Raw genomic sequence first — 72,089 nt, forward strand, 5'->3', positions numbered from 1 at the left:
GCTCCTTCCACTCTTCCAACAGATCAAGATGAGAGGAAAGTCTACGTTGCAAATGTAAAAGCCTTAAAATCCATCACTAGTGGAATCATTGATTCTGAATTTACAAAATTCATGAATTATAACTCTGCCAAAGAAGTATGGGATAAGCTAATTTTCTTATACGATGGGGACTCCAAAGTCAAGAAGGCAAAGCTTCAAACTCATAGAAGGAAATTTGAAAATCTAAAAATGGATGATGAAGAAAATTCTAAAAGGATGGTATACAAAAAGAAAGGGTTCAATAAGAATAATTTCCTCTCTAAGCAAGATGAGTCTGATGAAGATGAATTTGTAGTCATAAAAAAGAAATCAACTAACCAGTTCCCTCATCGCAAAGGAGGTAATGAAGAATCAGATGAAGAAAATTACCATGTTGGAAGCCAAGAAGTATTATTCATGGCATTCACAAATGATGATGAATCAAGGCCAGATGGAAATGTAGATGAATTGTTAATAAGTGCCATTGAAGAAAATGAGAAATTACGGAATAAAATCATTTCTCTCAAGGTAGAAAACGAGGAAACAAAAAGAAGGGAAGATCTCTTGAAAAATAAGCTAAAAGAAAAAGAAGAAGCTTGCAAAGAACGTGAAGCTGAAATAGTATCTCTGAGGAAGGAATTGGAGCAAGTTAAAAAGGGTTGGAAAAGCTCTCAAATACTTGACACTATCCTAAATAATCAAAAAGCTCAACAGGACAAATCTGGAATAGGTTTTAAAGGAGAATCATCAAGTACTAAGAATAATGCAAAAATCTATGCCAACGTACTTTCCAGCAACCCAAAAGAAGAAAGATCATTTCATCAAAGGCTCATCCCAGATCCAAAGAATGAAGACATAGTAACTCCAAGAAAGAATGTTGATTTGAATCATGGATGTTACAACAGATACAAAATAGTATTTCATCAAAGGCCCATCTCAAATCCAAAGAATGAATCAAGAATAACTCCAAGGAAGAATGTTGATTCAAATCATGGTTATTGCAATAGGTACAAAACTATCTTTTCTGGGCATTGTTTTCATTGTAAAAATTTTGGTCATCAAGCTAGACATTGCATGGCTTGTAAGAATGACACACCAAAGATGAAGGATCAAATAAACAAACCACATGGCCCGAAAGGGCAAGGAAAAATCAAGACTTACAATTCTTTTGATCCCTTGGCCAAATTTGATCTGATTTGCTCATTATGTAATAATAATGGACACAATGAACAAAATTGCCCACTCAAAAGAGGAAAAGCAAGAAGTGAGAATCCCAACACGGATAAATGTGGCCTAGCTCTATGTGCTCAAAATAATGAAAATCATTGGTTTGTGGATAGTGGGTGCTCCAGACACATGACAGGGGACAAAGGGAAGTTTGTCTCATTAAACAAAAATGAAGGAAATGTATCCTTTGGAAGTGGATCTGTCAAAATTGCTGGAAAAGGAACTGTTACTATTATTAATGGAAAAGGAAAAGCTCAAAATGCTTTGCTAGTAAATGGGCTCAAACACAACCTCCTGAGTGTTAACCAAATCTATGATCAAGGACAAAATGTTGTCTTTAGCACCAAAAGTTTTGAAATAAGGAACTCTTGCTCAAGGGAACTTGTGGTGAAAGGCATTAGAACACCAGACAACATCTATATTCTAAACAAGATTAAAGAAGATAAATGCTACTTAAGTCAAACAGATGAAATTCGGTTGTGGCACAAGTGACTTCGACATAAAAGCTTCGATAACTTGATCAATATCAGCAGGATTAAAGCAGTACGAGACATTCCAAAGTTATTCAAACCAAATCAAGGAGTATCTGGCCCATGTCAACATGGAAAGAAAACTACAACAAGTCACAAGACCAAGGAGTTCTCTACATCAAAGCCTTTGGAGATCATTCATGCTGATTTATGTGGACCAACTAGAACTCCGGCACTCCAAGGAGAAAGGTACTTTACTTTATTTGTTGATGACTATACTAGAATGATGTGGGTATATTTTATAAAATATAAATCCGAAGCATTTGAGTGTTTTAAGAATCTTAAAGCTCTTGTGGAAAATGAAAAGGACTCTAAGATTAAGTGTCTCAGAACAGATAGAGGGGGAGAATTCACATCAAAATAATTTGATGAATTCTGTAAAATACATGGAATTAAAAGAGAACTCTTTGCTGCTAGAACACTAAAGCAAAATGGGGTAGTTGAAAGAAGAAACCGAACAGTTCAAGAAATGGCAAGAACAATGTTAATAGTAGCTAACTTGCAGACAAAATTCTGGAAAGAAGCAGTTGGGACAGCTGTCTATACATTGAATCGAACTCAATTGAGACCAAATAATGAAAAGACTCCTTATGAATTATGGAAAGGAAGACCTGTGTCAGAAAAATACTTCAAGATTTTTGGAAGCAAGTGCTTCATAAAAATCAATGATGACTCACCAGGAAAATTTGATCCACGGGTTGACGAAGGGATCTTTCTTGGATATTCTATAAGAAGCAAAGCCTACAAGTGCTACAATAATTGACTATGGAAAATAGTGGAAAGCATTGATGTAAAAATTGATGAAGACCTTCCAGAAAAATAAATTGAAGAAAATGAAGTTGATCCTCTCATTGAAGAAGAAGAACTTGAAAAAGAATAAAAATATCAAGGAAAAACCAAGGAAAAAGAACCATCTCAAACCCCTTCAAAGACAAAATTTCCCCAAAAATATCACCCAGAAGAGAAGATTATTGGCAATATGGATGAAAGGATGCAAACTCGAAGAAGGATGACTAGTAAACCAAAGAAGAATGATGTTGCTCTTCTATCCATGATAGAACTAGAAACATTTACTCAAGCAAGTAAGGATCCTCATTGGGTAAAAGCCATGGAAGAAGAAATGTCTCAAATTGAGAAGAATGAGACATGGGAGTTGGTACCTCGTCCAAAGGACAAAAACATAATAGGAACCAAATGGGTATTCAAAAAAAAAATGAATGAAGATGGAAAAATCATCAAAAACAAGGCAAGGCTTGTTTGCAAAGGCTATTCACAAATTGAAGGAATTGACTTTGAAGAAACATTTGCACCAGTAGCTCGTGTGGAAGCTATCAGGATGTTCTTGGCATTTTCTTGCTCAAAAGGATTCAAAATCTATCAAATGGACATAAAATCAACATTTCTGAATGGGGAACTCAAGGAAGAAGTCTACATGGAGCAACCAGAAGGGTTCAATCTAACAGAAGGAAAAGACTTTGTTTGTAAGTTGAAAAAGGCATTATATGGGTTGAAATAAGCTCCTAGAGCTTGGTATGCAAGATTGGATCACTATCTACAACAACAAGGCTTCAAGAAGGGGGTGACAAGAAGTAATCTCTACATAAAGATGGATGAGGATAAGTTACTAGTCACACTTGTTTATGTTGATGATCTGATTTTTGCTAGTAATAATGATGAGATGAGCCATGAGTTTTCTCAAAATATGTCAAAAGAGTTTGAGATTTCGATGATAAGAGAGTTATCTTACTTCCATGGACTACAAGTATTTCAAACCACGACAGGCATGTTGATATCTCAAGCCAAATATCTTAAAGACATGCTTAAAAGATATGAAATGGAAGATTGTGCAACCATGAGCAGACCTATGATCACAAATTGTAAATTAAGCAAAGATGATGACTCCTCTTCAGTAGATGCAACTCATTACATATCAACAATTGGAGCCCTTCTATACTTAACTGCTACGAGACCCGACATTATGCACGCAGTAGGAATGGTGGGAAGATTTCAATCAACCCCTAAACAATCCCATTTGACGGTTGTAAAAAGAATTCTCAGATACATGAGAGGAACTCCTGATTTCGGCTTTGGTACCATAAGAGCTCAACTCTTACACCGATGCTGATTGGGCCGGAAGTGTCAATGATTGAAAAAATACTAGTGGAAATGCATTCTTTCTGGGAGACTGTTTAGTGTCTTGGCTCAGAAAAAAACAAACATCCATATCACTATCTACAGCTGCAGCCAAGTATATAGATGTCGCGGATTGTTGTACTCAAATATTATGGATGAAGGAAGCTCTAAAAGATGTCAACATAGGTACAAATCAACCAATTACCATTTATTGTGATAACACAAGTGCGATCAGCCTCAGCAAAAATCCAGTGATGCACTCAAAGACCAAACATATACCAATCAAGTATCATTTCCTTCATGAACAAGTAGTTGAACAAAACATCATCTTGGAATATATCAATACTAAGGAGCAGATAGCTGATATTTTCACAAAATCTCTTCCTCGAGAAGCATTTGAACATCTTCGTCAAACGATGGGGGTTATCTCTTTAGCATCACTTAAGTTGATTCATAAAGATGTTGCAGGACAGGGGGAGGAGTTCGACAGGGGTGGTCCTTGTGCACTCCTTTGCCACTGATGTCAAAAGGGGAGAGAAGAAGAATATTGCCATCAATGGCAAAGGGGGATATTGTTTATCTAGATTGTCATTAATGGCAATATGAAGCCGAGGAGCTATCAGAGCAGAGTTATCAAAGCATAGAAGAGAAGCAAGTGTAAGAACAGAAGATTGAGGAGGAGCCACATCGGAGGAGCCATATCAGGAGTATCGCGTGTAATGTATGCCCAAGAATAACTGAGAGGAAGAATTCATCAAAAGAAGCAAAGAGGAACATATCAGAGCAGAGAATATTAGAAGTTGTCAGACCAGGAGCGTTATATTGGAGCCGAGGTATGGAGGAGGGTCGTGGAGTCGTATTGGATGGCGTTAAGAGATGAATGGCGGAGATGAGTTTTTGTCCTAGCGGAAAAGGAATCCGGAGGAGTATAGCTATTGGAAGCCAAAGGAAAAACTATCTGAAGTATCGCATATTCCAAGAGTAAGAGCCATAACGAAGGAGTTAACAGTTAATCTCGTGGTTAAACTATTAAGTGCTTTATTTAAGTGATTGATTAAAGCACATGGTTATATTCCAAAAAGTGGGTTTGTAATAGTGACAATGGTTTTCAGGCGGATGTAAAATGGTAAGTGGTATTTAGAGGAAAGCACCTGATTCCATTCAATGGTTGATACGTAGCAACTAGAGGAGAGAGAAAAACCGCTCATTTCAGGCGGGTAACTCTTGTGCAAGTAGTCCACCCCAAATTCATGTAGGTCATTCGATCTAGGGTGGGTTGATCGACGACGAAGGATCAATGGACAATTTTGGGCTGATCGGGTTAAGTCGGGATTGTTAGATCTGGAGAGAAGAGATCTACGGCGTAGCAAGCTTCTGATGGATTGTGTTGATCAGACCGAGTGTTGATCGTCAGATCTAATACAGAAGAAATCGATGGTGTGGAACAAGGACTCCTATTATATCGTGCCCTAATGATCTATCACGTCCGCCATATCGAGAGTTATATATTGCAGTGTTTAAGGCCTTATCACATTAAAACTCTGATTGCGATAATATCATGGACCCGCTACTCCATTGTAATATGCCCTCTTGTAATATCACGTCGACTGCGTCAGAAGATATGTATCGCAAGTTATAAAGGGATGGCACACTATAAATTAGGATTGTGATATTACTGTGGACCCGATGGATTCATTAAAAACAATTTATAATCATATCGCATCTAGCAGGGGAATTGGCTATCGGCCTTCGGCTATACTATGGGCACGACTTATAAAGACCTCCAGAATGTTGCGATTGTGATTGTGGGTTTAAAGGAATAACTCCATCTGTTCATGAATGTTGTGATTTCCATAAAGAATAAGTCTATTGCTTGAATAATAATAAAGATGGCCTCTCTTCCTAATTAATGTGTCCTATGAGTATTGATGAATTCAAAGAGACAGAGGAAGCCGAAGAATGAGTGCAAAGGAAGCTAAAATATCAAGCGAGTGTTGAGGAAGCCGAAGCTCAAGCAAGTAAGGAGGAAGCCAAAGGTCAAGCATATTAGGCATATAAAATAGAGAACAAGGAAAGTTTAATGTTGTTGGAAAACCGTAAGAAAAAAAGGGCACCGAAGTTATGGCAGAAGGGGAAGGAATAAGAGGACAGAAGTAAGTCATAGGTCCAGTAGGGTTGGGAGCAGAGAATTACAACCAAACATATCCAGACAGTTACAATAGAGGGTTGGAGCCCTTGAGGTTGGTGCCTCAGAGCTGAAAGGATTGGTGTCTTGGGAGTTAGTGCTCCTAAATTCAAGGTTGGTGCCTTGACAAGATAGAGTTGGTGCTCTGGAGGTTGGAGCCTCATAAAGAGTCCAAGTTGGTCCTTGGCAACTTATATATATATATATATATATATATATATATATATATATATAGATATATATATATATATATATATATAGATAGATATATAGATAGAGATATATATATATATATATATATATATATATATATATATATATATATATGTATATATATAGATATATATGTATATATATATATATATATATATATATATATATATATATATATATATATATATATATATATATATATGTATATATATAGATATATATATATATATATATATATATGTATGTATATATATAGATCTATATATATATATAGATATATATATATAGATATATATATAGATATATATATATATATATATATATATTGTACTTGATTTATTGCAAATATCACATTAATAAAAGCATCTATTCTTGTTATCTATTTTTGTGTTCCAAATATAAATGTTTTTAATTGAAAAGAAATATTGATTCACCCCCCCTCTCAGTATTTCCAACATTAAACTGATACCCACTCTCTAGGATTTACCGCATATCCCAAACCTGGGATTACTAGGCCCAATAGAGAGAAAACCACCCCTTGGCTTTACCGTATATCCTGTCATTCACCGATAAGGATCCCAATGCCTACTGAGGCAACACAATCCTGGCTTTACGGAACCCATAGTCTAGCTTGGGAGTCACTATGCCAGTGGCTTTACCATGATCCATAGTCTGGTTCAGGGACCATTAAGCCATGGGCTTTATCATTCAGAGATCCACCTCATTTAGCTTCGAATCCATCCAACAATCCAACTCAACCAAAACATGAGAACCCCATCACACCATGGCTATCCAAAACTGGTAAGGATACGTTGAAAACACTGTTACGCCTCGAAAAACCCATGCCATAACAACAAAATAACCACATGCAATACCATGCATGCAAAATCTAGCAAGAAAAATACACATGGAAATCAATATCTACAAAGAATCCTAGTGTAGTTGCTTGATCCTGCCTTTCTGTGCTTGATCTTTTCTTCCTCTTGCCTTCTTTGCCTTTCTTGATCCAATGCCAAAATGCTCCAAAAAACTCTAAGTGTCCAAGAGTGAGAGAGAGAGAGAATAATGAGAGAGCTCCAAATCTGAATTGACAAAAGGGTACTAATTGATCCTCAAAAGCCTTTTTATTAATGAAGCCTCCATTTTCTTCATTTTCCATCATTTTCCTTCATTTCCTCCTCACATGCAACCTGTGACCTTTCACCTCCCTTTTCTCCTAATTTCCATTATTTTCATAAATAAATGTGCCAAAAATTCCATTTTTCCTTTCCAAAGACTTAGCCATTGCCTTTGCCAATTTCCTTAGCCATAATAAACCTATGAACGCCCACACTAGGATGTCTTGCCCAAAATTCAGCTTGGAATAAGTGTCCCATCAACCATGGTTATTATTTTTGCCTTTATTAACTTTTATTACAACAAATTTTCACCGGGGTTGTTACATCACATTAGTTAAGGGCTCCATTGCTTCAGGGCATGTAGTATTGCCAACATTTCCTTCTAGTGAATAGGTTTGTGTAAATACTTTCCTTTGATTGGATGAATTTCAAGAGCATGGGTCTTCCTTCTTGCATTAAAACAACACCAATTCCATTTCTTGAGGCATCGCATTCCACCATAAAGGTTTTTGTGAAATCTAGTGTAGCTAAAACCAAATCTTGGCACATTGGCTCTTTAAGATGTTTAAAGGACTTATATTCTTCTGGAGTCCAAAAAAAATGCATCTTTCTTCAGTATTGTTGTTAGAGGTCCTTCTATTTTCCCATAATTCTTAATAAACTTGTGATAATACCCTGTCAACCCAAGAAATCCTTGAAGATGCTTTAGGGTTGTGGGGATTTTACATTCCTTGATGGCTTTAATTTTGTTAGGACCTACCTTAACACCCTCATGAGATACAATATGACCCAAATATTCCACCTCCTATACCCCAAAGAAAAATTTGTAGGTTTTTGTAGATAATTGTTTCTCCTCCAATAGTTTGAGCACCCTGCCAACATGTTGAACATGATCCTTCCAAGACTTGTTGTAGATTAGTATATCATAAAAAAAATACCAACACAAAATTTCTAAGGAAGGGTTTGAAAATGGAATTCATCAAACCTTGAAATTTGGAAGGTGCATTAGTAAGTCCAAAAGGCATGAACAAAAATTCATAATGACCTTCATGAGTTATGAATGTTGTTTATGTAATGTCTCCAGTCTTCGTTCTAATTTGATGATATCCTAAATGAAGATCTGCCTTGGTGAAGTAAATTGCTCCATGTAATTCATCTAAAAAATCATCAATGACATGAATGGGAAATTCATATTTAATGGTGAGCTTGTTGAGCTCCCTATATTCCAGACACAAACACCAAGATCCATACTTCTTGTGTACCAACACTACTCGATCGAAGAAAGAACTTTGGCTAGGTTGAATTATACCTGCCTCTATAATTTCTTCAAATATGTTCAATTTCACTTTTTTGAACATAGGGATATCCATAAGGTATAATGTTTGGAGGAAACATTCCTGGAATCAAGTGAATAACATGACCATGATCACGAATAGGTGGAAGGCCTTTGGGAGTCCCAAATACCTTGGAATGATTGTCCAAGATTCTTTGGAGATCTGGAGAAATAAACGATTTCGATGTTTGAACATCTAGTGAGAAAATTTTTGAAATTATGTATCATTGTTATTTCTTCAAAAGCTTTGTAATTCCATTAGAGTTGATTATCTTCCCCGGTTTCCCTGCAATTCCCCTTAATTCAATTTCCTTTCTTTCCCATATAAAACAAGAAAGTTCTTGAAAATTAAAAGCTATCACCCCCAATGATTGTTACCATTGGATTCCTAATACAACATCAACACCACTCATTGGAATGGAAAGAATTTGAATATTAAATACATATTCCCCCATGTTTAGATTGATGTTATGTCACTTCCATGAGAAATTTATAGTTCCTCCTTTTGCAACCATCACTTGACACTTTGGTGATGGATATAGAAAGAAATTCAATTCCTTGGCTATCTTACAATGAATAAAAATATGGGTACTACTAGAATCAATCAACACTATTACCTTTTCTTTCTTGATATATCCTTCTATCTTGAGAGTTTGAGGAGTGATAAGTCCTACCAATGCATTACAAAATATAGTCAGACTCATTTCTTGTTTCTCTGAGGTTGGTTCCTAGTGTATATCCTCTTCCTTTGATGTTTCTTGTTCCTTTGGATAGGTTTAATTATACATGCCTCTAGAATTTTTACAACCATACATTCAATTTCACTTTTTTCGGCATAGGGATATCTGTAAAGTTTGATGTTTGGAGGAACACATCCTAGAATCAAGTGAATAGCATGGTTTTGATCACGAATAGGAAGGAGGCCTTTGGAAGTCTCAAATACTTTGGAGTGATTGTCAAATATTCTTTGGAGATCTAGAGAAATAGATGATTTCGATGTTTGAACATCTAGTGAGCAATTTTCAATTATGCATCATTTTTATTTCTTCAAAATATTTGTCATTCCATTAGAGCTTATTTTCTTTATTGGTTACGATGCCCATTAATTCAATTTCCTTTCCTTCCTAGAAAAAATTCAAGAGAATTTTATGAAAAATAAAAGCTATCACCCCAAAGATTGTAACCATTGGAGTCCTAATACAACATCAACACCACCCATTGGAATTGAAAGAAATCTACTATTCAAATACATATTTTCCCATGGTTAGATTGATATTATGGAACTTCCCTAAGAAATTTATAGTTCCTCCATTTTCATAAATCACTTGACACTCTGGTGATGGATATAGAAATTAATTCAACTCCTTGGCTATCTTACAATGAATAAATTTATGGGTACTAACATAATCAATCAACACTATTACATTTTCTTCTTAATATATCCTTCTATCTTAAGAGTTTGACGAGTGGTAATTCCTACCAATGCATTACAAAATATGGTCGGATTCATTTATTCTTTCTCTGGGATTGGTTCCTACTGTATGTCCTCTTCTTTTGATGTTTCTTGTTCCCTTTCTTCCTCTTCATAATCTATGTAAAATAATTTCTTCTCAACACGCTTATGACCCGTATTGTATTTTCTATCATGAGTGTAACAAATCCCTTTTGCTATTTTTTTCTCCAATTGTTGTGGTGTCAACCTTGTAGGTTGTGGGAGGATAGGAGCAACATCACTTCCATTTTTATAGCTGTGAGTGATAGATTTCTTTCTTGCCATAATTTTTTTTTCAACTTTTCTTGCCACCTTGAATTCCTTCTCCAATGAATTAGGTTCCCTAAGGCAAACCTCATTTTGAGTGTTATCCATTAAAGGTCCCTATTAAGACATCAATTCTATGCTCCTCTATATATCATTTACCTTGATATTCAATATTTGGAAGTCCTCAATGTGCTCTTCCATTGAACCCTTCTATTTGAGATTTATCAATTGGCTAAAGAAGGTATTTCTCTTTGTATCCTCATAATGTGCTACCAATTCTTCCATAAAAATTGTCCAAGTGACAATTTATTTACGAGAACAAAGGCATCAAAACCACACAAACTAATTTTGTTCTAAATATAAAGATGCAATGCATACCTTTTGTGTGTGTGGCACATCATGTAGATTAAAGAATTGATCCATTTGTAGTATCCATGTTACCAGATCCTTGCCATCAAAATTTCACATATCAATCTTTAGAATATGGTTGGTCTTCATCCCAAAGTTGGAGTCTCTAAAATCATAATTCGCATCTTGTTTGTTCTCTTTTTGAGTTTCATGAAATGCCTTATCACCACTAGGAAGCGTTTCTTCTAGCAAGTTTTCAAAACCTTCCTTCAAACCTTCTGTTATCACTTGGATTGAACCTCAGGCTGAAGGAAGGAAATGCTAGGGTAACCACAAAACATGCTTAGCCAAGTAGCTAGCCCTACTAGGCTAGGAGAGGGCTCTCTCCGTAAGGATCTCAGCCAAATTGATTGGATCTAGAAACTGATATTAGGCTAGGTATAGTAGCATAATGTTTGGTTTGATTTTGAAGGGTTTTTCTAGATCAGAAGGAGCCAAACAGTTAGGGCAATGAAATTAGGTCAAAATTGTAGGGTGTTCGATGGGGCAAGGTAGGCACAAGGCTCATCACTCTAGGTTTTGATGGGTGAGGTGATTAAAGATAGGTGAGGAGCTATAAAGAGCATGTAAGCAACATGAATTCTTCCTAAACTAAAGAAAACATAGACTGTGAATATTTTCCCAAAACAGAGCATAAAATTATGGGTTCTTCCTATCAACTTGAAAACATCCACTTAAAAGAAATGAAATGATTGATGAAGTACAAAAAACATTTTAACATATGATCAAAATAGAGAAAACTGAACTGAACATCATACCACATGGATCCCAAAGAAATAGCTGCAACTTTTCATTAATCTCCTGCTGAAAACTGATACAAAATGATGTCTACTCAAAGCATAAGCATCCAACTGAGTCCAACCCTTTACAATGAGAAAGAAAAAGAAGATATAGACATCAATTCAACCTCCTCCCATCCTCAGGGGTCGAATCCCTAAGATGAGGAACTAATCCATCAAAAGCTGAACAATAAACTAGAATCTAGGCAACCCTAACAACTTGCCTCTAAAAGGGAGGGAACTGATTCATTTGTCCTCAAGATAACTTTTGATCTAATGAATCTACCCTCTAGTAACTAATATCCATCCTATTTACATGCCTAGTCACCATTTACATCAGTAAAAACATCATCCATGAGAGAAAACCCAAAAATTACAGTCATGGCATAGTAAAGTGAAAATTTAGCATAAAATTGTCCTATGCGTAGCACCCAAGCTCTATGTGTAGCACTTTTTGCAGGACCATTTTGGAGGTCTTCCCAGTGTCCAAATTAAGATCATGATAGCTCATTGGAAATATTGTCTTGTCTACTTTCCAAGTATTTATTTTGTTTCCAATTTGGAGTTGATTTGACCCCTAAAAAATGGATTCTCCCAAGACTGCTTCTATGCGCAGTGCCATGGTCAAAAAGAGGGTAGAAAGGTCATTTTTTGGGTGTTTTTTGACCTTTTGGCTGACCGGTTTTGCTCCAAAAGATTAGAAAATGCACAGGGTGCATGTAATCATCATTGTGAATCCAAAAATGCTGACCATTTCTTGATTGGATGCCCCTAGGAAAAGCGCAGTGCCATAGAGCCAATCTTTCTGAGTCAAAAATTGCAAAATTCTTCAAAAAGGAAAAACTTATCAAAACTTACTCAAAATTTGTGGAGAACACCACCATCAAGTGTCTAGGTTATCCAAGGAATCTTCAGCAAACAACCTAAGACTATCACCCTCCTTTTTTCCTTTGAGTGCTTGTCTTAGCCTTGTTTTCATTTGCTTGACTCTTATGTTACAAATATTGTTCCAAGTCCTGTAATGGCGAGCCATGTGCCTAATGATTTGATTGTCCCTGTTGGCCCTTTGTAGTAGCTTCTCCAAATGCAAATTGACCCTGTCAAGCCATGTTTCTCTATCCTCCTCAATCTCCTTTTCAAGCCTTTGTTTTGTAGTCAAGGTGGCTGGGGTTTCTTCCTCTTGCATTATTGATTTTCCTTTGTCACCTTGCCTCTTTGCTTTGAGAAGTTCCAGCTCCATGAGGACTTGTTTGTCACTTAGCTACTTGTTCTCTTGCTCAAGGTATGAAATGACATACTTAGCTCTCACCAAGTTGTCCATCAGTGCTTGGATCTGTGCATCTTTTTCCCTTATGGTTATATTTTCATTTGTTGCCTCATCTTGAGCCTCTAAGTCGACTATCTCAATGCCATGATGAATGTGTGGTTGTTCTAGTCCATCATGTTCCATCAAAACAAATTCCTTTCCTCTGCATCATTGAGGCTTTCCTCCAGTATCTTTTATTTCCCTTTATGCACCTGTTACATGTAGAAATTTTGAATAATATAACACTTCTTTAGTCATCGGAGAATCCACAGTAAGAACGATTTTCTGCCAACGTTTCGAATCCCAACCGGGATCCATCATCAGGACAACATGAATGCTTTGATAGAAGAAGAGCAGACTATTAGGGTTTAAACCCTAATAGTCTGCTCTTCTTCTATCAAAGCATTCATGTTGTCCTGATGATGGATCCCGGTTGGGATTCGAAACGTTGGCAGAAAATCGTTCTTACTGTGGATTCTCCGATGACTAAAGAAATAACAAACCACAGAGGTCTTAAATCCGGAATATAACACTTATTCACAGATATTATCCTGATTATACACTATTGCGGAATGCATGCATAATACATAACCTCCTCTACATTGATCATCAATTTTGCGGAATTAAAAAAAATGAAACATCAATCGCATGCGCACATTAACACAGTATGTAATGGGGAAAGCATACAGCTAAAAACCCCGAACTATCTATATATTATAATGATAGAGAACATGTAACAATACATAGTACAATACTCCTCACAAGTACTCAGTACTATCTCCACCTGTTACACACAAACTAGCTCTGATCTGAATCAAGTCACAGGTTCAAATCTCCTTTGTTGTTTGCCTGCCTCCACTGTGCAATCCAAGTTGAGAATGGATGAGTATGGCTGATCCAAACTCGTATTTCCTTGGTTGAACCATGAAATCCTCATTGGCAATACTCAATCCACTGAACTGTCCAAGCACTGAGTTAACTGATGTATTCTTTAGTTTCTTTATGAGTTAATAGTTAGTGAATTAATTAAAAATTAATTCACATCACTCATCACTAGTGTATTCTACAGTTAGACTAAATACAACTAGTTTAACCAAGTCAAACTGAACACAACTCCATCAACTCCTCAATCAACTCCACCAAACTCAACCACATGAGTTCTAACTGAAGTCCATCATGCAATAGCTCAACTGACCCATAAGAAAAGCGTATTTCCTTCTGACAGCTGCATGTGCCACATTTGTAGCTCAAACTGAAGTGCTCCAAGAGGATAAGATAATGTTTATAGTCCAAATATTATTATGAGCTAATAATATTCGACTATTCTATTTTTAGCCTGGAAGTCTAAAAATAGAATCCGCCCATATGTCTAAAAATAGAAGTCCATCTATTTTTACCAACATGACCAATCATCCACAAATAGCAACCTGCAACTCATATACCATGATCCATATGTCTAGAAATAGACTTTGCACCAAAAATAGCCTGCAGGCCCACTTAGTGAAGGCGACTCCTTTCCACTAAGCTCCATCATCTTGTTGCATTTTCAACACTCCCTCTCAACAAGATATGGATTATCTGCAAGCCCTATCCTACAACTCTGGAATGTTCTGCATGCAACACATTTGCCCAGTCCACTTGCTCCAACAACAATTGGAACAAAAACACTCCCAACTGACCACTCTATTGGGCTAGGAACATACTCTGATGCTGAAGCTCTACCTGCTGCTGACAAGTGCTCCCTCTCTGACATCTGTGCTACTGCAACATCTCCATGCATCTCGCACCATTGCACACCTCTCTGTGCCACCTAGCACTTGTGCAAAACACTTGTGCCTCTCGCATTGCTGCAGCCTGCTAGCTATGCGTTGTCCTGGGATTCCCTACACTGTCGCTCTCTCTACCACTCCATCTGCATCTGTCTCTACCCAATCAGTCAATTCCTGCTACTCCACATCGGGGCTCCCGTAGCAAGGTATCATCCAAGAGGTTGGGTACCTCAAGGATCCTGCCCCTCCTCCTTGGGACGATCACTTTATATCGCCCCACCTCCTACCTGGAGGTATGACTGGATGTGATCCCTCAGCCCACCTGGCTCGAAGTTTCCCCCTACTGGAGGTCTCTGCATGAGTAGATGTCTCTACTCGATCTCCTCTCAGCTTCCCTTTTTGTGGCTGCTCCACAACGTCCTGAAGCTGCTGCACCAATCGTGGCTCCTCCACAATTATCTGAGACTTCTTCTGGCTCTGCATGTTGAGAGGTAATATACACTCCCTCTCAACCACCAAGTATCCATCAGTTGCCTCACTACTCAAGGCTTTGCATACATCTTGAACCTCAAGAGCATACAGGTTCTTGACCCGTGAACCAATTTGCTTCACCTGTCTAGTGATGATGTGTCTAAGGAAAACCTTTCCCTTACTGAAGACTACATCATAGCCTCTGTCTTCCAGCATCGCGATCGAAACCAAGTTTCTCTTAAGTCCTGGTACATACTTGACATTGGTCAAGGTAAGGCGAGCTCCATGCTCCCTCTGAAAAATAACGGTGTCTACACCTGAGACACTATACTTCTCATCATTACCCATCGCTATGAGTATCTAGAGATATTTCTCCTCCAAAGTACTGAACAAACTCTTGTCACCGGTCATGTGGAAAGAAGCTTCACTGTCAAGAAACCGACCACTTCCCACCATGGATGAATCCATGCATGCGAAGAGTGTGAAATCCAACTCAAATTGTGAAGAAAGTGCCTCACCTTCAGATCCTTCCCCGGATCCCTTCTTGGATTTCTTCTTTGGGAAATTAGTAGCATAATGGCCCAACTCATGACAACGAAAGCATCACACTCTTGATTTGTCAACCTTCTTCCCATCATTAGAAGAACTGGATTCGGAAAGAGAAACCTTCTCCTTCCCCTTCTTTTCTTTGGTAGCCAAATTGCAATTTTCTTCATCAGATGCCTTTGATGAAGATCCGTCCCTGGTATTCTGCCTGATCTCCTCCTGCACAATATCTGACCAAAGTCTCTCCCATCCTGGAAATTTCTCCTGACCATTGACAGAGTCCTGATAGGAATGCCAACTCTTCAGAAGACCAAGGAGAGCCAAGCTCACCAAGTCCTCATCATCGACAGTCACCCCCACACTTCCCAGCTCATCCTGGCATTGGGTGAACTTCGTGAGATACCTGGGCATACTGTCTCCATTATCACAATTAATGTTTCTAAGTTTATCCTTGAGCGCCAACTTCCTCTGGTCACTCTTGCTTTGGAACAGATCTGTAAATGCTTTCCACATCAAGTAGGGAGAAGCCTTTCCATGCAGGTTGGACACAATGTGATCCTTCACGCCCTCCAACAGAATCCTTCGACACTTTGCTATCTTCTTTTGCCAAGCCTCAACGTGAGCAACATCAGTAGGCTTTGGGACCTCAGCATCTATGAAATCCTTCAACCCATTTTCATCTAACACCACCTCCATCTTTTCTTTCCATGCAATATAACTCGAGCTGCCTTCAAGAGCATACTCCAATTGCAATCCGTAGAAAGACATTTCAACTTTGACACCAAGAAAACACTGCTGCAAATTCGAATTCCACTAGCTCAAAACTCAACCGCTTCTGATCTAAAATTCGTGAGAACAAAGTATTTCTCGTACAGAGATTGACTATATGGGAATTCACTGGATATCTCACCTTCCAAAAGAAGGATGAATCTAGAGGCTACCTGGCCCGATTACAGACTCTACCTAAAGAAATAAAATGTAATCACTTCCTGAATAATAGATCTGATGATCAACTTGGCTCTGATACCATGTAGAAATTTTGAATAATATAACACTTATTCACAGAGATTATCTTGATTATACACTATTGCGGAATGCATGCATAATACATTTCCTCCTCTACGTTGATCATCAATTTTGCAGAATTAAAAACAATGAAACATCAATCGCATGCGCACATTAACACAGTATGTAATGGGGAAAGCATACAGCTGAAAACCCCGAACTACCTATATATTCTAATGATAGAGAACATGTAACAATACATAGTACAATACTCCTCACAAGTACTCAGTACTATCTCCACTTGTTACACACAAACTAACTCTGATTTGAATCAAGTCACAGGTTCAAATATCCTCCGTTGTTTGCCTACCTCCACTACACAATCCAAGAAGAATGGATGAGTATGGCTGATCCAAACTCGTATTTCCTTGGCTAAACCACGCAAACCTCATTGGCAATACTCAATCCATTTATTGTGCAAATCTCATGCACAACTATAGTCACAACTGATAGCAATCTCAACCTCTAACATCTGTCTCCACTGAACTGTCCATGCACTGAGTTAACTGATGTATCCTTTAGTTGCTTTATGAGTTAACAGTTAGTGAATTAATTAACAATTAATTCACATCACTCATCACTAGTGTATTCTGCAGTTAGACTAAATACAACTAGTTTAACCAAGTCAAACTGAACACAACTCCATCAACTCCTCAATCAACTCCACCAAACTCAACCACATGAGTTCTAACTGAAGTCCATCATGCAATAGCTCAACTGACCCATAAGAAAAGCGTATTTCCTTCTGACAGCTGCATGTGCCACATCTGTAGCTCAAACTAAAGTGCTCCAAGAGGATAAGATAATGTTTATAGTCCAAATATTATTATGAGCTAATAATATTCGACTGTTCTATTTTTAGCCTGGCAGTCTAAAAATAGAATCCACCCATATGTATAAAAATAGAAGTCCATCTATTTTTACCAAGATGACCAATCATCCACAAATAGCATCTTGCAACTCATAGACCATGATCCATATGTCTAAAAGTAGACATAGTCTAAAAATAGACTTTGCGCCAAAAATAGCCTGCAGGCCCACTTAGTGAAGGCGACTCCTTTCCACTAAGCTCCATCATCTTGTTTCATTTTCAACATTGCACCTGTTGTACCTGTTGTGTTGATGAAGAAGGCAAAGCCCCTTCCATAGTTTGTGGAGCAAGCATTTGCCTATGAGCTGATGAAGAAGGCAAGGCCCCTTCCACATCAGGTGGAGTAAACACTTTCCTATCCTCTGCAAACAACTTTCTAAACCCTCTCTGATATTTTTTGTAGGTTTCTGGCTTCTTAATAACTTTATTCTCTTTAGCCTTCTTACTTTTCTTTACTTTGGCACTGTTGGAAGGCCTTTCTACTTCTTGAGGCACCATTGGAGGAATTTGAAGACCATTGAAGATTCCATTGGCAATAAATGTATCCCAGGAGATGTTGAGGAGGTTGAGATGATGTAGCACAATCATCTTAATCAAGGAATAGTGATAAATACTATTCATCTGCTGGGGGTATGGCTTTTTTTGTACAATGTAAGCCATATTCTCAATGTTCCTGAATAAGAAGTACAAGATGTTCATCATTTTCACTCTTGTGAAGTGCATAAGAAGCCTAATATGATAGGTGTACAATCTGGAAAATTTGCCCTCACATATAAAATACTTCGTAATGATCCTCATCATAGGGGCATACTTGTCATGAAGGAACCTGAAAGGAAAGGTCCTCTTCTTTTCATTCTTGTACCTAGATTTGATGTATGGCTCATAGTAGTGCTCATCCAAATCTTGTGCTTTATACCATTTTCCCCCCACATTCAGAATCCTTGTAGCATCAATAATGATGGAGGAAGAAATTGTAAATGTTATCGTGGCAAGAGTTACCTTGTTATCACGGAGATTAGCTACAAAAACCCTGGTCAGCTCAGGATGATGTTGAACTCTTTGTACCTGCTCACAAAAATCATAACACCCTAAATGCCTGAAACAGGGGATAGTCATATGAGAAGCCTGTAACTCTCTGATGTTTGATGGTTCCTCTCTGATAATTTTTCCTCCCTTATGTGGTTTTCTCTGATGCTGAGGTTCATCTCCCATGCTTTCAGTGCCACTGTTTTCCTCCTCCTCATAATCTTTATCCTCTTTATCCACTTTTTTTGAATTTGAAGCTTTAGAAACCATAGAGAAGTTAATCAAGAAGTGAGTTATGGTGAATAGGGATAGGTGATCTGAATATGAAACTACTTGAAATTCGTTTGCAAGGTATTCAATTCAGAAATAAACATATTTAAAAGCTTCCCATGTCTTGCAGAAATGAAACACATGAACTTTTCAGCTAATTACAACCCATTTAAGCATAGCAGAATTATTTCTTTTTACTGTTTAACACATAAAAACGAATTTGTTCTGCAAAATAAACCAACCACATATGCACAAGAAGTTGATAAAGCAGTTCACCCCCTCCAGGGCTACGTCTGCTGGGTCCAAAGCCTCCAAATGGGCTTGTCCTTGTTTTTATTAAATGCTCAAATTGAAAATACAGCTGAATAGAAGCATCTACAGGAGAAATAGATGGTAGAAATGGATTCAGAACACATGAATCCTTCAGGATTGACTATTGGATCACCTCCAATGGATACCTGCAACCCTGTACAGTCTTCCCAATACTGGCCCCTGGTGGCTCCTAGAACTTTCACGGCTCCAAAACGTATGCAAATGACCTCTGATGGCTGTAAGACCTGCACCAATGGCTTCAGAAGGTCGAAATTATCCAAAATCAAAAAAAAATTCGTCCAAAACCGACTTTCTGGGCCAAAGTTATGGCCATTTACTCCTGACTGCCAGTTTCCCCTAAAAGCACTCCAGCTAACTTTAGCTAACTGCAGTTAACCCCGACAAATATGGCAATTCCGCCAATTTTGGAGCGCCTCCGCCAAAAACTCCGCCATATCTGCAGTTACAATAAATGTCTTCCTCGGGTTGCGTGCTGACCGTTTGGGCTGGCGGTTAGCTTAAGCTCCTGGTTCCGGGTCAAGGTCATATGGAGGGCGGGCTGGCCCTTAGGGGCTGGCCCCCTTTGTTTTCCCGCCCATGAAATTTTAAACCTTAACTTTAATTTGTGCCGCCAATATTTCAAACGTAGCTGCGGTGGTGCAACGGTAAGCATGTTCAGTAGCGTGTGGGAGGTCTCGGGTTCAAAACCCGACCAATGCCAAAATCTTTTAAATACACCACACCGCCCATCCAATTTGGCTGACGTCATCATGGGGCCACGTGGCCTCCTCCGGGCCTGCCACGTGGCGGCCTGTCATTGGCTGCTTCAGAAAGAATATTCCCTGGAATATTCCAAGGGATATTCTTCGGAATATTCTTTGTTTAATTTTTTTAAAAAAAAATCAATTTTCTAATGTTTTGGGCAAGATATTGTTTTGGCCATATCTCCCTCATACGGCGACCGTTTTCCGAACCGTTTGCGGCGCCGGAATCGGGAGGACGAGCACTTTCCAGTCGTTCAGCTGTGAACCAGTTCTGAGCACTTTGAATTTTGAGCATTTTTACAACACCTAGGACTTGAGCACCTGATCAATAGGGGAAGGGGATAGGAGTTTGTGTGATGTAGGATGAGATATGTATGATGTGAGAGTGAGAAGGAGGGTATTTTTTAGTAGGGACTGTTTAGTAAGTAGGGGTTTAGGGATTTTGTTTGGGGGATTAGGGTATAGGGGATAGATGTTGGGATTTTGTTTGGGGGATTAGGGTATATGGGATAGGTGTTGGGATTTTGTTTGGGGGATTAAGGTATAAGGGATAGGTGTATTTGACAATAGGAAATAGGGAATAGGGGTGATATTTAGGGATATGACAACAGAATGTGGGAATGAGGGATATGGTAAGGAGGGAGGGTTTTTAGACAACCTAGGGTTTGAAAATTTAAATAGCAAACAAGCTTCAAAATCGTGAAATGAGTGCTGGGAGGATGGTTTAATGAGTGTACTTACTTGCTTAGAGGCTCTAGGTAGCAAAAGAGAAATTTAGATGGTTGTTAGGGTAGTCTTGGTGTTTGCTAGCCTTATGCGCAATGCCTTGTACATGTGCGAAGTGCTCTGGTTGCATGCGCAACACTGTGCAAAAGTAAATTGGCACACAGGCTCTATGTGTAGTGCTCTGGTTGTATGTGCAACACTCCCTGCTCTATGTGCAGTGCCTCCATAATTATGCCCTGTATGTAGCTCTCTTTGCTCAATGTGCAGCACCCATGGTTTTCTTAGCCACCAATTCGCTTCAACTCCCTTCTCTCCTTCAACTCTCTTCTCTCTTTGTCAAATGAGTATGATGAAGTTTGAAAAATTATTTTGAAATTTTATATAGAGGGTGATTTTGATTTTTCCTTAGAAAAAACCCACTTTATAATGTTTTTTGGAACTTTTACTTTGTCTTCAAATCTTTGTTTAATGATTTTCTTTCTTTGTCTCTTTTCAGAACTGATTTCTTCAATGGCTCATTTCTTGCAGTAAGGAGAAATGCCTGGGTAGCTTATGGGAACACTTATTACATGAAATGACTTGAATTACATAAAAAAAAAAACACGAATCAACTAAAATACTATGTTTTCATCTCAAAAACATGTTTTTGAGAAGAAAACTACATCAGTGAAATAAGATCTTTGTATGATAACCATGAATTACTACCAATCACTCTTTGTTTATTAGTCTTCCTCATACTTTTGCTGCCCTTTATTTACACTAAAACTATGCTTTTCACCTTGGAAATGAACCGTAAGACCTAATGGAAACATGACTGCCTTAACTCTAAAAATAAAATAACTGAAACCATAACTACTGAATGCAACATGGAGATGGGTCAACAAATGTACCTCATGAGGGAAAATTTGATTTTCTGAGAAGAAGAAAATCATCAGTGGACCATTTTGGCATGACCTAGTGGAATGATCGAAAATTCAGTATGAGACACCTAGAATGAAAATGCAAAAGAGCAGATTTGATCCCTAATGGAAGTATGCATATACTGACACTAACACCTTCTATGTCTAATTTTAAACCATTCATGTCATCTTTTATTTCTTCTTTTAAACCATCCATGTGCTCTTTTAGTCCATCTTTGGTTGCTCTTTGTGAGAGCAAAATTTGTTGCGCTTGGTCCCATAATTTTGATATATCATGTTGCAATGCTTTCTTTTCATGTGTCATACTAGAGCTTTCTTAGGGCTTAATGGGTGTAGATTTTTTTTTGGGAGAAATTTTATAACCAAATACTAATATATATATGCTTAAATGTGCCCTTTAAATCACTTCAAACTAATTTTTCAAACAAACGTTATCAAATTTTAAAAACAAAATACACACTTTTTTCTTGGTTTTAGGAGATCAATATTGAAACTGTTGTATCTCTTTAATTTCATCTCTCCAAGGCCCGAAATTTTGTCTTGTGGTGGAACTATGAGTCTTCTTTCCAATGCTACAATTCAGACTGAGATTGGATTCCTCAAGATAAAGTTATGCCCAATCTTCCATGATGACCTAGTTATGGACTGGTTTAGTAGAAAAAACTTGTACATAATGCCATGTATCACAACTTCAACCTTTGTCTCTGAAAATGATACACGACAAAATGTTTGAGACTGAATTCTAGAGCATGCAAAAGCCCTAACTTCTTCAGAACATATCTCATAAAATATAGCGAACCAAGATCTAAAATTTTTACACCAAGTTCACCAAGATTTTGACTCCACATGGTCCAAATTTCAACTTTTGAAGCCTTGTAGAAAATAATTTATAGTGAACATTCCAATATGACCTATTTGAAGTAGCGAAACCCTAGAATCCAAAGCTCTGATACCAAATTTTATGCAACCAGATAAAAGATGGAAGAAAAGATAGATCAACGACTTGAAAATTAGCCTCTTTGAGGGGGAAACCTCCTTTACATCATATAAATGAACAATTCTTAGATGATTCAAATGACAAGACCTCCTTGGTATATATAGAAGTCGAAAGGGTCACAATATAATCAGACCCTACATAACAATAATAATTTGAGGGCACAACTATAACAATAGTGAGCTTCTATGGGGCACAACAATAACAATATGGGGGCTACATGGGAAACAATAAAAATAAGGGGACTACACTAACAATAACAATAAGGGGGAAACATTAACAATAAAAATAAGGGGGCAACACTAACAATAACAATAAGAGGGCTACACTAGTATTATAGGGACATATCAAAGCCCTTCAAAGAAATTGGTAAGAACTAGTTCTCATCCATTCACGAATATGAAAGAGAAAGTATACTAGGCATTTCAAAAATAATTCAATAGTTAAAATTCATATCATAAAGGGAAATTAACCATCATTTGCACACAAAAGAGAAAATGAATGTCTTGATGACTTTATTGAATTAGAGTAGAGAAGGTAAGAATTTTTCCTACAAAGGGTTCTCAATAGCATCAATATAATAATGGTACATCATTGTAATGTTCCCTCCCACCCCCTTGTACCTTCTCATGTTGTGGAAGATGTTACTTTATAATTTATGTGACCCTTAAGGCTTATTATGAAGACGGGGTTACAAAAATCCTATTTTTCCTACTTTGTCAAAACTTAAAATATTTTCCACCATTGTGTTTGGCTCATCAAGATATTTCTATAGATAGATATTTTATATCAAACCGACTCTTGGATTGAAAGTTATGCCCATTTGAAGTTTAACCAAAAAAATCTTGCCACATTAGTAGGGCACTGCCACGTGGCACACACATGGATCTACAACATCAACCTTAATAGTCCAAATCACTCATGGATCCATTATGGCACCTACATGGCCATAGTCATGCCTTTGTGTTACTCACCACCTTATCTAAAATTCATAGGTCCCATAGGGTCTAACCCCTTCGTGCAAATCAATGATTTCTCATTATATCCAATTTTGAGGCGAAATTTGGGTGTACAGGATTTTTCACTTTGGAATTATTTCTTAGACCCCGGTAACTCTAGATCACCACATATCTAAAGGATATATGGTCCTCACGTAATTATTTCACCACCTCAAGATATAGCCTGGATACATCCACAAGGTAGTAAATCTAACCTAGTGCATGTATTCCACCACGTCGGGCCCCACCACAGATACATCCACGAGGTAATAAATAGAGCCCTGCATAAATAATCCACCACATTAAGCCCCACCCTACATGCATCCATGGATTATTAAATCTGGTTCAATGCATATCCATCACTAAAAATATTTCTCATTATGCACAACCTCCCTAATTGCCTAAATCCCGAATACATCTATCAGAACTTTAAGTATCCAACTATTTTGTATATCTGGATGAACCTAAGTGTTGAACCTTAAAAACAAATATGGAACCAGATAAAAAATCCACCAATAACACATCCAAACCCGAATAATTTTTTTGTCAATGACTCATCTGGCCCCATATACAAAATTTTACTTCTACTGTAAAACAACCCTGGTCAAAATAATTTCCATGTCAAAGTTAATAAAGGAAAAAATAAGACCAAGGTCATGAGGCACATATTCCAAGTTGAATGGTGGGAAATACATCCTAGTGTGGGTTTTCATTCAGTTTATTATGGCTAAGGAATTTGGAAAAGGTGATGGCAAAGGCTTTGGAAAGGCAAAGTGGCATTTTGACACATTTATTTATGAAAATAATGGAAATTAGGAGAAAAGGAAGGTGAAAGGTCTCAAGTTGCATGTGAGGAGGAAAATGAAGAAAATAGAGGCCTCATTGATAAAAATGCTTCTAAGGATTAGTTGGCAAGCTTTTTCTCAGACTTGGTGAGTGTAACCTTTTGCCAGTTCAGTTTTGGAGCTCTATCATTATTCTCGCTCACACAAACTCTTGGACACATAGAGATTTCTTGGAGAATTCTAGCTTTGGAGCAAGGAAGGGAAAAGCAAGCAAAGGAAGGACAAGGAAAAGAAAGGAAAGCAAAGAGAAAGAAAGGAAGAGAAGGATCAAGAAACTTCAGCAGGAATACTTGCAGGTAACATATTGCATGTGTGATTTCCTAGCTAGTTTTGACATGCATGGATTTGCATGTTGGTATTTGGTTCTCTGGTTGTCAGTGGCATGGTCTTGCTAGGTTATGATAGTGGTTTTCAGCCTTGCCTTTCCTTTTTCTAGATAGACATGGTGTGATGGGATTGTTTCTCAGTTTTGAGCTTTGGAATTGTTGGATGGTTTCAGAATCCGGGGCGGAGGTGGTCTTGGGAAAATTCCCAAAGGCCTAGGAATCCCTTGACCGGTTTTGGCGGGATACATGATAAAGCATGAGGTTGGAGTCTCAGTTTTGGGCCTAGTGATCTGGTGTGAATTGCAGTAAATCCCGAGAGACAAGGAGAAAAAAAATTCCTCAAGGATAGTGATGGAGTCCAAAGGCATTCCAAGCTCAATTTGGTTTTGTGATCTCAGTGCCAGTTTTGGTGAGATCATGGTTTGGAGAGGGTGGAGGTGGTTTAACCTCTGGATTCCCTTGGTTATTTGTGGATTGGTTTATCCATGAGATTATGCATTCATGCTTGGAATATGGTATGAGGGTGACTCGCTGAAAGAAATATTTGGTTCAACCATGTCTATGGTCGGTTGGTACATGGAAGTCTCGAACCTGGTTGGTTCTTTCCTATGTTTAATAAAAGCTAAGTTCTCTTGATTTTGTACTTGTTATTATGTGGACTTAATGGTTGTTATCTCATTGTTATTTACATGGTTTAATGTTGGTTATAAGCATGGTTATATGATTGGTTATAGTCATGGTTATTTCATGTATTTACTTGTAACTAAAAGGATAATAGATGCAAGACCTAATTGATGTCAAAACAATTAAGGGAAGAGGGTGGTGATCCTTCTTGTCAAGTCTCATATGAGTTATTAGTCATTTATGCTCTGTCTTTTATTCATGTTTTGTAGATTGCATTGATGCCAAGTGTTTGACAGAATGTCAATCTCGATTGGGGATGGTCATGCCTAGTCCTAGAGCCAGTTTTTGGCTTGCAAGTCTTGTTGTCATGTAAATTATGGATTCTGAAAGATACAGAGGTTTCTAGGTAGTGACTTAGATTCTGGGCTTAAAAAGTGGCACAAATCCTAAATTCGCATGCAGAACACTAGGGAAAAAGTCCCTGGAAGCTCCCTTTCCCTTATTGTAGCTACTTTTTGAGCCTCTTAGATGCACCCTTATCCAGGGGTTTGATGCCCTAAAACTTCAGTTGGTCTCAGGGGTTAGTTACTTGAGTTTTTGGCATGGCTCCTAGGAGTTCTGTCACTGATGTGGAAGTTCTGTGTGGTGTGTTTCCATTGATTCCACTTCCTTAACATGACTTAGGAGGTCGAGTCTTTTCATAGTAGACCCTCATCTCATGTTTACCCCAGGTAAGCTGATTAAAGTGGGTATATATGATGGGGAGTGTCATTACATCTACAACACTTAGACTTATAAATTCATATAACTTCAAGGGACTTAGATAGAGTTATCCTTGAATTTTTGCATTGGTCAAAACACCAATTATACAGGGATTAAACACTCATCCAAATATTGAACATTCCAAATATTACACATAGCCATAATACAATTCATGGATCCATTAACCAACCTAGTATTAGACACCAAAAAAAAATAAGTCATAGCTAACACTACTATGTAAATTAAAACATAGAAAAATCATACTAAATCATATAATGGATCTCAAACAACACTATCAAATCCACTGATATATCATGCATTGCATCATTATTATTCCTTTACAAAAATAGACAAATAACAAACACAAACAAATAGAATCCATGATACTCAGAATATTAGATAATGAAACTTTCCACACTACAACAATTTAGTTAAGTTCATCAATTAGTCATTCATGACCATGAAAAATATCTCTTATCTTTATAAACATATCAACAAACACAAAGACCTTCAGGCCCCTCATAACTTTGAAAACATTCACATAAGCATCTCATTGTAGACAAATAAGAATATCACATTCCTCCAATGTTGACACATTCATTGCTCTAACATATATCAAACAATATTCATCATTCATAGTGCAACACATATGTAAGAAAATACACTTATATATATATATATCTATATATATATATATATATATATATATATATATATATATATATATATATATATATATATATATATATATATATATATATATATATATATAAATAAATTTAATGAATGGAAATTGAGGGATGGACTTCAACTCTCCACCGAACCATAGGTCAGCTACACTGCAATCTTTCTTGTAGTTGACCACCCTGAGCTATATTTAGAGTCTGAGGAGTTAAGTGCTCAAGGGAATTCACACCAATACCAGACAACCAAATCACATAGGAATCCAGAGCATGCAGTGTCTCCACCTACTAAGCACTACAGGAATCTAGAGCACACAATGCCTCCACCTACAAAGCACTTCAGGGATCCATAGTCCACATTGTGTCAACTTGCTAAGCACTACAGGGATCTAGAGTCCACAATGTCTCCAACTTTTAAGGACTACAATAATCGAGAGCACACAATGTATCCACCTACTAATCACTTTAGGAATCTAGAGCACATAATGTCTCCACCTGCTAAGAACTAGAGGAATCCAGAGCACATACTGCCTCCACCTACTAAGTACTACAGGAATCCAAAACACACAATTCCTCCACTTGCTAAGCACTACATGAGTCTAGAGCACATAGTGCCTCCACCAGCTAAACACTACAGGAATTCAGATAATACAATGTTTCCACCTGCTAAACACTACAAGAATCTAGAGAAAACAGTGTATCCACCTTCTCTTATTTGTCTTCACTTCACACTCCTCCCCATACTCCCTCTCCTACACATATGCTTCCTTCTGCAAGCTCTCTCATCCTTTCTGTCGTCCTCTCATCATCTATATGTATGTGCATACTTATCTCCTATTTTTCTTCCCATTGGTATATTTTTATCTTGCACGTTGACTCTCCCAACATGTCCCCCGAGATAGGGAGGTCACATGGGCCTTTTCCTTTACTGCAAGTTTCCCATACATAACTTCAATGCTTGCACCAGTAGACCATTTAATCCATTAGGGAGATATGCGGTAAAATAAATGAAGTGGCTTGGGTTTAATCACTTCTTAATCAACTCCTCCTCCTCAAACCTCTGAATGAATACACACTCCTCTAGCCTAGTCATTATTTCTATTTCCACATTATTTATGTGAATAACAATTCATATTGATTTTTATAAGAAGGGTAACAAGAAGGGTTGTGAGAATCATAATGTGATTCCAAGATGTATAATTATAATTTGTTATCATTCCTATCTCTAGAATTATAATAAATAATGGTAGAAAATACTTAACTTATGAAGATCAAGATAAGTGGTATACATAAGGACAATTATAATTACCGAGGAAGAAACATGACATACAACAAAATTTTAAATCCTTGACTCAAAATACAAAGTACATATTCATATCCAAAAATAAGTACATTGCATAATTGTTGAACAAGTTTTGACATATCTAAGTGCAACACTCTTTGTACTCCAATGGAACAAAATCTGAAGCTCACATCAAAACAAAGGAATGGATCTGAGGATGCAACCAAGTAGATAGTGATATTTCATTCATTATTGGTATTCTTTCTAGGTTCATGCAAAATCCTTGTGAAAAGCACTGGTTTATTGCAAAAATAGTTCTAAGATAAGTGAAGGAACTCAAGATTTTGGACTCAAGTATTCCAAGGTGGTTGAATTAAACCTAATTGTATATCTTGATTCAAACTTTGACGGGGATAAGAAAATGGAGTGTTAACTTTAGGGTATCTCATGAGTTTTGGATTGGTAGTTTTCTCCTAGAGATCATGCAAACAATAAGTTCCAATAGATTCCATAGTAAAGGAAGAACATATGGTTGTTGTAGAAGAAACAAAGGAGATTGTGTGGCTCAAGAAAATATGTGAAAAATTGCAAGAGAAGCATGTGAATTCTACTCCCTTTTTGGTTGACATACCTTTGTACCTTGGAAAAGTGGTAGTCCTTCCAAACCTTTCATACTCTTGATTTCATTAAAGAAATCCTAAAACCTTCTAAACTCAATATTATCATAAGATTCGATTATTAGATGAACTCTAATGATTTTTTAATCCCATCTTTTCTTATTTCCATTAATTTGTTATCAAAAGGGATATTGTATTTCAAATTCCTCTAATCATTCATAGTCTTTAGACATCTAATCATTTTTTCTAAAAAGTTATCATTGACTTGCATCCTATTTTAGTTTATTGTTTAGGGATTATTTAAGCAAAAGTAATTTTTCTAGTTGGAGTAGAAGCTTCATTGATTGTTTCCTATAAATCGAATAAAATAACCATTACATCCCCCACATTTCCTTCCACAATTTTCCTTACTCCTAATAATAATCATCAAGCCACCCTCACCTTAGTAGTCCATTTTGAAGAGCCTTCAAAGATTTCCTTAGGTGCCTAACAATAAGAGGATGTTATAATAGGGGTTTGGAATTCAAAACATTTTCTAATTCAACAACCCTCTTCTTAACCTCTCAAGTTATTCCTCATGCTCACCAATGTCATGTTCTATATTTTTTTCCCATGGCTTCATGCATTTTCATTGTGTTAGATGCCTTTGATCCTTTGAATCGAAGACAATATTTATGTCTTCTGAAAGTTTTTTCCTCTTTTCTTCCCCCTAAATATTTGAAATCTCTATTAGTCTATTTGATGGTGAAAAATAATATAGGCATCTTCAAAAATAGGAAAATCTCACTACAATTTCTACTAGCTTGTTACCTCTGAAATGAAGCATCATCCATTTAGGGAAGTTGGCTAAATCATCAAAAACATGTGTATCTTTAATAATGTTGATTTGATCTTCAACAAACCTCTTCGATGATTCTACTATCATCACTCCTTAATGTCTTCCTCTCCATGTGAGTAGGGACTGCATGCTCAATATCTTTTTTTGATTTCTTGAGGTCTTCACCACCACCATCTTCTCCACATCTCTTGTATATTTTTTTCTACTACCGCCACTAAGCAACAATATTCTTCTCAGCTGAATTAAAAGTGTTCTTAGTAAAATTAACAAACCTCTTCGATGATTCTACTGTCATCACTCCTTAATGTCTTCCTCTCCATGTGAGTAGGGACTGCATGCTCAATATCTTTTTTTGATTTCTTGAGGTCTTCACCACCACCATCTTCTCCACATCTCTTGTATATTTTTTTCTACTACCGCCACTAAGCAACAATATTCTTCTCAACTGAATTGGAAGTGTTCTTAGTAAAATTAACAACTCCTCCTCCCCTTTGAGAATTGTCTCTCAATTTACCCCTTTGCACCCAGCACTTGGTTGCTCACTAGTATCCTTATGTTTTTTTTCACCAAGAAGGATTTTCATCCATTTCTCATTTGGTTTGATCTATACATTTGAACTTACTTGGTATGAGTATCTTCATGAGGATCTAGGCCACTTAGTTTACTGATGGGACTAGGGTTAGATGTAAGTGCTTCTTCAACATCCTAATCTTCAATAGTAATGTATTCCTTATTTCCTACTCCCTTCTTAGGTAACTCAAATCATACGAAATTACTATTATAACTACTCAAAATCATCAAACATTGAATAACTTATCTAGATAACACCCTAGGATAGTTTTTGATTCCTTTAAATTGAAAGTATCGCCATCTCAGATAAATGCCAAATATCTTTCATAATTGTTCCCACACATTTGAAGGGTGTAGTGAGGAGATTCTCCACTTCTTATGATGAAGAAAATCATAACATTTGAATATTTCCTACATGGTTCTATCACAAATAAATGGTCCTAAACAAACTTGCTTCCACAAAATTAAAGGGTACAATGAGTAGTTGCCTCACTTCTTATGATGGAGGAAATCATAGCATTTTGAATATTGCCTCCATGGTTTTATCACAAAGAAATGGCCCCAAACAAACTTTGGAAGATAGTAGAGTTTCTCCTCAAAAGGCTTACATCTTGATATACGTGTATTATTATTATTTGTATAAATACTCACCCCTTCCTAACAATAAATCCCTACCTCTTTTTTTGAAACTATGAGGTGCACAAGCTATCATCATTTTTCTAAATCATCTTACAAAATTGTCTTAAACTTTATAAAAATGAAATGGGAGCTTGTGCCTCCAAAGAACCAAGTACCATTTGTACAAAGACTACCTCTAACCTTATTCACCTTGGGCTATCAACTTTTTAAGTGAATTTATAAAACTAAAATGAAAAACTGAGCAGGATGATATATGAAATCTCTTGGCCCTCTTTCCATTTAAAAAACTGGCATGATATCTCACTTGACATGATTTAGTTTCGATTATATATATATGAAACAACATACGTGTGCACTTACATTATAAAATTTTATCTAGTGAATTGAGTTAAAATCCATGCCATTTCCTTATATGGCTTTTTCATCTCAACAATATCAATCTAATATACCCCTTCATAACATCACCTTTTGATCACACTAAAACCACTATTGTTCACTTTAGATGGAGTCGACTTTTAATATCATAAAACCTTCACCTTCATATTTTATAGTAGCTCCAATAACCTTCTATACCCAAATGTTATAAGAGAAATAAGCTCCGTTCTTTCCTCGTAATACCCGTTCAAGCTTTCTTGTGCACAAGATGTCATAATGCCATGTAATTTATCATTCCTTCTATACATTTTGCATTGGGCTCATTAAATGATAGTGAGACAAATACTAGTTCGGTACCAAATTGATACGATTACATAGATTGGACAAAGCTCATGCTCTATGTAAAATTGGCAACAATAGGTTAAAACAGGGCTCTATGAAGGTTATATATGGCGAGCATCTCAACAAGGGAAAGTTGTTCCAAACTACAAGCCTCCCACTCAAGGATAGTTTAATCAAGGTTACCCCAATCAAGTTTGATGCAAACCCTAATTGCCATCAGAGATTGATTCGAATATTGTGTGCATGAGAGACTTATTATTTTAAAATTCCAATGCAGATTGAACTCAGAGATTCAAAATTTTTGATGCAAACCCTAATTGCCATCAAAGACTTTTGATTGTTCCAAACTACAAGCCTCCCACTCAAGGATAGTTTAATTAAGGTTACCCCAATCAAGTTTGATGCAAACCCTAATTGCCATTAGAGACTTTTGATTCGAATATTATGTACATGAGAGACTTGTTATTTTAAAATTCCAATGCAGATTAAACTCGAAGATTCAAAAATTTTGATGCAAATCCTAATTGCCATTAGAGACTTTTGGTTCGAATATTGTGTACATGAGAGACTTGTTATTTTAAAATTCCAACGCAGATTAAACTTAGAGATCCAAAATTTTTGATGCAAACCCTAATTGCCATTAGAGACTTTTGATTCGAATATTGTGTGCATGAGAGACTTGTTATTCTAAAATTCCAATGTAGAACTCCATACAGATTGAGATTCGAACATTGTGTGCATGAGAGACTTGTTATTCTAAAATTCCAATGCAGAACTCCATACAGATTGAGATTCGAACATTGTGTGCATGAGAGACTTGTTATTCTAAAATTCCATTGCAGAACTCCATGCAGAGTGAGCTCAGAGATTCAAAAATAGAACTCCATCAGAAAATTTTGATTCGAATTTGTGTACATGAGAGACTTGTTATTCTAAAATTCCAACTGTGTGCATGAGAGACTTGTTATTCTAAAATTCCAACTGTGTGCATGAGAGACTTGTTATTCTAAACTTCCAATGCAGATTGAACTCGGAGATTGAGACTTTAGATTCGAATATTGTGTGCATGAGAGGCTTGTTATTCTAAACTTCCAATGCAGATTGAACTCGGAAAATCAGACTTTAGATTCGAATATTGTGTGCATGAGAGACTTGTTATTCTAAAATTCCAACGCAGAACTCCATACAGATTGAGATTCGGATATTGTGTGCATGAGAGACGTGTTATTCTAAAATTCCAATGCAGAACTCCATACAGAATCTGTAATTAGAATAGTGTGTGCATGAGAGACTTGTTATTCTAACCTTCCAATGCAGATTGAACTCGGAGATTGAGACTTTTGATTAGAATATTGTGTGCATAAGAGACCTGTTATTCTAAACTTCCAATGCAGATTGAACTCAGAGATTCAAAAATGACGGTTGATATTGGGGCATTGATCTCGGGACCTCTCGCACCCGAAGCGAGAATCATTCCACTAGACCAGACGCCCTGAGATGTTAATCTCAATGGAGCTGGGATTTGAACTTGTGCCTACAATCGAAAACCGTCGGGCCCGTCGTACCATTTGGCCATACTGACTCGGAAAAAGCCAACAGATTGCTTATGAAAGTAACACCAAACAAAAGCATAACAGAGAAAATGTCAGATGTGGAATTTGAACTCACGTTTGTGGGTGCACCGAACAAAACGACAAGTTTGGTGGCATTTCGAGAACTGAGCTCGGGACCACGATATCTGAAAAGAAAAGTAGGGTAGAAAAGGGTGATTCCTATTTCCGCCACAGTTTTTTAATTAATGCCCCCTGACATGGGGGCGCGATAGGGAAATATAACGCGAGACTGTTTTTTTTTCTCCTCCAGAAAAGTATCGGAAAAATCAGATGCGTCAAAAGTGGGATTTGAACCCACGCCCTCAATCGAAAAGTAGGGAAGAAGAGTATTGGACAAAATCACTTGCGTCAGAAGTAGGATTTGAACCCACGCCCTTAATCGAGGAAGAAGTGGGATTTGAACCCACGCCCTCAATCGAAAAGCAGGGAAGAAAAGTATCGGACAAAATCACTTATGTCAGAAGTAGGATTTGAACCCACGCCCTCAATCAAGGAGCGAACTTGAAGCGAACTTGAGTCTAGCGCCTTAGACCACTCGGCCATCCTGACATTCTAGATATGTTTAGAGTGGGATTTGAACCCACACGAAAAGTAAGGAAGAAAAGTATCAGACAAAATCAGATGTGCCAGAAGTGGGATTTGAACCCACGCCCTAAATCGAAAAATAGGAAAGAAAAGTATCGGACAAAATCAATTATGTCAGAAGTGGGATTTGAACCCATGCCCTCAATCGAGTACCAGAACTTGATTCTGGCGCCTTAGACCACTCGACAAAGTATCAGACAAAATCAGATGCGTCAGAAGTGGGATTTGAACCCATGCCCTAAATCGAAAAATAGGAAAGAAAAGTATCGGACAAAATCAATAAAGAAAAGTATCGGACAAAATCAATTGTGTCAAAAGTGGGATTTGAACCCACGCCCTCAATCGAGGACCAGAACTTGAGTCTGGCGCCTTATACCACTCGGCCATCCTGACATTTTAGATATGTTGAGAGTGGGATTTGAACCCACGCCCTTTCGGATCATAACCTTAACCTGGCGCCTGAGACCAACTCGGCCATCTCAACTATTGGTTTTAAACTTGGGGTGGAGAGTTTACCGTTGTCTCTCACATAGTTTTATCTTTTTCATGGCGAGTGACAACCGACCCAGTGCCTATTGTTAGCGCTTGAAATTTCACCTCAGGCTGAGAAAGGTAAACCCCAAGGCTACATCAAACCATTCAGCCTTGTAGCTAGCCCTACGGGGCAGGAGAAGGCTCTCTCCGGTCAATCTCGGCGGATCTTCAATGGGATGAGATGACCAACAAAGTAACACTGATATTAGGCTAGTAAACTGATTAGAAATATTGATTTGGGATTTTTTGGGTTTTTGGTGGCAAATTGAGGAGAGGGCAATTTTGGGTGCGGGGATTGGACACAGTTTCTGCAGGGGGTTCCTTGGGGCAAGGTAGGAGACAACGTTGATGCCTTTTAACTGAAATGAATGGTTAGGAATGAAAGATGAGGAGCTAAAGAGAGCAAAAAATCACTTTGAATTCTCTTTAGACAGAAGAAAACATTGAAATTAAACAAATTTAAAAGCAGAGCATGGCTAGCATGAATTCATACTTTAACACTTCATTTGTTTAATATGCAGCAGTAAAGAAAGGAAATGAATCACATAACAAAGCTTACAAGAACATTGAGAAAACACACCATCAATACATGAGTCCACAAGAATCCCAAAGATGACTGCAAAACCCTGGTCTTCCTTAGCCAAAAATTGCAGAGATACAGTGAAAATATACAATGATAGCTTCTCCCTCAAGAGTCCAACCATGAAAATGAGCAAGAAAGTACATAATATAGATGATCTAACCTCTTTCCCTGCCTCCATGGGTCGAGCTCACTATCCTAGGAGCTGTTTGAACCACTTCTAAACTAAGCACTACAAAATAGGCAGTCAAAACAACTTGCCTCTATAAACTTGGAAACCAGTTCATACATTCAATTTTTACCCTTTACACAAATGAATTTTCTAGAAGTGTTAAACAAGAGTAAAAGTGTCTTAGAGTTACCAAAATTACAGCAAAGATAATCATCTTCAACCCCAAAAAGTCAAACCAAGTCAAACTGTGCTTTTCCGAGCTGTACAGTGAAATCTGGCAAAGTCTGCTCAACGGGTCACGCACATCTTCTCAACGGGTCGCGCACATTGGGAGCTCTTTTTGAGGCAATTGCAGGTGTCAGAATTGGGTGCAGGATATCTCGTTGGAAAGGTCTATGAGTCTACTTTCCAACCCAACTAGAATTTTTGAATTTGGAGGTCATTTGCCTAGTCAAAACGCAATTCTCCCAAGACTTCTTTCTGCAACTCAAAAAAGGGGCAGAAAGTCAAATTTTGCATGTATTTTGACCTTCTGGAGGCCCAAAACCCCATAAAAACTCAAGTCCATCCATGGGAATATGTAATTTTGCATGAAAAATCTAGAAATGCTGAGTTTTTGCAAAAAGGAGCTGCCATGACAAAGGGTCTCACCGGGGGTGAGACCCGTTGAGGAGCCAAAACCTGTAAATTTCCAAAAAATGCCAAAATTACCCAAAATTCTCAAATTTTTTTGGGATTTGTGTTGTGGCTGAGCTAGTGAGTGCCATGATCTTTGAGGGATACCTCAGCCAAGAATCAAGATACGGAGTGGATTGGTCTTCTTCCTCCGCCTAAGAGCCTCAAACAACCTCCTTTGGAACATTTTCATTTTGGCCTTGCATACATGCATCCTTGCCCAATAGTGATTCTTCATGTTTCTCAGCAGTTTTTTCTCTTGGTTGGCCTTAGCCAACAGCCTCTCCAAGCGGGCATTCCCCTGAATGAGCATAGACTCTCGGTCAACAGGCAATGGATCACTGGGTCTTCTACAGTTCAAGACTCGGTCGCTACGAATCCTCCATAGCTCATCAAGTGCTTTCTCCTCCTCCAATTGTTTGTTCCGCTGCTCCAGGTAAGTAATAGTCCATTGGGCACCCTCAAGTCTCCTCTGCAAAACATCATTTTCAGCCCTGAGATGCTGAATGATCTCCTTCGCCTCTTGGCTAGGAGAACTGGCCTCAGGATCAATCACCGGACCCTCATGAATCATGGGCTCTTTGCCCCTCTGTAGTACCTGTGCTGGTGAAGAAAGCGAGGCCCCTTCCACCTGATGTGGAGATAACACTCGCTGAGCTGAAGATGAAGGCGAGACCCCTTCCACCTACTGTGGAGATAGTACTCGCCTAGCTGCTGCAAATAAGGCCCTCGGGCCTTTCTGATATGTGAGCTGAGGTGAAGAAACAACATGTCTAGTGACCGGAATATCAGGCTGCTGAGACGGTCCACCCTCCTCATGAATGACCTCGGGATGTGGCTGGGGTGGTGTTGTGAAAAACCCACGGGAGATGAACTCCTCCCATGAGATGCCCTACTGAGTCAACTGATGTGAGACTATGAGCTGAATCAAACCATAATGACATAAGCTCCTGTACTGCTGGGCCGGGGTCTTCTTCTGCAACATGGGCACCATCCTTTGAATGTTATGAAAGAAGAAGACCGGGATGTTCATCATCCTCACTCGGGTGAAATGCATCAAAAGGCGAATGTGATATGAGTACACCTGTGAAAATCTACCCTCACAGGTAAAATAATGCATAATAAGCCTCATGATGGGAGCATACTCGCTCCGGAGAAATCTAAATGGAAAAACACCCGCCAAATGTCTCACGAATGGTGGCAGGACATAGGGCTCAAAGTGAACAAAATCTAGCAACCTGCGCTTAGGCCACACCTCACCCACATTCGGTATCCCTGTAGCCTATGAGATCACCTCGGGTGTCAATGTAAAGTTCACCCCTGCCAGAGTGACATGTCCATCATGGAGGTGTAAAACAAACAAGCGGGCCAACTCTCTATGGTGTTGAATCCGAGAAATCCTCTCACAGAACTCATAACAAGACATGTATTGAAAACAAGTCACTGCCATGGGACAAGCCTGTAATTCTGCCAAAGAGGTGGGCTCCTCTCGCTTATGATGTCCACCCTTACCTCCCCTACGAGGCCTCCTCTATACCTCAACCTCTGTAGATGATGAATGGTCATCACTTTGCTCATAAGTTTTAGTTTCTGACATGGTTTAGGAGCAAAGTGGACAAACTGAACTGTTGTCTCTGCCTGCAAAAAGTGTTGAACTCTATGCTGTTTCAAGGGGAAAAAGACATGAGGGAAATGTTAGGGGAGGGATCTTTTAACAAGGAATGGGAATATATAAATATTACAGGGAATTTTAGGGAAATTTTTCAAATCATTATGCATATAGGAACACATATTTGTAATTGGGAAATCATTTGCAAAGATCATTACATATGGGAAAAAACACGTATGAAAGTGAACATGGGAATATGCATACATGTATTAATAGGGGAAATAGGGAAACCATACACAAAACCTGCTGATATATTCATCAACATTTTCTTTTGTTTTCACATGAATTTTTCCTTTGTTTACACATGTATATGGTAGAGGGAAATTAGGGTTTTGTATGCTTTGGGAAAGGGGTAGGGTTTACATTTTTAGTCATTAAGGATGGGGAAAGATTTGCATTTTATTTGTAAAATACAATGGGAAAAGAGAAGAACATATAAATGTGAGTGAAAGGGAAAGGAGGGAAACAAACCAAAGGGAAAAATAACTTGAAACAACATAAACCCTAGCACCATTTGCTCATTAACATTGCAGCCATATAAGGAGTTCCACTTGCAAAATTTTAATCATTTTAACATGTTCATGACACCCACCATCATAACCAACAATTAATCCATGTTTAGAGCACCTAACTCGAGCAAATTGATAGCTTGGAAAGAGTTTGAGGTAATTGGTTTGAAGTTTGCAGCAAGGCGGTTCAACGGGTCACGCAGGCCGCCCAACGGGTCGCGCACCACCCAACGGGTCGCGCACCTGGTTCGACGGGTCGCGCCCCTCTCTGCTACCCGAAATTGCTCCTTTTTCGCTCTTTTCTCTCAATCACTCTCTCTATCTCTCTTGCAAGCGTTAGAATGCACAATGAGAGTGAAAGGAGGGAATTTGGGCTTTTATAAGTCTCATTTGAAAAAATTTCATTTACAAACCCACTTTCTAATGTTTTTCTTTTGACACTTTATAACACTGATTTTTGGTTTCCTTTATCCTGAATTTGACTCATTGAGTGCTTTGACTTGATTCTTTTTGCAGGTAGATCATTTGAGGGACTTTGGCAAGGGGACCAGGGTTACTGCTACCCTTTTGAAGACTTTTTGGAATTTCATTCTTTTTACAAAAATTTAACATGACCTTGGCTTTAAAAACAGAGTTTTTAAATCCAAGGTTAAAAATGAACTGTACATGATGGAAATATCAAAGAAACATGTTTACAATCCTCCCTCTAGCTCGCTGGGCACTTAAGGACTTTCAAAGACATGACCTTGCAAAGATAAATGACCAAAACCCTAGACCTAGGACCTTTGACCTCAAGACAAAACAAGACAAGCTTGAAAGAGCTTAATGACTGATATGACCTGATCCAGTAAAACCAAGAGGGGTATAAATAAACCAGCTCCTCCATCAGGGTTATGGCATGCCTAACGAGATGCGAAATTTGACACTGATGAGACACCTACCTATGCAAATGCAAAGAGCTTTGATCACTGATGGAGGGCTTCAAGACCGACACTAACACCTACCGTGCCACCAACAAAACAACACGACGCGCCTCCATATTCCATAACAATGAGAGAATTAAGGATGACACTGGTCTTTCGGATGCGCATAATTGGAGGGCAATGGAAGAAAATCCAACAAAATTCAATCTTCACCATTACATCCCCATCGGATTGGACGATGGAGATTGATTTAAAATTAGGGTTTTAATAAGATTCATGGAATTGATCATAGCTTATCATCTCTACATTCATTTCTGCACACTTGTAGTTGAGCACTCATTGAATTTTTTTAAAGATGCCATGTCATCATTGATTGTAGAATTTTTATTAATTTTAGATTGTGGCTTAGATTAGAGAAAAATTCCATACATATGTTTCATATACACACAATTTGCTCCTTCGTTGTTTCTAAATTAGTAGGTGTTTGTTAGTCTCTTCAACATTTATTAGCTCTGTTTCCATATTTATCCATGATGTATGCCAAATTGCATGGGAAAGTTCTCATGAATCTTTTTTTTAAAAGGTGTTTCATGTTTAAAAAATACTTTCTCTGAGGGCTTTTTTAGTTAATGAAATGAAATGAAATGATATTTTAAGGTCCACGATACAAAAAATAGTCTATGAGACCATTAGTTCCCTGTTTTTCGCTCTTTGCAATTCAGTCTTTTTCCGATTCAAATTGATGATGAACTGACCCAACCTTCCAACAATCTCCTCGCTAAAAAGACAATGCCAAGAAACTGATGCTAACATGTTCTCATAACTTTCTTTGATGTCTTTGAATGCATCACATTCCAAAATGAAATGTTTTTCCGATTCCACAGTCCCAGACGTGCAAAATGTGCACACCCTTTCTTCCCAAGCTTCTTTAGACCTTTTCCACCATCCTGTTTCACACCAAAGTTGATGTGAGTTGGTCCTTAATTGAGCAATAATAACCTTTGCCCTCCACGAAATGCTAGCTCCAATGAACTATTTTTGTTGTAAATCACACGTAACGTTGAATTCCTCAATGTAATATTTCTTCTTTCTACCCAACTCTTTTCCCCATACCTTTTTTCGAAACTTCTCCATAACAAAATCCTTTAGCTCCTTGCTATTTGTAAGATAGGAATTGAGGTAGATATCCCATTTTTGCATCCATGTGTAGTTTTGTTTCATCTATGTTTTCTTTCTTTCACTGATGCCTTCATTGAAGATAACATTAGGCCATCTACCTACTCTCATTTGTTCAATTCTTTTTAGGTATCTTATTAGCCACACCATAGCAATTGCTTCAACGGAAGTTGCTCCTGTTTCACTCAACATTATATCATAAGGTACTGAACTTTTTATTTTGAACTTGCTCATGATCAAGTGTTTTTGGATTTTCTCAATGTGTTTCCATTTTGAGACGGGAGCGCTGCTAGCCCACAATTCAAACCCATATAGCATCACTGGACAAACTAGGAGTCCAAAAAGCACTTTAATTATTTTCCAATCCCATAAATTTGCCTCTCTACATCTGTTTTGAAGAGCATATAATGCTTTCCACCCTCCTAAAATTCTCTTCTTTTTGCAGTCCTCCCAATTGAGTTTGTTGTTGAAATCAATCCCAAGGTACTTGTACTCCTTTACTTCTTCAAGAATGTTGTCTTCAAAGAAGAAAGTATGTTGGCTCTTCTTCCTTTTATTAGAAAAATCATTATTTTGGTCTTGCTAGTACTGACTTGCATCCCCACTGCTCTACAGACATGCTCAAGGGCATATAAGTGCATTTGCAATCCATGGGCCGATTTAGAAATCAATACAATATCATCAGCATATAAAAGAAGCTTTATCACAAACTCCCCCAACCGAACACCATCTCCACCTTGCAGATTAGTCACTCTTTCAATTTATCAATATATAGACCAAAAAGAGTGGGGGATAGAGGACAACCTTGCTTGACTCCAATGTCACTTTTAAAGCATTCTGAAATACCTGCTGAGGTTCTAACTTTGACTTTCACTTCTTCATAAAGTCTATGGACAACGGCTCTATAATGCACAGGAATTTCAAGTTCTTCCATTCTACGCCACAACTTATCCCTAGGGATTGTGTCAAATGTTTTTTTGAAGTCAACAAAGCAGCAAAATACTTCTTCTTTGTCCTCCCAAACCTTTTCAACAATGTGTCTCAACATGATGCCATGATCCACTGTAGAATGTTTTGGCCTAAAACCTGCTTGTCTTCTTGCTCTCTTTTCTTTTACTTCTGCCCACTTGCTAATTCTGTCTTCTACCATGCCATTGAAAAGCTTTGCAAACAAAGGATTGATCATAATTGTTCTATAATTGGATAGATTATTAATGTCTCCACTTTTAAAAACGGGTATTGTTAGGCTAGTTGTCCAGTCTCTTGGGCCTTGTTGAATGATGTTGTTGAATATTTTCATGACGTGCGGTGCAAGAGCGCTCATTCCCCATTTTAGATACTCTGCTTGAAGTTCAACCAAGTCCTTTGCCTTTCTTGTTTTTAGCTTCTTAATTCCATTCTCCACCTCTTGTAATGTGAAGAGCTTTGAATTTGTGTTGATCCTGGGGGGGACTCCACCTTAGATTCTTTCTCATAGAGTTGCCTTGCATAATCAAACCATTGATTGGTTGTAATATTATTTTCCATTTGCTTCTTCCTTGGTTGCAGTTCTTGCTAGAAAAGCTTTGGATTATTCTTGCTTAAATATATTAACTCTTCTCTCCTTGTTTGCATGAACTCATCTCTTTTCCTTTTAGTATCTGCTCATATAACTTTACATTCATCTTCTCTTTTCCTACCTTTTTCAATATTCTCCTTGCCATTTTGCATTCCTCATCAAACTAAGCATTTACAGGAAAGCAATTTGATTCTGATTTCCTATTTTTTGCTCTTTTTCACTTCTCAAGTGCACTTTGGATTATATTTGTTAACTCATGGCTACTGAATCGTTTGAAACCAATTTTCTCTTTCTGAATTAATCTCTTTAACATTTTCTTGAAGATAGTACCATTTTCTTGTGTTAGAAGAATTTTGCCCCTTAATAGTGATTGTCGAGAGCACTGGGTTTTCCTCTTATGCTTCTTTTCTTCTAACCATGACAACCTTATAAAAATTGGGTTATGGTCTAATTTTAAGTCCCAAATATGCTCTCCAATACTAACTTCATCTATCTTTTCTATTAAGCTTTGTGAACACATCACATAGTCAACGACACTTGCCCCATTGTATGTGTTGCAAGTGAAGTTCCCAGACCTTTTCCATCTATCTAGACCATTGCAAATAATTAGGTTGAAAGCCCCACACAGTGTAAGCAACTCATCTCCAAAATGATTGATAACTTTTTCATCTTCTGAACACCTCACCCATTGGAGATTCTCCTCTTCAGTGAGCCAAACAAGATTGTTATCCTCTTTTCAAGAAAGGATGCTAGCTTGATTATTTGTTGTTCTAGCATTGAAATCTCCCACTAAAAGAACTTCTCCCTGCTGAGAGTACACAACAATATCTTGTTTTAAAGCTGCATATGGATCCTTGTTGTCAAGCCCCTTATTTTTGTAAGTTTTTGAGACTTGAGGGGAAAAATAACATGCTGCAATTCTTATGTGATTCTCATTATCTGATCTTTTTAACCATAGATATTGTTTATTTTCATCTTCTTTAATTAACTGAATGTGACGACCTTTTTTTCTTTCACTAAAACTAGTATTCCCCCATACCCTCTACCATTTTCTACTACCTTGTTCCAAACTGCCAACTTCAAATAACCGTCAAACACAGGAGTTTTGCAACCATCATGCTCATGAGTTTCCGTAAGACAAATTATGTCTCTACCTTCTGCAATAGGCCCTAACCTAGGTCCCCTCCTCCAAGGGTAACCTCTACAATTCCAACAAAGTAAACTTAGGTAGACCTAGGTAGGATTTGACTTCTGCGCAGTTTGGCACATAAGACTCAATTTTGAGTCTTCACCACTTTTTGTCCATGCTGCTCTTGTTGTTTTTGTCTCTATTATTGAATTCTCTATTTTTTCTTTACTACCAGCTTGCTGCCCTGATTTGCCTGGGGGCCCAAACACTACAATAAAAACTTTCCCATTGTAAAACCATGCCCTTTTCCCTTCATTTCTTCTTGTTCTAATTTTCTCCACTTCATCCCTTCTCTCCTCTTGTTGTTTTTTGGTTAAATCTTCATCGAGGAAGAAGTATGAGCCTTTTAAGAGTTTCTTTTTTCCCAAAAGCTGTCGTTTCTCTTGTACGCTTGCCATGATGACTTTTATGGGTCAAGGCCTCTCTTCACATATCCTCCCAACCCTTCTTGCTTGGCAAATTTTCCCTTTCCAATGTAGTTTCTCTTTCAGAAAGTCTCTTGTCAAATTGAGAGTACTTTCATTCTTCCCATTATCTCTTATTCCCTTGATAATGAAGTTTGTTTTTCTGTCCTATCTTTCTTTTTGTTCTATTTCCTGTGCTCTACGATCACTTGCATCTTCTTCTTCCTCTGTCCTTATGTAACCATTAGCGTCTTCAGCTCTAACTTTTATTTCTTTTGGACTATCTTTCCCACTATTCATTTTTGCCTTCTCTTTGGAAATGTCTGTTTGTTGAGATACTTGTGTATCTACCTGAGTTTGTTTATAAATTATCATATCTATGTTTTTTGTTATTACTTCTTTCATGTTTTGCGATTCTTGTTTCCCTGTCTCTAGAGCCTCTTGTAACCTTGTTACATGTTCTTTTAAAATTCTATTACCTTCCATTAGACATTGGTTTGCAACTGTGATCTTTGAAATTTTGCGGTCTCATTCCTGTTATCTGGCTTCCAAAATCTCCAGCCTTGTTCTGACCTTCATCAGTTCTTGGACATATAGATCTGATGACCAAGTAAGAGGTGTAGATGTGGGACTGTAAATGATTGATTCTTCTTTATTTTTGTTTCTCTTCTTTATTTTCTTTTTCCTTTTCTTGATCTTGATCAGTTTTCTTCTCACTTGTCCCCATTTAAGACGAGCAATCCTACGCCTTAAAATGCCCTCATATTGCTTTGTGTTTACCCAAATCCACCTTCCTGTTTTGTCTGTTGAAGCAATTTTGACTTGACCCAAATGATTTGTTTCCACAAAATCTGAAATTTCCTTACTCTTTATGCCTTGGCTCTTCTAAGCATTTTCCATGTTCTGAATGTTTACTTATTTAGAAGTTAACTGCCTCATTGCTCTGTGCTCGTGAAACCTTGTTCACGTTGCCTATCCACTGTGCTCACAAAACCTTGTCCTTTGTTTGCCCACTTGTTCACGCTGCTTGTTCATGCTTCCTGTTACCTGTAAACAGTAAAATGCCGAACTTGTGCAATGTAAATTTAAATCACTTGTGCCTATGTCTGTCGTCCTCTTTTGTCTTTTAATGGAATAAATCCGTAAAGCCACATGGTGGGTTAGTGTAAACTCAAAGAATGATAATAAATTAGAATTATTATAAAGTTGCAAATTAATATGGAGCACTCCCACTCTAGCATAATGAAAACACCATTACAAACTTGAAACCATGGCGTTTTACCCGTGCATCCTATGAATGTCCTTTGCATTGCCTCTTACGCCCCAGAAATTCCTCTTTGCAACTACAAATGCCAAGAGGAGTAGGTGGGTTGTTTCATTGTTTGCAATTAAAGTATTTGAAAGGCAAGGAAATTTGATACCAAAAATTCAAGTAGGATGACCTCTTCCAAATGAGCTTCTAGTATGGATCAACCCACTTTAATCTCTCTCTGCTAGACAGTAATAGAGTGATAATGTTGTGCGTCATCATGGCAGGAATATCTTATACATCAATTTGATGCAATGGATTTAGTGAGAGAAACATTGGGTTCCATCTTATAAGAACAACTTCAAGAGAATAGAGTCGTTAGTTCTTGCAGAAATAACAGATCGAGGCTTTCATGTTTAAGGATAATCTTCTTTGAGGTGTTTTTAAGTGAATGTATATATTTTGAAGGGTTTTTAAAATATAATTTTGATTTATTTTTACTACAATTTTAATTTTTAAGATTTAGGAAGTCGAGTAGTTTTTAATTTTTTAATCATTTTGTAGGGTTATGTTGATTGCATTGCTCAAAGTATATGTGATTATTAGGAGAGTAAGCATTGCTATATTTTATTACTATTATGATTATTACATTATTTTTTTGTTTTTCATGTTAATAAAATTTCATTGAAGTTTCTTAATGTTGCAATTGATCTTCAGTGTCATAGTCATACTTTGTATTTAATATGATTATAGTCAATTTGAGTATAATCCATTATTTCTCCAAAGAAGAAAGAAAACTATGATTGTTATAAGTATGAAATTAACTTAAAATGAATATGGATAACAAAAGGAAGCATCCTTCCCTCTCCTCTCCACTCTCAAACATCAAAATGAACCTTTGTATTTCAAGGAAGCTATATGGTTTACCTAAAATAACATCCTTATCTTTTGTCTTATTTGACATGGACGAAAAGTTTTTCCCTAAATGCACTGGGAAATGGATAAGTTTAAGGGTACCCATTTTGAAATGAATGCCAAAGGTAGTGAATTTGTGTCATGTATTAAATGAAAATGAAAACAATTAAAGATGTGCTCAATCAAGATATGAATGTTGGGGTGAACTATAGGATGTATAAGATCAAACCATGGGACGTGGAGGCTTTAATTGGCCTTGGAATTATTATGGGGCCTATAATTTAGTAGAGATATCCAACTGTGTAATAGAAAAAGGAAACTTAGAAAATGGTAAGCATGTATTTCTATAAAAATTAGAAGAACCAATCATGTGGATGTGGAGTTCAATGAATTAATTAAGGCTAGTTGGTGGAGACATTCAGAGTGTAAAAACCAAAGTTGATGCAACAATATCACACATTACAATCAATGCAATTCGATTTAAAAGATTTCCATGGAACTATAATTCATAAGGTTGAAAAAAATGAGGTTAGTGAACCACACTATGATCCCTATGTCATCAAGGTAACTTTAATTTATAGATTTGGTGCTTTGGGAAACTACTATGCACAATGCAAGCAATCTAGTTCTCCTTGACAACAAAAAGCTTCCCATTTTCTCAAGACTTTACAAGGGTTGCTTAATTATGATATGAAAAACAACAAAATCAATAATTGATATGAAAATTTTACTTTGAATCTATCTTTGTGCTTAAAAAAGTATTCTAAAAAATTATGTATCAGATGAAAATATCACCTTTCAAACTCAATCTATGACCTAGAATGTAGTTTAAAAAAATAGAGGCATTAGAAACACCTCTAATGAGATACTAAGAAGCACCTCTGATGAATCAACCGATAGAGATAGTAAGATTAAACATTATAAACTCATTTTTTTTTTAATTTAGGAAAGAAAAAATGTTGGAAATCACATTAATATGAAAATTCCAATACATATAACAAAAATAATCATCATATGCAACTATCCCTCCAAACCTCACTACCTTAACTGTGCAAGCCTAATACCCAAGAAGATGTTCAAAGAAGAGTTCATTTACAACAAAAACTATAGAAACGTCCATCCTTAAGATCAAAAACTCAGAAAAGAGAAATACAAACAGCCCATCATAGCAAATAGGCAATGAGCCTTCATCCTGCACCTCCCCATTATATCTAAAGCTATGGTGAAAAGCCCCTGGAGAAGCGTTCAAACCTTTCTTTGACATCACACCTACCACGACATTTAACTTCTTGTACACATGTTGAAAATAATTTTTTGTAAAATATTGTTTTATCTTCTCAATACATAGCTTCCAATTTGCCAAGTTGGGGGAGTATAGATTAGCTCTTCCATAGAACCATTCAATAATGACCCTTGAATCGCCATAAATGGAAATCCACTACACATTAAGATTCTTAGCATATATAGTAGCCCCCATAGAGAAAGAATCTATTCTCTAGTATTTGTGCCCCCTCCACCAAACCAAAAAACCTGAAGCTGCATATTTGAATTGATCAAAATCATAACCCAACAACCACATCGCCCATGTTGAGTAGCACCATCAAAATATCTTGCTGGATACACCACCTAATGGAAATTCTTAAGAATCCTGGGCTCCTTAACCAATTTTTTCATATGATCTCCTTCATTAAAACAAGCATGTATGTTATTGTAGATTCTAGCAAAGTTAACAGGGAATCCTTCAAAAATAATTGCGTTCCTCGCCTGCCATAATTCCCAGGTGATGAACAAGAATAATTTCTTATGATTCCCACACCTAGTAAACCAACAATTAAAACATGCCTCTAATGAGGAAAAGACCCAACCTAAAGACAACAAGAAACCCTCCAGAACCTGTGACCATATCGCAGCAACAAAGGGGCACTATAGGAATAGATGAAGGACATACTCTTATGAGTTCCTACAGAAAGTACACCCTCCCGGACCATTGATAACTCTTTTACAAATATTGACCCAAGTGAGGATGTAATTCTTCCATGCAACCCAACTAAAAATAATAATCTTCAAAGGAATTTACCAATGCCACACCCCATTGTACCAACATTGATATATAGAACCTTGTATAGTACAAAAGATGTATTCATTTACTTATTATACCACAACATTCCTATCACATATATAATCATTCCAACGCATAACATCTTCACTACCACCCATAAAAATGCCTGCCATCTTTAAATTATAAATATATTGATTCCACCTAACAACATTGAAACCTTCAAGACCAATCTTCATCGCCTCTTTCCTTAAAGAGAAAGTTTGTGTAATATCAAAACCCTCATAAGTATATGCCAAGAAGAAAATACCCTTTGCATGCAGGGCTTCTAAAACCCACATAGGAAGGATATGTTTATCCAACATACCTCGGATAGTGTCAAAACCTGCTAAGGTATTACCTCTATTACCAAAGGACCAATGCATGTTGTTAAAAATCCAACTCCTCATTATTAAAAGTCCATTCCAAATGTATGATCCTTTCCTCATAGAAACATACTTACGTCTGAACTAATCCAACAACAACATATAATTTAGATATTTCTCTTTTATGATGTCTTTCCAGATACCATTACCATTTAGTTCTCTCCATAAACTCTTGGTCAGAAGATCCCAACCAAAAACCTTTAGATCCAATAAACCCCAACCACCAGACCCCTTCCCCCAAGTTATCAAATCCATACTAACCAAATGAAATTTATAACCCCCTGGCCCCCGAACATAGGAAATTTGCAAGTACAGCCTTGATCCTCTGGATGATCTTCCTTGGTAACATGTAAAGGTGCATCCAATATAGTGAAATGTGTTGGAGAACTGATTGTATGAGAATACATTTGACCCCTATAGATAACCAACGATGAGACCAAAGGGACATATGCTTCTAAAATTTATTCAAGAGTCATTTCCAAACCATGATCTGGTACTTATTTAACTTCATCTCGAAACCTAGGTATGTGAAGCCAACATCAAGACTAGAAACAACCACCCTAAAAAGTATAGCAATCTCATCAATCTCCTCATTATTTTCTTAGGGATGAATCAAAATGGATTTATGGCAATTAGGATATAATCGCAATGCATCTCCAAATCTAGAAATAATAGAATGTAAAACATTACACTGGGACAACAAGACCTGTAAAAAAATAATCACATTATCCATAAACAAATACCTTTTTAGTTACCTGTAGAACACGGAAAGATCCACTAGCCTGAGCATGACTAATATTCTATCTCATGCCATCAATAACCAGGATAAATAACATCGGAGATAATGAACACCCTTGTTGGAGACCTCTGAAAGCACAGAAGAATGTTGATGGAACTCCATTAATCGGAACTGTGAAATTAACTAATGAGACACACACCATAATCCATTAGACGTTTTCAAGGGATAAACCAATCTTGGTAAGAATCATTCATAGAAAATACAAGTCTAGACAGTTGTAGGCTTTTTTAAAATCCAGCTTCAACACTAGTTCACATTTCTTCTTCGTCGGAATGGAGTGTATGCATTCTTGTGCTATTGCAAAAACATCTTGGATCTGTCGGTTTTAGAGGAATATGAATTGATCCATGGAAATATAAACAAATAATGTCTCTTTTAATATGAAATAAATGGCCTTATAAATCAACTTATATGTGATATTGCGAATAGAGATCAAGCAGAAATCAATGAAATAAGTAGGGTAGGAGGACTTCAGTATGAGAGCAATAAAAGTGGAATTTGTTGCCCTAGCCACCTTTCTAGTGCATCATGACTCAACCACCATGTTCAAAATATCGTTGCCCATAATGTTGAAAAAGTGTATGAAAATCTCAACCATCCACCCATCTGGACCAAGGCATTTATCCCTCAAGAATGAACGTGGAACCATGGAAATCCCATCCAATGTGACACGCTGACCCACAACATCATTAGCTTCAGCTCAGAACATATTAGAATATGCAATAATGCACCATAACTAATTATGGATGTCCATATAATTACCTTCCTTGTATATAACCTTGAAATACTTAACAACTTCTATTTAAATATCTTTTGTTTTAAGATTCGATCTCAATTTCCCAAATGGTATTTAGCTTCCTCCTCTATATAGCATACAGTTGGAAGAAACATGTATTATGATCCCCCTCTTTAACCCAAATCACTCGACTTTTCAATTTTCCATGAGGCCTCCTGCAACTTTAGAACATGTCCTTTTTTCAATTCCAATTATTTTAGTAAATATTGTTGTGAGGGGGATGGAGCCTGTCAGGCCAGGGTCACTCCAGACTTGGCAGAAGAAAACTGATTGATTTATTTCATTAGGTAACTATTGTTTATATACAGGAATGTGACTGATCAGTTCATCTACTTGATGACTGTTCACATTCTGGGTACACCCAACCGCTGAGGATTAGGTGTCAACAATTCCCCCCCTTAATCTGAAGGGATGTTGGTGAGTCCAAGCGTCGTTCTGAATCTTTCAAGCTTTTCTCTTCCAAGCGCTTTGGTGACGATGTCTGCAATTTTCTCATTTGTGGAACAATGACGGAGATGGATTGTTTTGGCCTCAACATGATGTCGGATCAGATGATATTTAGTATTGATGTGCTTAGTACGATCATGGAACTTTGGGTTCTTGGCCAACTTTATTGCAGAGGTGTTGTCAATCATGAGTGGAGTTGATTGTACTTGTTTTACCTGCAAATCTTCAAGAATTTTCCTGAGCCACACAATTTCTTTCGTTGCTTCAGCTGCTGCCACGTATTCTGCTTCTGTTGTGGAATCTGCTGGAACTGATTGTTTGCGTGATCTCCAAGAGATAGCTCCTGATCCAAGACTCATAGCATATCCTGAAGTAGATACTCCAGTTTCTTTGTCTCCATTGAAGTCTGAATCAGAGTATCCAATCAAGCTGAAGTCGTCCACCTGTGTATACTTGATTCCAAGGTCTTGAGTTCCCTTCAAGTACCTTAGGACTCTTTTTGCAGCAGACCAATGTCCCTCACAAGGCTTTTGCATAAACCTAGAGAGGATTCCAACAGCAAATGAAATGTCTGGTCTGGTAGTAGTGAGGTAGATGAGACTTCCTATACGCTGTTTATACTTTGTTGCATCCTCAAATTCCTTTCCTACAATAGATGTGAGCTTTAAGTTTTGTTCCATTGGAGTAGAAAGAGGATTGCACTCTGTCATGCCAAATCTGTTTAACAAATCTCCAATGTATTTCCTTTGAGAAAGAAATATGGATTTTGGATGTTGGGTTACTTCAATGCCAAGATAATAATGAACATAGCGCAAATCAGTCATTTCAAAACTTTTTCCTAATTCTTTCTTTATGGATGCAATATAGCTTTCATTGTTCCCTGTCATTAAAAGATCATCTACATATACCACAAGATATACAACTGTTTTGCCAAATTTCTTGACAAATAAAGTTGCATCATCAAGATCAAAATGATTGAAGTTGAGTTTCAGAAGATGCTCCGTTAGTTTTTCATACCAGGCTCGTGGTGCTTGTTTGAGGCCATACAGGGACTTCACAAGTTTGCATACTTTATGTTCATGTCCTTTCACAGCAAATCCTTCAGGCTAGGACATAAAAACATTATCTTTTAGATCTCCATTCAAGAATGCAGTTTTTACATCCATTTGATGGACTTTCCAACCATTCTGAGTAGCTAGTTCAAAGAGTGTCCGGATGGTGGCCCATTTTGTTGTGGGGGCAAAAGTTTCCTCATAATCGACCCCTTCCTTCTGTGCAAAACCTTTTGCCACAAGCCTAGCTTTGTGCTTTTCAAGTGAGCCATCAGCTTTATATTTTTTCTTGTAGACCCACTTGCAGCCAATTGGTTTGGTTCCAAATGGAGGATCCACCAGCTTCCAAGTGCCATTCTTTATGAGGGCATCATACTCCTTTTGCATCGCTTCTTTCCATTCATCATGAGAAGCAGCTTCTTTGAAGGAAGTTGGTTCAAAATCTGTAGACAATTTCAATTCACAATCATAAGTAACATCCATATCAACAGGTGAATTAGAGTCATCTACATCACCTCCATCTTGTCGGTTTGTATTTCTGGTTCCTGTTTTTCCAATTTCATCAGGATGAACACTTTCAAGTGTCTTTGTTAGCCACTTTGGGGGACCTTTCTGATATGGTCCAGGCTGCTCTGTTGATTGAGTTGGGACTGAATCAAGATTGTGTCTCCCAATTCTATCAATTACATCACTTAAAGCATCATCCGTTGTTGGAGTTTCATGCAGGGGAGATTGTTCTTCAGAAGAAGATTCCACATGTTGTTCTAGTATAGGAATCCCCCCTTCAAGATGTGGAATCTGATTATCAAATTCTTGAAATGATTTTGTTTTTGCGAATCTATCCAAGCGATCAAGTTGCCGCTCAACAACATTGTCAGATTTGGATGATTCGAGAAAAATGACATCTCTAGATAAAACAAACTTTTTATTTACTTCATCATAGAGGCGGTATGCTTTAGATGTGTTTGAATACCCCAGGAAGATACACTTACGACTTCTAGCACCAAGTTTGTTTCTATGTACCTTTGGTATTAAAGCATAACAGGTGGAACCAAAGATCCTGAGATGTTTTACGAAAGGAACATGTCCATACCACAATTCATAAGGAGTCTTGTTTCTTATAGCACTAGATGGACATCTATTCTTTATATATGTAGCACATAGAATAGCATCAGCCCAAAACATTATCTTTACATTTTTGAAGAAAAGCATGGATCGTACCATATTCAAGATTGTTCTATTCATTCTTTCTGCTACACCATTCTGTTGGGGATTATAAGGCACAGTTGTTTGATGTTTGATCCCATGTTGGCGAAGATAGTGTCCAAATTCATTTGATGTATATTCTTTTCCATTATCAGTGCGTATAGACCCAATATGAGATTGTGCATCATTTTCAATCCATTTATGAAAATTCTTGAATGTTTGAAAAGCATCAGATTTGTTCTTCAATAAATAAACCCAACACATTCTGGTGTAATCATCAATAAATGTCATGATATATTTATTTCCATTTGCAGAAGGAACAGGCATTGAACCACATAAATCTGAATGAATGAGTTCAAGCTTCTTATGTGCTCTTGAATGTGAATCATGAAAAGACTGTTTGCTATGCTTTCCTAGAATGCAAGCATTGTTAGCTACCTATACCAATAGGTTTCATTTTTCATGATTGGTAGGGGAAGTGCCAATATGATCTACTTTGGTGATGCAAAGATCTCATATTCTTGTGGAAGACACATATCTACAGTTGGTTGATGTTGTCCTACTTCTGAATGGGTGATCCAACAGTCTAAGCTGGGTCATGCCATGTTTCATTTTTTTTGTTGTAGATTAGAGAAAGAAATCTGTCCAAATTGTTCAATCTTGGCAGATAAGTAGTTAGGTAGAGAATAAAGGTTCCCAACTGTTTAATCTGGGGCCTTGGAAGTAATAAGGCTAGCCTTAGATAGAAAATCAAAAGGAAAATGCCAAAGGAAAAGAAAAGGCACATGAGGGTTTGCCAGTCTAAGTGCACCCTCCTTGAAGTAACAAAAAATGCTAGGAAATAGAATGGGTAGGTAGATGGGGTTGCAGAAGCATGATTTCTTTCATATCACTGCCCTAAGAAAAGGTAATACATGGCCAATGCAGATATTCCTATTAAGCAATTTTGGAGCAACAAAGTGGAGCATTTCTAACTTCCCAATCATCCACCATCAAGTTCCTTGCTAACATCCCTCTATCACCTTGGTTTATGAGAGAAATCAAACTCATTCATTGATCATTGTAGCATAAAGAGCCACATTTCTTGTGTAAAAATCTTTTCATTTTGACCTACTCTCCTAACTAAGTTTGTTCCCTAACAACTTAGTCTTTGCCTCCTGTCTTCCACATTCCCCTCCAATACTAACTACTAACTCTATCTACACTTAACTCCCTATGTTCCCCTTTCCCTATTACTATATCACTATTGTGCATAAAAATCCCAAAAATAATTATATTCCCTTCCCCTAGGCAATATAGCCTAATAGTCCTAAAGGGTTGAAATACAAAGAACTCAACGCGCTAGAGGCAAAACAACGCTAATATAATGTTTTGGGATTAAATCAAGATCCGCTTGATTTATAGCCCTAACCCCATTTTGTGAGTTAATGCCAAAAACCCATTTTTCCTATAAAACGCCGCAAAAACCCATATTTTCTTTCATTTCCAAAGTCCCGCCCAGGCGCACTTTTCCATAAAAATCAATTGTTTATTCTCCGCCTCCCCGCCGTATCGTCCTATCATTTTAGCAACCCGTCACCCGTCGGATCTGGGCTTTCCCATCCGACGGCCCATATCAATATCGGGCCGCCCCCGATGTCCGGACGATAGCACCCGAAAAATGTCAGAGGGTGACATCAGGGCAGTGCCACACGTCGCTCCCAGGTTATATCGGGAGGCCGCCTGCCAATACCGCCCCCGTACAATAAGCGGTCCGAAATTACCGTTTACCGCTCTGCCAATTCCGCTCACCACGTCATGCCCACGCCACGCCCACGTCATGCCAAGTCAGCGTCGCATCAGCGCCCAGCCCGCCATCGCTCCAACCTGTCTGCCACGTCCCCCATCCACGCGGACCACTCACAGGCCACCACGTCACCCTTCCGTACCCGACCCCACCCGATGACGTCATCCCAAAAACACGCCAAAGACCCAAAATGTCCATATTTTCGCCAAAATTTGCATTTTTTCTCATTTTTTCACCAAAAGTCTACTGTGCTCTCTGCATGTATTTTACGACATCCTCACCGCCAACCTGCAACAAATTGACTTAAGGACCGTGGGCACCCTTAATTCGCCTGCATTGCCGCCATTGCCAGAGTTTACCAGGTATTTACCAAAATCTCCCCTCCGCACCTGGTTTTGTGCATAATTCACCAAAACAAACTAGGAAGAGGAGAAAAACACAGTAAATTCCAGAAATTCTCATGAACCAGTGCTTTTCCTCCACACTGTAAGCCCAATTTCACCTGCAAAACTCCCCATTGTGTCCAATTTCCACGAATATATAGTCTGTTTGCGCAGTCGCAAACTAAAAGCTCTGCTACACAACTCCACCGAGAAAACAACTCTTAAATCCCAACATTTACTCATTGAACCTTTTTCACGGGCATTTCAACTTGTTTTCACTATAATTCACCCTGTTTCCCCTGCAAATTGCCTTGCATCTGCAGAATTCGTTGCTCTGTATCATTGTGCCCAGAAAAACAGGTTCTAATACAATTCAAAGTACCAAAACCATTGGGGATTGGTACTTTTACCAAAACCATACAGTGATCAGAATATATGGCTGTGAATTAGCCCCATATAGGCTGCCAAGATATGTCCCCATGAGACTCTTTGCCTTAGAGTATTTCAAGCAGTTTGGAAATGCAGACATGGTCCATTTCCACAGCAAGAACAAGAAGGTGCAACTAAAAGTCAGAAATCAGCTAGGCCCATTTATTTATAATAAAAGAGAAGAGGCATGGCAAGAAGCAGACAAGATCCTACAACGCCTTGGATTGCAAACTAGTTTCCTCTGGATACCCTATGACCCAAATCACTTCATTAGCCTTAGAAGGGTCAAGTATAAATTGGCCAGCTATGATCATGTCAGGCTGCCCCACATTGAAAAATATGCCAATTTGTTAAGATGGAAAGAGGGCACATTAGAGGAAGCAAGTCCTAGAGAGGAAATACTACATAAAGAAGCAAAGAATCTTGAGAAAGAAGCTGACTTGGAAACTTGTGGGCAGGTTTCCTCTTCTTATCAAGTGCAACTTGGAGCAGCTGCCTCATCCTCTATAGCCCCCCAGCAGGCAGCTAAAACTACTCCTCAGGTAGCCAGCAAAGGTAAAGAAAAAGGGATGGAACAAGAGCATCCACCCCATACAGCAGAACAGCAGAAGGAGTAGCCCAAACAATAAGAAGAAATGGCTGAAGCTCCCGTATCTACAAAGCAGCAGGCTCAAGAAAGTGTGCCTCCAAGGCAAGAAACAGTAGTGGAGGCCTCGGTGCTCCAAACTCCACTAAATGAAGAGAGAACCAGGAAGAGGGATAGAGAGTAGGAAATTCCCCTCACCACATCAACAAATCAACAAGGGGAGAAAAGGAAAAGACTAAATCCTCTTTCTGAAGAAGAGATGCCTATTGGGCAATCCTTGGGTATGGGCCCCCCTAGTATGGAGGCATCTGCCAGTTCCTTCCAGCAAGAACAAGAAAGAACAATTGGAGGAGAGGTTAGCTCCTCAAGCCAGCAAAAGAGAGCTGAATCAGGAAAAAAGCAACAATTTATTGACATCAAGAAGAGAAATGAGCCAGTCAGGCTCCAGCTATACAATCACTTGCTTAAAATGGCTCCCACAAACTAGCAGAGGCTTATGTCAGCATATGACATAACAGAGGGGAAAATGACTATGATCCATTTCATGCCTACTATGCTGCAGCCACAGTCAGCTGCAAATTATATAAGGACCAACCTTGAGGTACTTGCAAAGGACATCCACCCAATGGACCAGATAGAGCTTCACAAGCAAACGGGTGAGATGGTCTATTCAACTCTTGCAGACAAGACCTTCTTGGCACACAAATTGCAAAACAGTCTTCATAATACAACTGCCCAACTTGAGTTGGAGAAGGCATCCTCTCAGGCCAAAGACAACAGGATCAGGTCTTTGGAAGATATTATTATAGAGCTTGGGCATGACCCAAAGGATCCCAAAGCTGTACAAGCACTACTAAAGGAAAGAGATGCAGATATAGCGGCTTTGAGGAAAATGGTAAAAATTCCAGCAACCCTTCACCCTCAAACAGAAGAGGTTGCTCAGTAGAGGAAGGACCAAGATGTAGCAGCCATGCTACTAACACTACACAAACAGTTGGTGCAAACACAAGGGAAATTGGTAGAAACAGAAGCTGCATTACAGGCAGCCCTGCAGTAGAAAGAAGGAGGCCAGACATCTAAGCCCCCTCAGCCAGTGATCAACCTTGAGGAGCCCCCTCAAATTATCACCCCTCCCACAGGACAGACAACTGAAACAGGTCCATCAACATTAGCACCAGCAACAACATCAGAACAGGCTCCAAGCCTTGATATGCAGAAGATGATGAAAGAGATTCAAGTTCTAGAGGCCCAGATGGCAGAGCTAAATGAAGCCAAGGAGAAATTGGCCACAGTTAATGAAAAATATGACAAATCAAAGCAAACTGTAGCTAAAAGAACAAGGGAAGTAAGAGCCCTTGAGAAGAAGATAAAAGAGCTGGAGAAAGAGCTCTCTCTTGACAAAATAGTGGCAGAAATCAAGAAAGTCCTGTGGGCCAATATTGGTCAATCCATAACAGACCAATGGCAATACATAGAAACCATTCATGAGCACATGGACCTCATAGGCAGGGCACACAAGGAAAGTCAGAGAGCAAGGGCATCTCTAGGCACTATGCCTGAGATAACCAATAGGATGATCAATGTCCTGAACAACCGCACAGGCCCTCAGCTGGCAGCAACAGGAATCACCAATAGAACTGACACCATCCTACTGATAAAGAGGGTCCTCACATTGAGAAATCTCGTACAAACACTGGATAGAAGGTGCCAGGAAATGCAAACAGAGGTGAACAAGTTCACAGAGAAGTTCACAGCATTGCACAACAGAGGCCTTCCCAGCCTACTAAACAATGCAGGTAGATTGTTGTCCCATGAAAATTATGCCAAAAGGGTAAATACATTTGCCACAAATCAGATCACTGCAGGATCAAGTATCCCAGAGGAAACAGGGCCTGCATCTGGGCAGAGCCTCTATGAGAAAATAGAAAATTTGTTTTTTCTCATGAATGAGATCAGGCATCTGTTTGAAGTGCCTCCTAATTACTACAAATATACGGAGGCAGATGAAACACTAGGCACAATTTTGAGGCATCAGTTGCCTACACAGGAATGGTGGACCAACATGATACAGACATTGCTGTGAACAAACAGGTTTTCATCAAATTTTTACATCAAAATACAAATCATCATGTTCAGACAGGTGATACATCCACTATGATTGTAAAAGAGTGGGCTGAGCCAACTCAGCAAAGCAATTTGGCCACCAAAGCAACACTGACAGGTACAGATGACAGGGCCGAGAAAGCTACAGCACGACAGAACATTAAAGGCATATCATTCAGAATAAATGTAGAGCACTCAACCGACTCAGTTGCCTCCAAAAGTGAAAAAGGTTTCTGACAGAACTGAAGGGTATTCATTGTATATTTAGAATAGCAATAACTTTCTTATCTGCTATTTCTGAAAGTTGGTGAACGCAGTTATTAAACAAATGACTCAGCATTTCAGATATTTTGTAAAAACCGATTGTATATATATCCCCTCACATAAGCTTGCTAGGGTTGTTGTTTTTCTCTTCTAGAGAACTTATGCTGTAAATTTCAAACTTGTAATACAGGGAGCTGATGGAATTTCAAAAATTCTGAGTTTTTTTGTTCTGGTGTGATTGCTTACTGCTGCAGGATTCCTACATATTTCATGGCACAATAAGTATCTTGAACTTTCTTGTTATATATTTCATACTTGCGTAATCCATTCATACTCTGTATTTCACAGTTTAATAGCACAGAAAAAGAATAGTTTCAGGATTTGTTCATTAAATACCCTGAGCTCAATCTATGCTGTTATGAATGTTTTCCTCTTGTACTAGTTATGAAAGTGTAATTCTTAATTTCTTCACCTTCAGACTAAAACTTCATAGTGAGCATTATTCAGGAATTCGAATCTGCTCCTAAGTGATACATCTCTTTCTCACATCACCAGCTTAGTAAAAAACTCTTAGTTGCCTTTCACTGGCTAGACATATTTCATCTTCACAATTTTAAGTTTGTTTCATGATATATCCATAAGGCCCTGCAGTTTTAACAATCTTACTCAATATATCAAACAACCCATAACCACAGACTCCATTGCCCAATGGACTGAAACCCTCTGAAGACCTCATCTCAGCTAATGGAAGACATCATTCAACCAAAATTGCAAACAAAATCCTCACCTCATAACTAGCCTAAGATCACAAAAAATAAAGCTAAAACTTAAAGAGAGATCCCTCTCTGATTGCAGGTGGGCTAGAACCTGCAATCCAAAGCTTGTTTAGTGGTTACCCTGGCCGTATTCCCTCAAGAGTCAAAGGGAAAAACCTGGGTGTTAACATAAATGGCGACTCCACTGGGGACCTGAATGAGCTTTGTAACCCCTTGTCTGATTCTTAATACTGTAGATAAAGCCTGAGTGGCAGCCAGATAGCTTTAGAAACTGCCTCTGCTTTGCATTTGTAGGAGTATCTAAAAGTTGGCTCAGTCAATCTTTATTCAGTCTTAAGTTCCATACAGTTGTGCTATGCCTGATCAGTCCTTGTCAAATATCACTATCTTTTAGAAAATTCTCCTAAAAAAAAAAAATCACAGAAACTGGCTCCTAAGAAGAAAACTCGCTATACAAGGTCAAACCCAGATCCTGATCCATCACCTGAGTTCCAAAATCCAAACTTGATTTCAAGAATCCTTAAGAGACACAAATCAGAAGGGACTCTATTAGATTCAAGTTCTGAAGTAGGTCTTCAAACTGACATTCCAACCCCTGCTAAGGTTTCTCTGCATCCTCACACCACTGTGCCACAACCTCCTAATTCTTCATCTACTTAACAAGGTATCCTTTCAACAACTCCATTAACTACACATACCCCTCTCATTCCCTTTCCTCCACTAGTCCCATTCATTCCTGTTACCCCTATTGTCCCACCAAACATGGCTAATAGATATGCTCCACTGCAACTACCTGCCAATCCAGGGCCTATGCCTCAAGATTACCAAAGCAAGATTTCATATTTTGATAGTACTGGCTCTTGTCCAGCCCTTCAACATACTAAGAAAATGCAGGACTACTTTGAAAATTATGAGATAGATGATGATGGGGTTAGAATGAAAATTTTTGTGCAAAGCCTAACTGGAGATGTAAGATCATGGTTTAGGTTGCTCCCAACAAACTCCATAGCTGACCCTGAAGCCCTGTATCAAACCTTTATCAACAGATGGGAGAAGAAAAAGGATCCACTTCATATTTTATCTGAATACAATACTATCAAAAGAGGTCCCCAAGAAACGGTCTTGGATTATTGTGCTCGGTTCAACAGTGTCTACAATGCTATTCCCCAAAATCTCAGACCCCCACCTGATTTAGCTCTATACACCTTTCCTGATGGGTTTGATTCATATATGGCATACCAATTAAGAAAAAGCTCCCCGAACTTTAGCTGAAATGCAAGACATAGCAGTGAGTGTAGAAGCCAACCTGATAGCTAGGAGAAATAGGACCAGAACTGAAAGAAAGACTACCTTCAAAGAAGAGCCTTCAGGCTGGGATCAAAAATTAGATGCAATAATCACTGGTATGCATAGATTAGGTGACAGAGTAGAATCAGTTGAGAGGAAGTCATCATGGGAAGCACCACAGAATAATCCAATCAGGAATCCCAATTTTAGAAGAAATCAAAATCCCAATGTTGGCAAGGCCAGCCCTGAACCAGAGATAAGGCCTCCGTTCCAAGAAAACTATGCTGAAACATCTACTTCTAGTGAGCAGATAGATGATACCCACATCAATTTGATGGGCATGAACGAGGATCAACAAGTTTTTCTGAGTCAAGAAGATCATGAAGAGGAAGACATAGGTCAGTTCCAAACTAGATCAGGTGAATCATTTGATTTCAAACAAGGCTATGACACAGCTGTTTTTGAAGTTCATAAACAATACAAATTAAGAAGCAGAACTGTAAATGTGCCACAACCTGAGAAAACAAAGGATAGCTTACAACCTAGGAAAGCTATTGTCACAGAGCCTACTAACAAAACTGATTCAATTACAAATGAATTAATAGTTGAAGAGGTAACAGAACCATTTCCCTCAAATCAAGAACCAAGGGTAACACCTCCTTTACAGCACAATCCAAGCAACACTTTCCAAAAGATGAGCATAAAGGACAAGCCTCAAGATCAAAACAAGAGTCAAGAAGAAAACTCCGAGAACTCAACTGAGAGAGAAAAGGTTGTTAACCAGAACACCAAGATCCAATCTAAAAAACCTTTTGACCTAGAAGCTGAAATTGGTAAATTAAAGATAGCCATTCCTCTTTTAGAGCTAGTCAAGCATGACATTTACAAACAACAAATGAAGAAGTCCCTTCAACTAACCCACAACAAAGATGATGTCAATGTGTTGGATGACACCCCAGAATTGTTTTTTGGTCCAGAGGTTGATGGAAAGACAGCAGCCACTGGAATCTTACCTTTTTATGTGAGCTTGCATGTTCATGATAAGATATTACACAATGCAATGTTTGATTCAGGTGCTTCTCATAACCTTATGCCTAAATCAGTGATGGAGAGGTTGAATCTAGACATTACAAGACCATATAAGGACCTATTTTCATTTGACTCCAGCCAAGTTAAGTGTTTAGGCTTGATAAAAGATCTATGTGTGTCCCTTGTCCAGTACCCAAATAAAACAATCTTAATGGATGTGGTAGTTGCTGATATCCCACCCAAGTATGGAATGATGTTATCAAGATCATGGGGGGCTAAAATCCAAGGTTCCCTGCAATTAGACATGTCATATGCCACCATCTCTATCTTTGGGCAGCCAAAAAGGCTATACAGAGAGTCACTCATGAAATACATGGTGAGCAGTGAAGAAAAACGTCAAAATTTCCCTATTTATGCAATCCATTCTGATATGGATTCCTTCATTCTGTTCAATGATGATATAAGCCCAATGAGTGATAACAAATATGTCATACTTGAACCAGATCTACATATGAGTGAGTAATTAAGTTCCCAAGAAATCAAGGTTGTGCAATCAAGTGATGAAACTGTTCTAGAAGGCAAACTAGGTGAAAGACAAGAACTCCAACTTATAATCCCAAGTCATAGAGAAAATGTTGAAAATCCCCTAAATCAAGAGATCCTATGGTTTCTTAGGAACTGGATCAGTCAACAAATTAGGGGCAGGAGCTGGAGTGTGGATTCATAACAAACAAGGCAATCATGCAGAAGTTCGAGCCTATAGGCTTAATTTCAGATGTACTAATAATATGGCAGAATATGAGGCTCTTCTGCTAGGCCTCAAAACAGTAAAATCCTTTCAGGCCACAAAAGTCTCAATCATGGGAGATTCAGACCTTATTATCCAACAAGTGAAAGGCAATTTTGTCACAAATGACAAAAGACTAAGATCATATAGGTCTGCTACTATTTAAATACTCAAAGCTTTCACTGAATTTCAAATGACCAAAATACCTAGGACTCACAACATTCATGCACACAGTTTAGCTACATTTTCCAGTACATGCAAATTGCCTTTTGAACCCAACCACTGCTTTACAGCTGAGATAAAACACAGACCTTCTGTCCCAAACAATGTCAAAGATTGGCAAGTGTTTGAGGACGATGCATAGATAAATAATTTCTTAACCTTGCAGCATGAATTTTCAGGCTTGAACATTGATGTCGATTCTGTGAAAGACACATAGTCGTTGAGTGAACAGGACCAAACAACAATATCACCCAAAACAACAAATCAAATACTTTGTCCAACAAACTTTGACAAGGAAAAAATACAAGAACTTGAACAATTGCATTTTGATGAAGTAGCTGGTACAGAGGCTGAAATCATAGAGCTAAAAGATAACTTTCTACCAACAGGCCTAACTCCATTGGAGGACATTTTTGACTCAAATGATGTTCCTAGAAAACCAAAAATGCAACCCCTTAATGCTGCCATTGAAGAATGCAACATTGGAACTATTGAAAAACCCAAGATAATAAAATTGTCTGCCTCTTTACCTCCTGACCAGAAGCCTAAATACATTGACCTCTTTAAAGAGTTCCAAGATGTGTTTGCATGGAGTTATGAGGATTTGAAATCCTATGACACCTCTGTTATTCAACACACTATCCCTCTCAAGCCCAATCAAAAGCCATTCAAGCAAAAATTGAGAAGAATCAATCCTATGCTTCTCCCTTCAATTGAGAAGGAGGTACAAAAAATGTTTAAAGCTGGTATCATAGCACCAATCAGGTTTTCAAACTGGATTTCAAACTTGGTCTCCACAAGAAAGAAAACTGGGGAGATTAGGCTTTGTGTTGATCTAAGGAATTTGAATCAAGTATCCCTTAAAGACAATTATCCCTTACTAAAAATGGATCACATTCTCCAAAGAGTGGTGGGGGCTTTAAGAATATCATTACTTGATGGATTCTCAGGCTTTAATCAGATCCTAGTCCGCCTGGATGATCAAGATAAAACCGCTTTCACAACCCCATGGGGAACTTTCAAATATGTTAAAATGCCTTTTGGATTGAAAAATGCAGGAGCTACATTTCAGAGAGCAATGGATATTGCTTTTGCTAAAGAGATTCATGAGTTCCTTGTTATTTACTTAGATGACCTCACACCTTTCTCAAAATCTGACCAAGAACATTTAAAACACTTGAGACAAATATTCATAACATGTAGGAAATATGGAATTTCCTTAAATCCCAAGAAGTCTCTATTTGGTTTGGAAGAAGGTAAGCTATTGGGTCATATCATTTCAAAGGATGGCATTAGAATTGACCCAGACAGAATACAGGCCATCTTGCAAATGCCCCATCCAAGAAACATCAAAGAATTACAAGCCTTCTTGGGAAAGATCAACTTTTTAAGGAGATTTATCCCAAACTTAGCAGAATTGATCAGATTACTAAACAACATGCTAAAGAAGGATTCAAAAGTGAAGTGGACAGTAGAAGCAAATCAAGCTTTTGAAGGTATTAAATTGGCCCTCACCCAAACCCCAGTCTTAACAAATCCTCAATTTGACAAAGAATTTATCATTTTCTCTTTTGCCTCCCAGCATACCATTGCTGTTGTCTTATTGCAGAAAGATGATCAAGGGAATGAAAAACCTATTGATTTCTTTAGTATAGCCCTTAGATATGCACCTCTGAAATATCAGATCATGGAAAAGCAAGCTTATGCTTTGGTCAAAGCCATCAAAGACTTTAGGATCTACATCCTATACTCCCATGTTATTGCTTATGTACCAAATCCCATTGTGAAGGACATACTAACTCAAGAAAACTTAGAAGGCAGAAGAGGAAAATGGATTGCTAACATATTGGAATTTGACATTGAAATAAGACCTAAAAAACTGATAAAAGGGCAAGGTTTGACCAAATTGATGTCTGAAGCAAACTTCCAAGCCTTGGACATTAACCAACTGGACAATGAACCGGAGCTGGTGACTACAAAGATCAATGCAGCCTTTGAACAATCCCCGTGGTATTCTGATATATGTTATATATTGCAAAACCTGTGTGCTCCCCCAGGATTGTCCAGAACCAAATCTAGATTTTTAAAAATGAAAGCTTCAAAATTTTGTGTTATAGATGGTAATTTACTATGGAGAAATCATGAAGGTATACTGCTGAATTGTTTGAATATGGATGAGACTAACAATGTTATAAAAGAATTCCATGCAGGCGATTGTGGTGGGCATTTGTACTGGAAGTCCACTGTGGATAAGATATTAAGGGCAGGTTATTATTGGCCCACTGTCTTCTCTAATGTTAAAAAATTTACCACTTCATGTCACAAATGTCAAGTGTTTGAGGGAAAAAGAAAGTTACTACCACTTCCCTTAAAGCTTATTGCAACAGAAAGGCCCTTTCAGCGATGGGGCTTGGACTTCATTGGGGAAATTCATCCTTCATCCTCAGGCCAACATAGATGGATTCTAACAGCCACAAATTACTTTTCTAAATGGATTGAGGCTGTTCCATGTAGACAAGAAAATGATTCTACTATCATTCAGTTCCTTGAAACCAACATTCTGTCCAGATTTGGTTGTCCTAACAAGATCATAACAGACAACACTACTGCTTTCAGATCCAAGAAGATGGTGAACTTTTGTCACAAATTTCACATTACTCTGGGCCATTCTACTGCCTATTACCCTCAAGGCAACGGTTTAGCTGAATCATCCAACAAAAGTCTTATCAACATCATTAATAAGATACTAGAAGAGAATAAGAAAAACTGGCACAAGAAGCTTGTAAATGCCTTGTGGGCAGACAGGCTAACAACCAAAAGATCTATTGGGGTCAGCCCATATGAGTTGGTTTATGGAATGGAAGCCAAATTCCCTTCATCATTAGGGGTCCCTGTCATGAAGCTACTTCAAGAAAGTCAAGCTGAACCAAATGACATGCAAAGAAGAATCAATCAGATTATCTGTTTGCAGCAAACCAGAGATCAAGTGTATAGCAGAGTCCAAGTCCTACAAGAGAAACTGAAGAAAGCCTTTGATAGAAGAACCAAGGCTGAAGATTTCTTCATTGGGGATAAAGTGCTTAAATGGGATTCAAGAAGAGAAAACAAGGGTAAGCATGGAAAATTTGACTCCCTTTGGAGGGGGCCTTTTGTTATTCAAGCAGTGCAAGAAAATAACACTTATTTCTTGAAAAATTTGGATGGCATTGAAGCTGAAGAGGGCCCTATAAATGGCCGGATGTTAAAGCACTATTTTGATTACTTCCCATGTATATAGCATGGATTTCCCCTGTACATAATCAGTTGTATATAGTTTTTTCTTCTAGCATATAACTACTTTAGTTTAAGAAGTTTTGTAAATAAGCAACAAAAAGCTTGTATTTCAGAAGTTCCACAATGGTGACAGATTCCAGTTTGGAAGTCCAAAGAGAAAGTTTTCAAATTTTGAGAAGAATTCAAAAGCCAAGGCATTTTGGCCTGCTGTTCTTGGTCTTTCAAATAGAAAAACCATCCCCAAGTGGAGCCACTGTTAGCTACCTATACCAATAGGTTTCATTTTTCATGATTGGCAGGGAAAGTGCCAATATGATCTACTTTGGTGATGCAAAGATCTCATATTCTTGTGGAAGACACATATCTACAGTTGGTTGATGTTGTCCTACTTCTGAATGGGTGATCCAACAGTCTAAGTTGGGTCATGCCATGTTTCATTTTTTTTGTTGTAGATTAGAGAAAGAAATCTGTCCAAAATGTTCAATCTTGGCAGATAAGTAGTTAGGTAGAGAATAAAGGTTCCCAACTGTTTAATCCGGGGCCTCAGAAGTAATAAGGCTACCCTTAGATAGAAAATAAAAAGGAAAATGCCAAAGGAAAAGAAAAGGCACATGAGGGTTTGCCAGTATAAGTTCACCCTCCTTGAAGTAACAAAAAATGCTAGGAAATAGAATGGGTATGTAGATGGGGTTGCAGAAGCATGATTTCTTTCATATCACTGCCCTAAGCAAAGGTAATACATGGCCAGTGCAGATATTCCTATTAAGCAATTTTGGAGCAACAAAGTGGAGCATGTCTAACTTCCCAATCATCCCCCATCAAGTTCCTTGCTAACATCCCTCTATCACCTTGGTTTATGAGAGAAATCAAACTCATTCATTGATCATTGTAGCATAAAGAGCCACATTTCTTGTGTAAAAATCTTTTCATTTTGACCTACTCTCCTAACTAAGTTTGTTCCCTAACAACTTAGTCTTTGCCTCCTCTCTTCCACATTCCCCTCCAATACTAACTACTAACTCTATCTACACTTAACTCCCTATGTTCCCCTTTCCCTATTACTATATCACTATTGTGCATAAAAACCCCAAAAAATAAGTATATTCCCTTCCCCTAGGCAATATAGCCTAATAGTCCTAAAGGGTTGAAATACAAAGAACTCAACGCGCTAGAGGCAAAACAACGCTAATATAATGTTTTGGGATTAAATCAAGATCCGCTTGATTTATAGCCCTAACCCCATTTTGTGAGTTAATGCCAAAAACCCATTTTGCCTATAAAACGCCGCAAAACCCATATTTTCTTTCATTTCCAAAGTCTCGCCCAGGCGCACTTTTCCATAAAAATAAATTGTTTGTTCTCCGCCTCCCCGCCATATCGTCCTATCATTTTAGCAACCCGTCACCCGTCGGATCTAGACTTTCCCATCCGACGGCCCATATCAATTTCGGGCCGCCCCCGATGTCCGGACGATAGCACCCGAAAAATGTCATAGGGTGACGTCAGGGCAGTGCCACGCGTCGCTCCCAGGTTATATCGGGAGGTCGCCTGCCAATACCGCCCCCGTACAATAAGCGGTCCGAAATTACCGTTTACCGCTCTGCCAATTCCGCTCACCACGTCATGCCCACGCCACGCCCACGTCATGCCAAGTCAGCGTCGCGTCAGCGCCCGGCCCGCCATCGCTCCGACCTGTCCGCCACGTCCCCCATCCACGCGGACCACTCACAGGCCGCCACGTCACCCTTCCGTACCCGACCCCACCCGATGACGTCATGCTGACGTCATCCAAAAAACGCGCCAAAGGCCCAAAATGTCCATATTTTCGCCAAAATTCGCGTTTTTTCTCATTTTTCACCAAAAGTCTATTGTGCTCTCTGCATGTATTTTACGACGTCCTCGCCGCCAACCTGCAACAAATTGACTTAAGGACCGTGGGCGCCCTCAATTCGCCTGCATTGCCGCCATTGCCAGAGTTTACCAGGTATTTACCAAAATCTCCCCTCCGCACCTGGTTTTGTGCATAATTCACCAAAACAAACTAGGAAGAGGAGAAAAACACAGTAAATTCCAGAAATTCTCATGAACCAGTGCTTTTCCTCCACACTGTAAGCCCAATTTCACCTGCAAAACTCCCCATTGTGTCCAATTTCCACGAATATACAGTCTGTTTGTGCAGTCGCAAACTAAAAGCTCTGCTACACAACTCCACCGGGAAAACAACTCTTAAATCCCAGCATTTACTCATTGAACCTTTTTCAGGGGCATTTCAACTTGTTTTCACTATAATTCACCCTGTTTCCCCTGCAAATTGCCTTGCTTCTGCAGAATTCGTTGCTCTGTATCATTGTGCCCAGAAAAACAGGTTCTAATACAATTCAAAGTACCAAAATGCCCCACAAAGAGAGCTAGAGTGGCTGCCCTTGGCTGACAGAGACTACCAAATGGCAGAGGGAATCCCAGAATATAGTAAGTACCACATTCATGTACTCAATGACCTTAAAGCCAAACATCTCAGTGGGAATGATATCCTGGGGATTTGGGACTCCAACTTGCCTATTTTCAATCTCCCTCAAGTCAATATCCTCCCAGACTTGATACATAGATGCAGTGCCAACTATGACCCATGTCAGAGAGCTGTCCTCAATTCCTCAGGCTCAGTTTTGTTCCATGTTACCCCTGAGGCCATAAATGAGATGCTACACTTTCATACTGCAAAGCCATTGACTCCTCTCTCCATGATGGACTTGCTAAAGAAAGGAGGCAAGCTGTCTAGTGCCCAAATTTTAAAGATCAATCAGTTATTCGTTCAACCAGGCTCTGAAACTGTGAGGACTCCTCCCATAGGAAATGTATATTTCAATGAGTTGGGCAGGATGCTTGTGGATATGATCAGTTATGTCCTGGGTTATAGGACATCTGAGGATGTTGATGAAACTATTATGGCCATGCTTTCCATCTTCTCCCCTGGGAAGCCTCCTGCTGTTCACTATGATTATGCTGCCTACATTGCCAATAAGATTCATGAGAAATTGATGAATCTAGAGAGGGAAAGGATATTTAGGTATACTTCTTATATCTATCACCTGTTTCTATTCTATCAGCCTGATAGCTTCCCTATTACTCTCAAAAAGCTTGATGCCCAAGGGAACCCAAGGTCTGTAGTGTTTTGGTCTTCAGTTTTCCATCATATATCTTTTTCACCATACAATTATTGTGAATTCATAGACCTGTTTATCCATCCAGCCATGTCCTTGCTGCTGAGTGCCCCTCCTCCAAGATTAACAGATGAGATGCAAAGGATCCTCCAGCTCTCAAAGGCCTACAACATTGGGGATTGGTACTTTTACCAAAACCATACAGTGATCAGAATATATGGCTGTGAATTAGCCCCATATAGGCTGCCAAGATATGTCCCCATGAGACTCTTTGCCTTAGAGTATTTCAGGCAGTTTGGAAATGCAGACATGGTCCATTTCCACAGCAAGAACAAGAAGGTGCAACTAAAAGTCAGAAATCAGCTAGGCCCATTTATTTATAATAAAAGAGAAGAGGCATGGCAAGAAGCAGACAAGATCCTGCAACGCCTTGGATTGCAAACTAGTTTCCTATGGATACCCTATGACCCAAATCACTTCATTAGCCTTAGATGGGTCAAGTATAAATTGGCCAGCTATGATCATGTCAGGCTACCCCACATTGAAAAATATGCCAATTTGTTAAGATGGAAAGAGGGCACATTAGAGGAAGCAAGTCCTAGAGAGGAAATACTACATAAAGAAGCAAATAATCTTGAGAAAGAAGCTGACTTGGAAACTTATGGGCAGGTTTCCTCTTCTTATCAAGTGCAACTTGGAGCAGCTACCTCATCCTCTACAGCCCCCCAGCAGGGAGCTAAAACTACTCCTCAGGCAGCCAGCAAAGGTAAAGAAAAAGAGATGGAACAAGAGCAGCCACCCCCTACAGCAGAACAGCAGAAGGAGCAGCCCAAACAGCAAGAAGAAATGGCTGAAGCTCCCATATCTACAGAGCAGCAGGCTCAAGAAAGTGTGCCTCCAAGGCAAGAAACAGTAGTGGAGGCCTCGGTGCTCCAAACTCCACTAAATGAAGAGAGAACCAGGAAGAGGGATAGAGAGCAGGAAACTCCCCTCACCACATCAACAAATCAACAAGGGGAGAAAAGGCAAAGATTAAATCCCCTTTCTGAAGAAGAGATGCCTATTGGGAAATCCTTGGGTATGGGCCCCCCTAGTATGGAGGCATCTGCCAGTTCCTTCCAGCAGGAACAAGAAAGAACAATTGGAGGAGAGGTCAGCTCCTCAAGCCAGCAAAGGAGAGCTGAATCAGGCATAAAGCAGCAATTTATTGACATCAAGAAGAGAAATGAGCCAGTCAGGCTCCAGCTGTACAATCACTTGCTTAAAATGGCTCCCACAAACCAGCAGAGGCTTATGTCAGCATATGACATAACAGAGGGGAAAATGACTATGAGTCATTTCATGCCTACTATGCTGCAGCCACAGTCAGCTGCAGATTATATAAGGACCAACCTTGAGGTACTTGCAAAGGACATCCACCCAATGGACCAGATAGAGCTTCACAAGAAAACGGGTGAGATGGTCTATTCAACTCTTGCAGGCAAGACCTTCCTGGCACACAAATTGAAAAATAGTCTTCATAATACAACTGCCCAACTTGAGTTGGAGAAGGCATCCTCTCAGGCCAAAGACAACAGGATCAGGTCTTTGGAAGATATTATTATAGAGCTTGGGCATGACCCAAAGGATCCCAAAGCTGTACAGGCACTACTAAAGGAAAGAGATGCAGATATAGTGGCTTTGAGGAAAATGGTAAAAATTCCAGCAACCCTTCACCCTCAAACAGAAGAGGTTGCTCAGCAGAGGAAGGACCAAGATGTAGTAGCCATGCTGCTAACACTACACAAATAGTTGGTGCAAACAGAAGGGAAATTGGTAGAAACAGAGGCTGCATTACAGGCAGCCCTGCAGCAGAAAGAAGGAGGCCAGACATCTCAGCCCCCTCAACCAGTGATCAACCTTGTTGAGCCCCCTCAAATTATCACCCCTCCCATAGGAAAGACAACTGAAACAGGTCCATCAACATCAGCACCAGCAACAACATCATAACAGGCTCCAAGCCTTGATATGCAGAAGATGATGAAAGGTATTCAAGTTCTAGAGGCCCAGATGGTAGAGCTAAATGAAGACAAGGAGAAATTGGCCACAGTTAATGAAAAATATGAAAAATCAAAGCAAACTGTAGCTGAAAGAACAAGGGAAGTAAGAGCCCTTGAGAAGAAGATAAAAGAGCTGGAGAAAGATCTCTCTCTTGACAAAATAGTGGCAGAAATCAAGAAAGTCCTGTGGGCCAATATTGGTCAATCCATAACATACCAATGGCAATACATAGAAACCATTCATTAGCACATGGACCTCATAGGCAGGGCACACAAGGAAAGTCAGAGAGCAAGGGCATCTCCAGGCACTATGCCTGAGATAGCCAATAGGATGATCAATGTCCTGAACAACCGCACAAGCCCTCAGCTGGCAGCAATAGGAATCACCAATAGAACTGACACCATCCTACTGATAAAGAGGGTCCTCACATTGAGAAATCTGGTACAAACACTGGATAGAAGGTGCCAGGAAATGCAAATAGAGGTGAACAAGTTCACAGAGAAGTTCACAGCATTGCACAACGGAGGCCTTCCCAGCCTACTAAACAATGCAGGTAGATTGTCGTCCCATGAAAATTATGCCAAAAGGGTAAATACATTTGCCAAAAATCAGATCACTGCAGGATCAAGTATCCCAGAGGAAACAGGGCTTGCATCTGGGCATAGCCTCTATGAGAAAATAGAAAATTTGTTTTTTATCATGAATGATATCAGGCATATTTTTGAAGTGCTTCCTAATTACTACAAATATATGGAGGCAGATGAAACACTAGGCACAATTTTGAGGCATCAGTTGCCTACACAGGAATGGTGGACCAGCATGATACATGCATTGCTGTGAACAAACAGGTTTTCATCAAATTTTTACATCAAAATACAAATCATCATGTTCAGACAGGTGATACAGCCACTATGATTGTAAAAGAGTGGGATGAGCCAACTCAGCAAAGCAATTTGGCCACCAAAGCAACACTGACAGGTACAGATGACAGGGCCGAGAAAGCTACAACACGACAAAACATTAAAGGCATATCATTCAGAATAAATGTAGAGCGCTCAACCGACTCAGTGGCCTCCAAAAGTGAAAAAGGTTTCTGACAGAACTGAAGGGTATTCATTGTATATTTAGAATAGCAATAACTTTCTTATCTGCTATTTCTGAAAGTTGGTGAACGCAGTTATTAAAAAAATGACTCAGCGTTTCAGATATTTTGTAAAAACTGATTGTATATATATCCCCTCGCATAAGCTTGCTGGGGTTGTTGATTTTCTCTTCTAGAGAACTTATGCTGTAAATTTCAGACTTTTAATACAGGGAGCTGATGGAATTTCAAAAGTTCTGAGTTGTTTTGTTCTGGTGTGATTGCTTACTGCTGCAGGATTCCTACATATTTCATGGCACAATAAGTATCTTGAACTTTCTTGTTATGTATTTCATACTTGCGTAATCCATTCATGCTCTATATTTCACAGTTTAATAGCACAGAAAAAGAATAGTTTCAGGATTTGTTCATTGAATACCCTGAACTCAATCTATGCTGTTATGAATGTTTTCCTCTAGTACTAGTTATGAAAGTGTAATTCTTAATTGCTTCACCTTCAGACTAAAACTTCACAGTGAGTATTATTCAGGAATTCGAATCTGCTCCTGAGTGATACATCTCTTTCTCACATCACCAGCTTAGTGAAAAACTCTTAGTTGCCTTTCACTGGCTAGACATATTTCATCTTCACAATTTTAAGTTTGTTTCATGATATATCCATAAGGCCCTGCAGTTTTAACAATCTTAC

At 38.4% G+C, this 72,089-nt stretch overlaps 2 non-coding genes across 2 annotated transcripts; both read right to left on the reverse strand.

Moving 5' to 3' along the window:
• Positions 1–34,151: 34,151 nt before the first annotated feature.
• On the reverse strand, positions 34,152–34,235 carry TRNAL-CAA (transfer RNA leucine (anticodon CAA)). Its single transcript has one exon. It is a non-coding gene; the product is annotated as a tRNA-Leu (tRNA).
• A 10-nt stretch (positions 34,236–34,245) lies between these two features.
• Positions 34,246–34,326, reverse strand: TRNAH-AUG (transfer RNA histidin (anticodon AUG)). Its single transcript has one exon. It is a non-coding gene; the product is annotated as a tRNA-His (tRNA).
• Positions 34,327–72,089: the final 37,763 nt, after the last annotated feature.

The sequence above is a fragment of the Pinus tabuliformis genome, chromosome Q, assembly GCF_031772625.1.
Source record: "Pinus tabuliformis cultivar Carrire ecotype Pingquan chromosome Q, CPIR1, whole genome shotgun sequence".
Lineage (NCBI taxonomy): Eukaryota > Viridiplantae > Streptophyta > Pinopsida > Pinales > Pinaceae > Pinus > Pinus tabuliformis.